This window comes from Perognathus longimembris, chromosome 16 (assembly GCF_023159225.1).
Source record: "Perognathus longimembris pacificus isolate PPM17 chromosome 16, ASM2315922v1, whole genome shotgun sequence".
NCBI lineage: Eukaryota > Metazoa > Chordata > Mammalia > Rodentia > Heteromyidae > Perognathus > Perognathus longimembris.
This window is the reverse complement of record NC_063176.1, coordinates 1,397,999-1,469,718: the sequence shown is the minus strand read 5'-3', so window position 1 is coordinate 1,469,718 and position 71,720 is coordinate 1,397,999. Positions and strand designations below refer to the sequence as shown.

General features: G+C 47.0%; 1 protein-coding gene across 1 annotated transcript; it reads left to right on the top strand.

Annotated features, from left to right (window-relative positions):
• The first annotated feature begins 20,690 nt into the window (after positions 1-20,690).
• LOC125364997 (collagen alpha-1(I) chain-like) lies at positions 20,691-37,608 on the top strand. Its single transcript, XM_048364851.1, has 6 exons — positions 20,691-20,736; positions 20,871-21,190; positions 21,928-22,056; positions 33,765-33,916; positions 34,959-35,117; positions 37,455-37,608. Exons 1-6 carry the CDS (start codon positions 20,691-20,693, stop codon positions 37,606-37,608), a joined length of 960 nt encoding a protein of 319 aa, XP_048220808.1.
• Positions 37,609-71,720: the final 34,112 nt, after the last annotated feature.

The window sequence follows — 71,720 nt, the reverse complement described above, 5'->3', positions numbered from 1 at the left end:
ACTTCTGGCCATTTTCTGTATATGTGGTGCTGGGGAATCGAACCCAGGGCTTCAAGTATACGAGGCAAGCGCTCTTGCCGCTAAGCCATATCCCCAGCCCGAGAAAATATATCTTAAACAACTTTCAAGTGGCTCATGCCTGTAATTCTAGCTACTTGAAGAGTAGAAAATAGGAGAAAAAATAGGAAAATAGCTAGGGGACAACATGTGGTTGGGTTAGCATAGGGAGTTAGCTAGAACTCCATCTCAACCAATAAGCTGGGCCTGGTGGGTCTAGCCTATCATCTCAGCTACACAGGAGGTATAAACAGGAGAATTGTGGTCCAGGCTAGCCCAGGTAAAAATGTAAGACTCTGTCCTCCAAAGTTATTCAATCACAAAGGGGTGGAGACATGGCTTCAACGATAGAGTGCCTTCCTACCACCAGAAGAAACAAAAAGATCAAAAAATGTGGTGGACTAAGAAAAATCATTCTTCTTTCATTAAAGCAAAAAGAGCACATCGTTTCTTGGTGATGTAAGGAAAGTTTCAGAAAACAAATCTGGAAACAAATGAGTAAAACTGAAATTTCATGTCATGCTCTGCTCTTGAAAAGCAAGAATAATTAGATCGTGTGGTACCATAGTGATTAAAGAAATATGGGGGGAATGAAGTACTCTTAGAATAATACAGAAATACGCCAAGATTAGAGAAAGAAATATTGACCAGACTGGCAGGCTTCGCCTGGACCGGCCAGAATTGCTGAAGCAATTCTTTTAGCATCTCTGTAGACAGGCCACACGACACTCATGAAACAGGAAAGCTTCACGGAGAAACTCAGATTAAGATGATCTAGATCTATCACATTTAGGAAGTTGGGGGAGGAGCCCAAAGCCCAGCATCCTGGCAATAAAGAAATCTAGGCCGCTAAGAAAAGCCCACTCTTAAAAATAAGAACACGTTCTTCTAGACTTCCTGAATTTATAAAGCCTTCTTGGCATTTTCTTCCAGTAACCAGGTCTTTGCTAAACAAACAAAAACCCACACCTATCACACACTTGCTTTGTTTTGAATCTTAACCATTGGAATTGTAAGACAACATAGGACATATTTTCAAAAAGTTAAGAATTAATATGTTATGCTGAGTACAGTAAAACAGACGCAGAGATACTAAGGGTCAATGTGATGTCTCCTCTGTAGAAGTTAGCTCTGAAATATAAACAGATATACACACATACCGGGCCGTAGACAAGCAAACACAGTCGAATGGACTAGAGCATATGCAGGGGTGAGTTTCCATGGTGTAACCTCTTTGCACAATTCACGGACAATCTAACAAAATGAATACCAGGAAGCTGAGCTATGTCTTGACTGAGGAGGTCAGACGACGGGGAGGGAGGCAGACACACAGGGAGAGGAAGCGTGGAGGAGTAGAGGCCCTAATGGTCAATGGACACGGTGGAAATGGAGCCGGGCAAGCCCAGGGGGTGGTGGGGGTGGGCAGGTGAAGGGAGAATGACGGAGGGTGCGGGGGGGAGGGCGGGATGGGGTACCGGGTCAAGATGCACTCTAGACATAAACAGACTATGCTAAACCGAAGCCTCATTCTATCATTATTTGAAGATAAAATTTAAAAAGAATCTGTTACTTGCAAATAGTTATCTTAAAATAAGAGGTATAATGGCTTGTGTATTTTATATATCTAAGATGGGGTTTTGCCCCCAAAGCAGGAGGAGGGGAAAATGTCTGAAGGATATTTGATGGAAATAGATTTATAGAACACATTTCTAACATTAGGACACCCTTCCAGATCCAAGTAGGAAAATGAAGATAATAACAAAGGGTTTGGTTTTGTTTTTCGGTGGAGGACAAATTCAAGAAAACAGAAAGCACCATCTGTAGAGGTGGAGAACAAGGATTGCTTCCATTCCTAAGCCATTCCATGTGAACATGGAACTTACGTAGCTTTTGTTCCAGCTTTCTTTGTATAGGAGGGAAAAGCAAACTACATTAACAGGTTTTTTTTTTAATTGCTAGTAGTTGACATGCATGCATAATATATGTAAAGCTGTCATTCGGACTACCCTATGACTAAACCAGAATAATTATTAGAATATTTAATAAGAATGTACAATTTTTTTTATTCTACTCTCCTGGAAAAATCAATAGTGTGCTTCAGGCTATTTTTGTACGAGGATTTATAATACTTGACACTAGATGATTTTTGAAAAATGCCTTTAGAACTTAGGGAAAAGATTGCTCTCAAATATAAAGCATTAAAATCTTTTTTCTCCTTTCTTTTCTTACTGGAAAAGGAAAAAAAAGAAAGAAAGACATTCTCCCACCTGTGAAGTCATTTTACAAAGCCAAACGAATCCCTTACTTTCTTCGCTTTCATAGTTTCCAGGAGATCTGGAGTCCATTTTTTCAGAAACTATTTTTCCATCATATTAACAACAAAAATCTTTCCTTTCCTCAAGCTGCCTTTCATGTCTGAGGCTGACTTTATAATTTCACTAACCTTTGTGTCCATCGTTACTGCCACCCTAAAACAAAGCTAACTAACTGATCAGCAAGTTTGGAAATAAATGGAGCTCTTGCAAGGAGGACACACTACTCGGTTTTCCTTAGCAAAGAAGTCAGCCACTATTGCTTATATTTAGCAGAGATTCAGCTACAGTGTGAGTGGATGTCATTACCACTGGAGCTGGAGGAAGAATAACTCAAAGAGCACGTCATCACATGGAACCGGTTTGGGGAACACATTTGACTTTCTCTGGTTGTCCCTGAGTCTGAAGACAAAGGGTAAAGGCAATTGGCTGGTCATGTCTTGACCACTGTGGGAGGGTTGCTGCATTTGTTGCGGTTTGGTACCCGGGATGTTTGCAGAAGTGGTCACTCTGCTGTCTTTGTGGTCTGGCCACCATCTGTTCTGCAGTTTCTTGGTCTCCACTTTCGCTAATATGTCACTTGTGAGTAGTTGACATATTCATCATTCTGGTATTGTTCCTCCACCTCCTAATAGATTGTATATAAGATTGTCTCAATCTTTTCATCCTATCATTGTATCAGTTTGACGAGAGAGCCAAATGCAATGTACCTGCATAGTGACAAAAACAAGGGCAAAGTAGTGCCCATAAGATACGTGGAAACAGACAGCCCACGTGCCCAACCCCAGGCTATCCAGGCCAAGAACAAGTTGCAAAGAGAAGAAAGTAGCTCGTCCATGATGGTGTTGTATTGCCTGTTGTATCTTGAAAAATTCATTGACAAAAGCAGGGCAAAAATGATCAGTGGCGCCGGGTAGGCAACCAGAAATCCCGAGCAAAGTGTGTGCCCTTCACTACCCATGCTGAGCCCCTCTGAAGCAGAGTGCATGGGATTCAGTAATGCCTGACAAAGTTGCTGGTAAGTTTCTCATGGTCCCTTCTTATTGATACGATTCCCACAGTTGTAAGAATACTAGTCTGACTACTTAAATAAACAATGAGTCAGACATTTCCCTAGGCATAGTACTGAATAATCAAAGCTAGTATTGTTGGGAACTTGTGCCTTCATCGGAATTTCTGGTCTTGATGGTTTGTGGAATGACAGCTTCTGTGCACAGACAAGTAAGTATATGAAAGCCTAAGACAAACAGGAACAAGCATCCTGGGTACCAAGAAAATGGTATACAGTGTGGAAACATGAACAGCCAAAGACAAGGATTCCGTCGTTTATGGCTTGAGGTCAGAACCAAGACCTTGCAGCAGTTGTTAAATTAAAAGTTAAGCATAACTTAAACGCATACCAGTACCTCATCTTTTTTCTGGATGCGAAGGACATGAGCAAGTCATGGCAATTTGCTTTAGGTCATTTGTCCCCTTATAGGCAGCAGAAGAAACACCATCTGTGAGAGTTCTCTATGATCCCACTTGATGAAACTAGAAATTAACCCGATTTTCATCATGGAGTCCAGTGGTGTGTGTGTTGCCAAGAAAGCAATAAAACTGAAGGCAGTGAGTGAGTGTGTGTGTGTGTGTGTGTGTGTGTGTGTGCGTGTGTGTGTATTTGAGATAACCTAACAAGGGCATTTAAATGACAACATTATAAGAAAAGAGGAAAGGAGATGTAATGAGTGAATGAAAACCAAGCGCCTATAGAAAATGAGAATGATTAGATAAGCAAGAAATATAAAACAAATCAAAAATTGTTAAGGGACCCTGGTCCAAGAGCTTGGGCTGCATTTTTCTGAAGTCACCAACTTATTACAAATGTCTTGGGTTATAAGTCTGGTTTTAAACGTTGACATTGTAAAATACGGTAAGCAACTTATATATTATACCAACAGGTTTACTTACATATTATACGGATACATTGTCTTCCCTTCTGCCTCATGTTGCAAACCAGCTAATGTGATAATCAGAGTGAAGAATAAAGCCATGCCTTCTCCAATCCTTCTTTTCCAAACTAGGGGCTGCACAGTGATGTTTTATGATGGTCTCTCCGAGATTTTCCTCTGGAACTGTAGTTAAGATCATCATCTGATAAACCCATAAATGAGTGAAGATTGCTCATGCGAAACCAAAGGAAGTGATTCTTAGGAGAGGATCACGAAGGCTCAAAGAGCTATGTGCATATGATCATCTAACGTGATAGCTGTCGAAATGAACCCCAAGAAACAAGAGGGTTTTTGTGATTTTGATTTTGTTTTATTTCCCCCCTCGGGGGCTGTTTTCGTTTTCTGTGCCTTTTGTCTTGTGTGTGAGTTTCTCCACGTGAGGGAAGGGAAGGAAGGAGCACAGACGTAGCGGGACGGAGAGGAACAACAAATGCAGCAGTGGTCCTCACTGGACGCTACGCTGGAAATGAACTTGACAACTCCGTGCGAGGGAGCCGGGGTGGGGGGGAGGGAGAAAAGAAACGCACTCGTTACCTGACGTATGGGACTGTAACCCCTCTGTACGGCGCCTTTACAATAACCATTTTTTTTTAAGAAAAAAAAAAAGATCGCTCCTTTGGCACAATAGCTGCGTGCCATGTCCTTCAGCTTTTCCATCATCTCATTTCACCCTGGGCCTTACCCCTTACCACAGCCACCTCGCTAAGAAACACAAGTGGACCTACAATTCCCGAGCTCGATACCCACTGCTGATGAAGGATACGAGCAGTGGCGAGCAGTCACCTTCGTCCTCAAAGCTTCCTTAAACCACATACTACTTCAACTGTCCATCGAGGTGTCATCTTTAGTGTCCCCCAAAGGCCCGTGTGTAAAAAGTTGGCCCCTAGATTAGTGGTCTGGACAGAATTCAAAAGGGGGGCCTGACGACAGGCCTTTAGACCGCTGGGGCATGGCTTTGAAGGGAGCGCTACAGTCCCGGCTCTCCTCTCCCTTCTTGGCTCTGAGGTTAAATCTGTCTCTCTACAGAGTAACCGGGGGCACTGCTTCTCCACAGGCCTGCAAGGAAAGGGGCCAAGCAGCCAGGCACAGACGAAGGTCTCCAAGACCGTGAGCCCAAACCAGCCCTGCTCTCTTTTCAAGTTAATGGAGGGATCTGGTGAGCAAATACGCATCCGCTTTATTTACTTCCCACGCGTGGGCCCGTTGACACACTCACGCAAGCACCAAACATTCTGCCATCTGATCTCATTTTACTCTAAGGCCTTTCATCTAACGGGGGATCTTAAGCTAACCAAGCAAAGCCTGCCTGACAACCTTGAGTTTGGGGAACGGCTTGGAGATAGGGTTTGTCCCTGAGTACTGGATCATAGCTCTCAGTGGGAGGCTGTAATGAGTGGGTGAAGTCGAGAAACTTGATGATCTGTGAGTAAACACTCACGGGATCACTCCTCCTCTGGCGGAGACGACTACCTCTGAAGCAGGACGGAGAGGGATGCCCGGGGAATTGTCATGGTGACGAGTGGGTGTACCGTGTGCGTTCCGCGAGGAAGGCGCTCCCCTAGCTCTCCTGCAGCAGGGGCACCTGCAGCCTGAGGACAAGAAGGCTTGTGTAGTCACGTTGAGTACTGACCCCACTGATATCACCCTGACAATAAAATTAAAGGCAAGAAAAGATTGCCCACTGGTTTGGATGGTTCCCCTGCTTTTGGGTTGAAACCTCTAGAGCTCATTCATTTTGCTCAGTTATGAACAGGGAGGGACTTTTGAACAGTTAGGAGTCCTGTTGTGTGTTGCTATGCCCTTCCTCAGGGAAAAAAAAAAGATAAATAGGTCAAAATATTGACCATCACCCTCGCAATACTTCAGAATGTGAGTTTAAGATACGGTCGCCGCAAATGTTACTAAATTAAGATGAGTTCCTAGTGGAGTAGCCTTGGTCCCGAGTCCAATCTAAGTAGTGCGCCTTGTAAAGAAGAGATAAAGGTGGTATACGGGTGCACAGCAAACGTATGACCACGGAGACAGAGTCTGGCTGATGCTGGCATAAGCCAAGGAAAGGTGACTGTTTGGAAAGTACCGGAGCCTAGAGTAAAAAGCAGGAAATGACTCTGTTCCTACAGCTTTCCCACTGCGCGTGCCCCCCCCCCCGCCACTTCGCTTTTACACCTGCGACAGCCCTCAGAACTGTGAAGCAGGGCTCTCCTCAAGAAGCCACGTGCGCAAGGGCCGGGTCTTGGAGTTGTTATTCGAGCATGGGCGGTCTGCACGCTTGTTTTGTTGGTTCTGTGGCTTTGTTCTGGGGGGAGTAGAGGAAGCTGGTCAATGCCCAGAGAAGGGAGCTATTAAACAGATCTGCTCGTGCTGAGGCGTCCAGAGGATCCCCGGAGGACTCGGTGCACTCAGGAACACCGTCACTGTGCCACGCAATGGTGGAGCACGTCCGAAATTCAGCACTTGGTAGGCTGAGGCAGGAGGCTCATGAAAGTGAGGCCAGACGGAGCTGCATAAAGAGACCCTATCTCAAAGACAGTGTCACCGTCGCAGAACATGCTACCATCTATTTCCTGCAAGGTCCAGTTAGACTTAAAAAAAAAAAAATCTTCATTTGTTGTTCTGTGAGAGAGGATAACGATTAGTTGTTTATTTCAAAATAAGTAATGGAGAATATTTGAATGTTATTTACACAAAGAGATCATAAGCACATGAAGTTAAGGACACGCTAATCACCTCAGCCTGAACATTGCATATTGTATAAATGTACTGCAATATCACACTGCATTTTATACCTATGTAAAATGATTCACCAGGCACGGTGATTCGTTCACATCATCCTAGCTGCAAGGAAGGTGGAGATCAGGAGGGCTGTAGTTCAAGGCCAGCCTGGGTTCATTAAACCCCATCCGGTCAATACAATCCTGAGCATAGGGGTTCATATCTGTCATCCCAGTAGACAGGAAGTATACAGAGAAGCATCTTAATTCAGGCTGGTCGGAACAACAACCAAAAAAATGGCCCCATATGAGAAATAACTAATGTAACATGGAGGTCAGATGGGGCCGGCGCCATCGTTGGCCATGGTGAGCTGCACTATCTGGCATCGTGTCTCGACGGGCGAGCCTGGATTCCTAGAGGAAGGGACGCCCCATCCGCAGGCGATGGGTGTTCCTGAATCCTAGGAGACAGGGGTGGGCACCTGGCCTGTAGGTTACTGAAGCTGTCAGTCCAGTGCTTGGGACTGGGAGCTTCCTGTGACCCTGACCCCTGACCTGACCGTATTTAGGCCATGACGCCATGCCCCATGTCTCTGTGTTGGTGTCCTGTCTCCTGGCTCATCTCCAGTCACCATGGCGTCCCAAGTCAGCTCTCCACTGGAGCTGGATTGGTTTGCTGGTGTGGTTTTGGTTCTTTCCTCCCTCTCTGGCCTGTTTCCCCACATGGTTGAGGGTCTGTGCGGACTGCAGGCCTTTGTAACAGCTGGCTGCCTGCAGACTGCTAATGCTGATAAACACTCCAAGATTCCCTCCTTCAGTGTGTGGCTTCTCAGATAATTTACTATAGAACACCAAGGCTCAAAGGGCTGGCGGTGTACGTCAAGTGTTAGAGCATCTCCAAGTACAAGGCCCCGAGTTCAATCCCTAGTACTACCAAACAACAAACAAACAAACAAACAAAACCCACAGAATTGCTGGCATTTTAAATAAGGAATGTGCTCCAGTAACGCAAGATGAGAGTTGAACTCGGTCACCTCAATCATCTCTGTCGGTGCCCAAAGTTGAACTGGCAAATCACCTTTCTGTAAAGGTTATTAGGTACCCGATTCCATTTTAAGCACATAAAAAAAGTGAATCTCCGCAGCTCAGGCGGAGGCTGGCTTTTCAGATCCCCGGAGGAGGCACAGGGAAGCAACGTGGCCCTGGAGTGCCGCAAAGGAAGGGAGGGAAGAACTAGCTCCACGCTGGAGCGTGCCCAGCCGCCTGGTTCCCACCAGTTCCTCCAGCTCCAGACGAAAGGGAACTCAACCAGGCTGCAGCCTAGAGGGAGGTCCACCCGGTGCAAAGCCCTCGACGCAATGGCAGCCCTAGGAAGCAGCCCAGGGGAAGCGAAGAGCTGCGGCTAGGAGGGGCCCTCGATGTCTCTCTCTGGGGAAAGCCATGGAAACTCAACAAGACTCGGTTTCTTCACCCATGAAACAGATACAATAAACCCAATAGGTATTCCTTTAATCTAATAAAAAAAAAATTAGTCACAGTGAAGACCCAAGCACCATTCTAGATCCAGGAAGCGTCAAAGTGGTTGGTGGCTACACAACTGCTTCCTTGGAGAAACGAACGCAGCAGGCACTAGAACCTGATAGGAGACGGCTATTGATAAAAGCTGATAGGAGAAGGATATTGATAGAAGCTGATAGGAGACGGCTATTGATAAAAGCTGATAGGAGACAGCTATTGATGAAAGCTGATAGAAGAAGGCTATTGATAATAGCTGATAGGAGACGGCTATTGATAAAAGCTGATAGGAGAAGGCTATTGATAAAAGCTGATAGGAGATGGCTATTGATGAAAGCTGATAGGAGAAGGCTATTGATGAATGCTGATGGGAGAAGGCTATTGATGAATGCTGATGGGAGAAAGCTATTGATGAATGCTGATGGGAGAAGGCTATTGGTGAAAGCTGATAGGCGAAGGCTATTGATAATAGCTGATAGGAGATGGCTATTGATAAAAGCTGATAGGAGAAGGCTATTGATGAAAGCTGATAGGAGGCTATTGACAATAGTTAATAGGAGAAGGTTATTGATGAAAGCTGATGAGAGAAGGCTATTGATGAAAGCTGATAAGAGAAGGCTATTGATAATAGCTAATAGGAGAAGGCTATTGATGAAAGTTAATAGGACACTAATAACAGATAATTAACAACATTGATGGAACACTAATAAAAGATATGTTATGTATCCATTAAAATGATAAAACAGTTATTTTTTGTTGTTATTCACAAGGAACCAGAGAGGTTATTCAAATAAAGAGCTGGCCACTATGTAATTCTAATGTAGACTCACAGGTATTTGATTGGTTTCTCCTGATTTTAAGAAATCCTAATCTGGTCTTTAAAAAAAATTATCTTGGCTCTCTCTCAAGAGAAATCTTTCTAGATGGCAACTTCTTTGTACAATTACTTCAAAATAATAATATAAATAAATTAATAAAAGTGAGAAATCATTGAACTATTTTGTGCTTCTGTAGATTTCAAAACTTTAGTATAATTCTGCACAGATATTTTCTAGACTGACTTCTTCTTTCTTGGCCCTATCACTCACTTTATACAGGAGGAAAGAAATGCCTAGAACAATGTGTGGATTTGATTAGAGAGGTGCAGTGAGAGAATTAAGGAGAGGAATCTCTCACAACGTAGTATTTTAATATGATAAATATTTCTAGAGCAAGAGTATCCAAAGCTTTAGATACTAGGTGAAATCAAAGCTTCAAAGGTTCATTCTTGATTGCCTTTTGTTCTTCATTATTTCTATTAGATGTACAGTATAGTACATATTTCAGTTTTGCTTGTACTCATTTGTACCCAAAGAAAGATAGCTGCCTTTAGAAGGAGAAGAAAAATGAGAAGGAGAAAAGAGAGAAAGGAAATAGAAAGAGGAAGAAGAAAGTCACCAATGTGACCAATTTTGATTGGGGCATTTATTTAAAAAATAATGGGACAAATTATTTAAAATAGATACTGCTGTAACAGAAATGTATCACTATCCCACCAATAAAGGACAGCTGCTGAAAGTCTGTTCATAATTAGCTGCCTTGTTCCTAGCCTTACACAGCAATCGGACAGCTTACAAAAGAAAGACACAGCTAATCAGACCATGCTCGTTGCTCTCATTAGCCGACATTCCAGATAGCACTGAAGGCAACGTCTGACTTGAAAGAGCCATTATGCTAGCCACCTACAAAGCATGCTAGGGCCTTCATTTGCTTGTCTATGGAAGAATACTATAAATGAAATAATGCATTAGCCATTATCGTCTTTTGGTCGCTGGATACTCTACACTCTCCTTGAGCCAAAGGCTTTTACCCTTGCTGTTGCTCCAAATGCTTTCTTTCTTGGTTCCTCCCCTCTACCCGCAGTGTTCAGTTCTCAGTCTTGGTCTGGCTCACTTCTATCCAAACCTCATTTCAGTGTAAGGGTTACTTTCCGAGAAAAGAGGACGTCCCTGTGCTTCTCATCTCCATTACTACATCGTAATATCTTTCTTCTCCCACCAACTTCTCCCCATTTATTCCAGAGAATCCAACCCTTCCATTTCACAGAGCAAAGAACCCTTTTCCTCAGTCTGTGCCTCGCCTAGGACCTGGCACCTTAGAGACACTCAAAATGATATGTGTAGAGTGAATAGATGGATAGAGAAACAGAGAAAGAAAGACAGATTAGAGAAGAAAATCATGGAAGCGTTCTTCTAAACGTGTGGTATTAATTCAACAAAGTACTGGCTTAAGCCACCGAACACGAGTTGTTTGTTCTTATGAAGATTTACCACAGGTACTCTTTTTTTTTTTTTTTTTTTGGCCAGTCCTGGGCCTTGGACTCAGGGCCTGAGCACTGTCCCTGGCTTCTTCCCACTCAAGGATAGCACTCTGCCACTTGAGCCACAGCGCCGCTTCTGGCCGTTTTCTGTATATGTGGTGCTGGGGAATCGAACCTAGAGCCTCGTGTATCCGAGGCAGGCACTCTTGCCACTAGGCTATATCCCCAGCCCAACGGGTACTCTTATCTGGCGGGGAGGCTCCTTCCCAGAAGCAGCCCAGAGCCGGCACAATTTCCCATCACCGTCTCGTTGCGGTGACGCATTTGCCACCTGTGGGAGCCAGGACGAAATGGCCTGAAATACCACCTGGCAAGGGAGGGCTGGCGTGTCAGTGGGTAGTCTGTATAACCACATACGACATGCTAATGCAGACACGCAAGTCTAATCAGTCTCCTCCGTTCAGCAGTCTGTGCCCGGCCTGTTAGTTACACACATTTCTGCTTTGTTTTATGTCTGCGATGGTGGCCCTAATAAGGATGATTTGAATTACGAAGAGTAGAGTCCACACACCTCATTTTGGACTTACTAGAAGTGTTGGTAGTTTTCTAATGTCACGATATAGCTTTATCAAATAATATATGCAAACGTGATTTAACGTGTTGTCAATGTGACTTTACCAAAATTCTCTAGTCGCCAAGCTTACCTTTATCTCATTACCAGGATTATAATCTAGTATAGCATATATGTATAGCATCTATAGTAGAGTATATGTATTCCCACAAACAGCCTTAAAAATAGCATTTATAAATTTGAATGACTTAAAATACAGTAGCACTGTATTACAGTCTCTTTTTATTAGCATGGGAGAGAAAAAATAACTTAAAATTTTCTACTTTCTTTCAGTTAGTTCTTTCACATCTAAAAGCAAGGACAAGTAGCTAATCCCTTTGCATGTTTTATAAGAATGAAATATTACCTAAATAATAGGACATACATATCCAAATGACAAGTGAAATTAGCAGGAAAATGTCACACGCAATTATCAAAACAAATGCACTTGCTGGGTGCTGGTGGCTCACACTTGTAATCCTAGCTACACAGGAGGCTGAGCCCCAAGCGTTGGGTGTTTGAAGCTAGCTGAGGCAGAGAAGTTCAAGACACTCTAATCGCCAACTAACCACCAAAAAGACAGAAGTGCAGGTATTGTTCAAGTGGGAGAATACCAGCCTTGAGTGAAGAAGCCAAGGGAGGGAGGGAGACCCTGCGTTCAAGTACTGAAGAACAGGTTTCTCCTGAATACACCAAGGATGTACTTGGATGTAAGCAGGTTCCTATTTTAATGAAAAAGTGAATGCTATTTCCACAAGTCGCATTCTTGTGGGGACACACCGAGTTTTTTCTTACCTCGAGTTCTTTTTATGATGGGAATAACATTAAAATCTGTTACATGTTGGGATTAGGCTAATCAGACTGTGGCCATTTACTGACTACCCAAACGGGCACATCTTCACTGAAGTGAAGAAAATGGAACTATTCAAATAATGTCTACCCTTGCAAGCTTTTCCAGTCACTTTCTTTAGGCTTTTTAGTGTCTTACCTTTGTGAAGAGTCGTATCTGTTTTCCTCTGAGGATCTCCTTAGCTCAAGGAGCGGCATTTAGCACAAGTGAGACAAACCAGACCCATGCACTCATGATCACTAATTAACTTAAAACAGATGGAAATAATTCCTCTTGAGCACCCTGAGGAACTGGCTAAAGAGATGGCCCTGTCATTCCTGTGCCCAACTCCAGAGAATCACGCGTTCCTGGAGTCAAGCTCTTTACACAGGATTTGGTAGCCGCTATTTCAATATGAGCAAAGAAGCATCCTCTACCACCGGAAGATGGCAACCACCTTTGGGACCACTTGCTTATATTGGGAGGAAGAGCAGCTCCCTGAAGAAAGGGCTGTCCGTGTCACAGTCAACACCTCGACAGGCTTCTCAAAGGTTTCCCTGAACCAGTCATTTTCCAAGTGTGACTCCTCCGTGTGGATTACCACATGCCAATAAAGGCAGTGTGTGTGCATATGGAAGGGAGGGAGGGAGGGAGATCAAGCAAGCAAGCAAGAGAAAGAAAGAAAGGAGTGTCCAAGATTCTTTCAGTTTTGCAAAATCAAAAGCACTTTCATTATGATACTAAGATGTTACTTAACACTTTTTCATGTTCGTTTTCATTGGTGCTGAAAAGCAGCTGTAGACAAAGCTTCTGCTTTACGAAGGCAGTGGAACAAACTACCAATAATCCCTGGATAACTTGCGGTAGGGCGTGTCCAATTTAACAGGGGTAAAAGGAAAGCTCCATTTAGTAATGCCTATAATTAAGTAGTGCCATTCATTAACTTGATTAAATTTTGATCTAGAACACACGTTTTTATATTCTATGTGCTGGAACACTGGGGAGTCCCATTCTTCTAAGTAGGACAGCAATCCTTCGCGCGACTTGACTACTGGCTGCTATAATTTTATCATTATGACAATGTCTAGCAGCACACGTGGGTTGAGAATCTGCCTTGGAAACGTCTCCCACCCGTTTCTTTCTTTTTTTTTTTTTTTTTTTTGGCCAGTCCTGGGGCTTGGACTCAGGGCCTGAGCACCGTCCCTGGCTTCTTTTTGCTCAAGGCTAGCACTCTGCCACTTGAGCCACAGCGCCGCTTCTGGCCGTTTTCTGTATATGTGGTGCTGGGGAATCGAACCTAGGGCCTCGTGTATCCGAGGCAGGCACTCTTGCCACTAGGCTATATCCCCAGCCCCTCCCACCCGTTTCAATCTTACACCAGGCCCCATGTCACAGGGGGCAAACCGACTGCGCTTGTCTCTCTCCACGAGCACAGCCCGCCTCGCAATGCCTGCGCTGGGGCCAGCGGGAACTGCTGCCAGTGTCACGTTTAAACATCGCCAGCGAGTACATTCTCCCTGCTGCCAGTGTCACGTTTAAACATCGCCAGCGAGTACATTCTCCCTGCTGCCAGTGTCACGTTTAAACATCGCCAGCGAGTACATTCTACTTTTTCCTGCATAAAAGCGTAGCAGGCGCTAGGTGCCAGTCGGCGCGTGCATGGAATCCTAGCACCTTGGGAGGCTGAGCATGGGAGGGGTCAGAGTTCAAGGTCAGCCTGGGCAGAAAGAGGGGGTTGAAAGAAATGAAGAGAGGAAGGGGGGAGGGGGTGGGGAAATGCAGTCCTAAAATTTCACGCACGCACGATGCCACAAAACTCCGAGCATTGAGGGGCAGGGGCGGCACTGGGAGAGGAGAGAATGGAGAGGGGGGTCCTGGATCGGGGTCGGTGGCATTTATACACTGCTTCCTTGAGAGGCAACTCCTTTGCACAGCTACTGAAAGATGACTTTCAAAGAGGAAAAAAAAAAAAACCTCACAAACAAGTGTTGAGTCCCCCCCAAATAGCTGGGTGTGCGGCATCACGCCCCTGTGGTCTCAAGCCACGCAGGGGGCTGGGGGAGGAGAACCGGAGCTCTCGGCCAGCCTCCGAGAGCACCACGCACGATTCTCTCTCGGCGGAAGCTCTGGGGCACGGGGGGCATTGTCTGTCATGCAGACTGTGGGGGGAAAGAGGACAGGACGGGCAGGCGCGAGGCGAGCAAGTGAGATCCTTCGTCAAAGATAATCCGTGGAAAGAACCGTAGCACGGTGTCTGCCAAGCAAGCATGAGGTCCTGAGTGCAAGCCCCAGTAATGAAGAAAAGTGTGGCCGAGACCGGGAACGTAGCTCCGCAGGACAGTGCGCGCTAAGGATGTGTAAGGCCCTGGGCTCAAAGCCCAGTGGGATCTAATTGATTAATTAGTAGGTAATCAGCTTAAAATATGGTTACTAAACTTTTTTTTTAAAGTGTATGTAGCCTGTATTTCAAAGCTGCTGGGTAGCTCAGGACTCACAGTACTTACTCAATTAAGTAAGTGGCTTCATTGTGTGCTTCACCTCCAAGAAACCAGTTTCTTCCTTCCTGAAATATTTAAAGAGCTTTGAGCCTTAATTAAAAATTACTGACACATAGTTTATTGTCCTCCGAGAGCTCAGGTAGCTTCAAACAATGCTGTTTAACTCAGGAAAACAGTCGTGCTTCATCATGCCCTTTGAAGACGGTCCCATTTCGGCACTTCTCCCTGAACTCACTCTCCAATGGTCACGTTCACATGTTTTGTGTAACTACTTTCAATCTCTTTCCCATCAATATTTTAAAAAAGAGAATAGGCCCTGAGAAGGGAAAAGCAAAGCATTAGGGACAAGTACGACAGGCCTAGAGGAAATCTGTGTGCAGTACCTGGGCCTGCCGGCTGTTGCTTTTCTGCCTCTGGGGAAAGAGGCAGGCCGTCGGGACCTTCCCACCACTGCCCATTTGGAGAGAGTGGGATTGCGAAGGACAGAGAGTAAGGTCACGATTATGTGGCTCAGGAATAGCAGTCAAAGTAGCAGAATACAAAAATCAACAAGCGCAAGGCAGCAGCTTTCCTATCTACCAATAATGAACGGGCTAAGAAAGGAACTGAGAGCAACTCTCATTCACAATGGCTCTAGGAATACACTTAGCTATGGGTAGGGTAGACTTCTACAATGAAACCACAAAACACTAAAGAAATAAAGTGAAGAAGACATTAAAGATGGAAAGACCTGACATCATCTTAGATCCGCAGAATTAACATTGTGGAAACGGCTGCACTATGAAAATGACCAAGAGTCATCATCAAAATTCCAATAATCTTTTATAGAAATAGAAAAAAAAAACAAGTCTAAATTCACATGGAAACACAAGAGACACCAAGTTGTCAAAGACACCCTGAGCAAAAGGAATATTGCTGGAGATATCACATTACTTGACTTGAAACTATACTACAGAGCCATGGTAACAAAAACAGCATAGCACATAAAACAGACAGGTAGGTGGATGAAATAGAAGACTCTTAAATAAACCCACACATCTATAGCAAGCTGATTTTCAACAAAGGTGCTAAATGTATGTGTTGACGAGAAGCCGGTCTCTTCAGAAAGTAATGTTGATGAATTAGATAACCAAATGTTTAAAAAAGAAGAAAAGAAAATAGATTCCTATCTCTCACTCTGTACCAAAATCAATTCAAGATGTGTTAAAAAAAAAAAAAAACCTTAATATAAGACCTGAAAACTTGAACACTACTATAATAAAACATTAGGGGATGTAGGCATCGCAATGACTTTATGGAGAAGATTCTGATATCTCATGAAATAATACAAGAACTGGCAAATGGGATTGCATCCAATTAAAAGGCTTACGCATAAGCAAGGAGACACTTGCTGGCATGAGGTGAGAGCCTATAAAACAGGAGGAAATCTTTGGCGACCGTTAGAGTACTATAAAAGAATCAAGAGCGTTCTCTGAAGGAACTGGCTCTTTCGACAAGGAATAACTGGAAGGTGACACAGATTCTGCCCCCGACCCCCTGAAGGGACCTCCGCTGGCCGTTATGGTCTATGACACCCTGTGGTCTCTTTTTATAGTCTCACAGTCTGTCTTCCTTGGTTTCCTTATTTGTAAAATCAGAGTATTAGCATCGTAAGACAGAACAAAAGTTTCTCGTTTTCATAAGGCTTTAGCTGGGACCCCTACAGTGAAAGGCTATAAACAAAAGTGCATGAGCACGTCTACATGGGGATGAGTGTACATACACACGTAGAAGGACCTTTACACTCAAGTTCCAATGCCATCTTCCAGGTGACGTTGAGCAAGATGCGTCGCGCTCCTACTGTCACGTTGAACTGAAGCCCCTCTGTACAACCACACAAAGATAGTAAAAATTAAAGATAATAACACAAAACAAATGCTACCTTCAAAAAAAAACCCCAAAGAGACAAAAATGGTGTTAAGGGAGAGTCAGTTTATGAGAAAGTGACAGGAAACCTTCCATAAAGCAGTGCGAGCTTTGTTATACATATTTGATTTGTACCTTCTCCACTGAAAGGGTCTCCAGTAATTTTGAATTTGTGTTCTCTCTCCCTCCCTCCCTCCCTCCCTTCCTTTCCCTCTCTCCCTCCCTTTTTTGTCAGTCATGGGGCTTGAACTCCGGGCCTGGGCGCTATTCCTGAGCTTTTTGCTCAAGGCTAGTGCTCTACCCCTTTGAGCCACAGCTCCACTTGCATTTTTTGATTCATTGCAGATGAGTCTCGGGAACTTCCCTGCCTGGGCCGGCTTTGAAACTCAATCCTCCGATCTCAGCCTCCTGGGTAGCAAGGATTACAGGCGTGAGCTACCAGCACCCAACGCCTTCTCTTTCTTAATACTTAGTTTCCTTTACATATGTAACTTCTGACAGAAAGGTAATTTCTACTCTATTCTCAGAGCTTCCCTCCTAAGTACTGTATCTCAAAATAATCCCTATGCTAAAGAGGTATATTCGGGAGTGGCATATTCTTACAGTATATATGTAATATAAGTATATATTTGTATATGAATAAGTATATAATAAATACATGTAATGTGTTATGTATAAATATATAATTATTACACAATGTATATATGTATTATAGTGATATAATATGCATAACTATACTATATACCTATCACATGTACATAATACACAAAGCAATAAATGTTAGTGGATATTACTTGTAGCACATACATAATGAATGGTTGTGTGTCTTTTGGTGATTGTACATTTAACATTAGACTCTCAAACAGAAGCTACCTGATGGCAGAAAAAAAAAATCACAATGGCACGTGTCAAAATTGTTCCCTGTCCCCCCTTTCCTTCTCCCTGGGGGCACACCAGAGGGAAGTACAAACACCTGGAGGTGAACCCCAGCATCACTGCCTGAGGTAGGACTGACTGCTGCTTAATCACCTTCTCCCGCCGTCCCTGGCTCCCTGCACACAGAAGCAGATTCACTAAAAAAAATGGTACCTCCCTGAGTCCTGACACAGAACATGGACGCTTGGAAACACAGGTTGAGTCTCTGGGAGACTATGGAGGGAACTAAATAAACTGCCATTGCCTGAGCTCAGAGAGGTTGAACGACTTTGTTATAGCAACACAATCCCGCCTACCTGGGCTTGTTCATCATTATTTTCCCCCAGCCTAGCATAAGTTTGGGAACAAGTCATCAACTCGGCTTTGACCAAATTAATGAATTTGAAAGGGTCCATCCTTGGACCCAACCATCATCTTTGCTATCAAAGAGGTGCCCGCATTTTGCACCCCAGAGGGACTCCATTAAAGTTTTGTCGAATTTCAGTGGAATCAGTTTTTCTGTGATCTTCAAACTCTTTCTATCTGCCACAGCGACCCTCGCTTAAATCACCCCGTCCAAAGGCAGCAGGGGCCCCTGCATCACTCTGTGTGTGTGTGTGTGTGTGTGTGTGCGTGCGTGTACGTGTGTGTCTGTGCCTCTGTGTTTCCGGCCTCCATGACAACCAGAATCCAGATGCAGAAAATGTTCATAATCAAGGAGATTACGCTGGAAAGCAGCAGGACTGTGAGGTCAAACGCATTGGGAAAACATGTTTAGCAAATTGAATTTGCAGTTTCTTTGGCCAAGGCTTGAGGTTGGGGCGGGTGGGGGGGGAGGGCATCTTTTAGTTCTCCTGCCAACAGGAACCAATAGATTTACAAAAATAATAGGAAAAGAGGAGCCAGATTTAATCTGGTTGTGGAAGGATAACAAGACCTGCAGTGGTGACAGCCAAGTCTGACAGGGATTTCATCTTTGCCACTCAGTGAGCCCCAGGGATGAGGCGGGTAGAACGAGAAGAGGGGAGGAATGATACATGAGGCGGAAACATTTGAACAACTCACCTGTAGTCTAACGAAATGAACGCCAGGAAGCTGCCCCGTGGGCTCAAGGAGAAGAGGAGCCAAATGAAAAGAGGGTGCAGTCAAAGGAAATGAACTATACAACTTGTGGGTGGGGGCAGAGGGGAAAACAGAGAGAGCAAGGGAAGGGGAGACACGAAAGGAAACGCCCTCCTCACCGGACTTACGGAACCGTCACCCTGTGTACATCACCTCTCCAGTAATGATATCTGTCTGTCTGCCTGACTATCCATCCACCCATCCACCTATCTATCTATGTGATTCAGCGTGTACATGTGAAAATGGAACTGGGAAAACTGAGGGGATGGGAAAGATGGGAAGCACCACCGTGAAGGGGAGCTAGGGATGGAGACGCACTGCACTCAACAACTGACATGTTGAACGGAAACTCGGGGAGGAGCAGGTGCGGGGAGGAGCTCTGGGGTCTGAGCAGACTGAAGGGAGGAGAGTGAGCAAGGCGCAGGCCCTGCAGAGCCGGCCGTGGGGAAGGGGGGGAAAGGTCACTGTGGATCTGCACCGTGGAGAACCCTTGGGCTCCTAAGGCGCGGTGCTTAGGCCCGCCGCCTCTCACTACCATTTGCCAGCTGTGTGACCTGGGGCAAGTACTGAAACCAAGTGCCGCCCTGCCCTGCCAATGCAGCTATAACAATTCCATATAGTATAATAAACAGAATACCGTAAACACAAATCCGTATAACATAATCAATAAAATCCTCCAAGGATGGCTGTGCCAAGTCCATGGCTGCCTTAATATCTGAACAGCCCTGCAGGTGGGAATCTGGCTGGGGCCGGTGTGAGGAGGGACTCCGTGGTGTGCAAACCCACCGGCTGGGATCATGGCCTTCACCTTCTCCTTCATGTTCTCACCCACGAAATGAAATAATCCCTGTGGGTTTTCTGTTGTTTCCCTTGTTTGTTTCTCTTTTTTTCGGCACTGGGGATCCGAACCCAGGACGCTGCACTTACTGAAAGGCAAGTCAGTACTTTGCCCCTGAGCTGGGACCCAGCCAGCTGGCAATATCACCCACAGGCTGATCAGAAGCCGCGAGGCGCTGAGAGCCCCGGCTGCCCCCGAGGGTCCCCAGCAGGACCGCAGACATCCTGGCCAAGGTTTAACCCGCACGGGAGAAGAGCGAGCCCGAACCGTCTGGGAATTGGAATAAAAGGCCCTTAGGCTTGGAAAGAAAGGTGCCTCTCTCTTTAAATACTGCAGGAGGGGGAGGGGGAGAAGGGGGAAAGGAAGAGGGGGAGGGAGAGGAGAGGGGGAGGGGGAGGGAGGGAGAAGGAAAGAGTAAGAGAGGGAGGGGAAGGGGAGGGGGAGGGCTGGAGGGGAAGGGGGAGAGGGGAGAGGGGAGAGGGGAGGGGAGGGAGGAAGGGGAGAGGAGGAGGTCAGGAGGGGGGAGTGGGGAATGGGAAAGGGGAGAGGGGAGAGGGGAAGAGAGGAGGGGAGAGGGGGAGAGGAGGGGAGGGGAAGGGGAGAGGGGGGAGCAGGAGGGAGGAGAGGGGTGGGGGGAGAGGGGAAGAGGAGGGGGGAGGGGAGAGAGGAGGGAGGGGAAGGGGTGGGGGAGAGGGGGAGGAGTGAAGAGGGGGGTCAGGAGGGGGAGGGAAGGCGGATGGGGGGGGAGACCGAGACCCGCCCCAGTGTGCCCGCCCCTCCCCCGCCCCCCCCCCCCCCCCCGCGGCTGGAAGCCGGGCCTGGCGCGCGCCGAGCGTCCAGCAGAGGCCGCCCTGGGCCGGGGCGCGGGGCGCGGCGCCGGGGGTGGCGGGGCGGCCGCGGGGCGCCGGTGGGCGGGGACTGGCGGCGGCGGGGGGCGGCCCCGGGCCGGCGCGGCGGGGATGGAGCAGAAGCGCGCCGGGCGCCGCCGGAGACCGAGCGGCTGACGCCGGAGCCGCCCGCGCCGCGCCCGCCTCGCCCGCCCCGCGCCGCCCGCCGCCTCCGGGCCGCGGCGCCCCGCACCGGGCGCCATGGGGGGCCGGGCGCTCCTCGCCCTGTGCCTCCTCGCCGCCGCAGGTACGTGCGGGGCCCGGGGACCCCGCGGGGACGCCCGCATCCCGGGGGCGCCCTGCGATCGGGGCGCCGACGCGCGCGCGCGGGGAAGGGGCGCCCGGGCCGCTCCTCAGCCCAACTCCGCGGGCGCGGAACAGGTGGCCGGCGGGGCGGGGAGCCGGGGCGGGGCGGCACCGCCCGCGCCCCCCAGCCGCCCCCGCGCCCGCCCGCGCCCCGCGCCCCGCGCCCCGCGCCCGGGTCTCCAGCGCACCTGCCGGCCGCCGCGTCCCGCGCTCGCCGTGCCGGGACCCGGGCCGCGGAGGCGGCGTCTCGGGGGGGCCGGGCCGGGGCGCCGGGGGCGGCGGGCGGCCCGGGGGGACGGGGCCCCGCGCTGGGGAGGATGCGGCACCATCCCCGGGACGGCGGCCGGGCCGGGGCCGAGGGTGCGCTCGCGCTGGACGGCCGGCGGATCTACCTGGTGACCCCGGGGCGAGGGGGGAGGGGGGAGAGAGGGAGAGGGAGGGAGGGAGAGGGAGAGAGAGCGCGCTGAGCGCGGAGACACTGCTAACTTGGTTGACGCGCCCCCCGCCCCGCGCCCCCCGCCCCGCGCCGCCCCGGGGCTCCTGCTCCGGCCCGACCGACCCGCGCACCCGAAGGCAGGGGCTGGGGACTCACCACCCCGCTGGGGCGGGGTACCCGGCGTTTCCAGAAAGTTCAGCCCGACCAGCGGCTGAGTGAGCGGCGCGCGCCGCCTGGATGGAACCAAGCGCGGCCGCCCGGCGCCCCGCGCCCCCCTCCCCCGGGCACCCCGCTTTCCCCAAGGCGGCCCCGCGCCGACCCCGGGCACCCCGCTTTCCCCAAGGCGGCCCCGCGCCAACCCCGGGCACCCCGCTTTCCCCAAGGTGGCCCCGCGCGCCCCCCACTCCCCGGGCACCCCGCTTTCCCCAAGGCGGCCCCGCGCCGACCCCGGGCACCCCGCTTTCCCCAAGGCGGCCCCGCGCCGACCCCGGGCCCCCCCCCCGCGCGTCCCCCACTCCCCGGGCACCCCGCTTTCCCCAAGGCGGCCCCGCGCAGTCCCCGGGCCCCCCGCGCGCCCCCCCTCTCCCCGGGCACCCCGCTTTCCCCAAGGCGGCCCCGCGCGCCCCCCTCTCCCCGGGCACCCCGCTTTCCCCAAGGCGGCCCCGCGCCGACCCCGGGCACCCCGCTTTCCCCAAGGCGGCCCCGCGCCGACCCCGGGCCCCCCGCGCGCCCCCCACTCCCCGGGCACCCCGCTTTCCCCAAGGCGGCCCCGCGCCCTTGCAGCCCCTGAGCGAGCAGCCCGCGGAGGCCCGGACGCCCGCAAAGGTCAGCGCCGCCGCCGTGTGCAGGGGAAGTTTTCCCCACGTGAGCCCAGGGCGTTTTTTCTTCTTCCCCTCCCTCTCCCTCCCCCCACTGCCCCCCCCCACCCCGCTGCATTGCTGCCCTCCCATCTGGAGACTTGTCTTCAGAAGGTTCCAGAACAGTCGGGCAGCCTCGGCGGTGCAGCCTGAGCGGGGCTTGGAGCTCTGGGACGCCCAGGGGCAACCACGGGGAAAGTGAGCCGGGGTCCCCTCCCCAGGCGGCCCCGAATGGGCGCCGGGGTCCCCTCCCCAGGAAGCCCCGAATGGGCGCCGGGGTCCCCTCCCCAGGAAGCCCCGAATGGGCGCCGGGGTCCCCTCCCCAGGCGGCCCCGAATGGGCGCCGGGGTCCCCACCCCAGGCAGCCCCAGTGCATCCAGGGACGGCCCGTCTCCCCCTCTCCTCACCGCGCGAGCAGCCCATGCCTGGGTTTTGTTGGCTAATTGGGTTTCCTGGCTGTCTCCTTTTTCTTTTCCATGGCCAAAGCGAGGTGACGGTGGACCCGAGACTGGCCAGGCAGCCCCAGGGCCCCCCCCCATCCGAGGCCTCCCACCCGGCCCCAGGCGCAGGGCCTCTCCGCCCCCCACACGACCCTCTCTGCCTGGGTGGCAAACAGACCTTTATGGCCCCAGCGGAAAGGGAAGCTCGCCCGGCCTCCCCAGTCTGGACCCCTGCAGGAATCTCTCTGGGTGCGCGTTTGATGTTTGGGCTGCTAGCGATATGTTCTCAGAAAAATACCGTGCACGTGGGCATAACTATCCCACAGACCCCCTGAGCTGCAGAGGAAGGGGTTTCCAGGACCTCGGGTGTCATCTTTATCTAGGAGCAGCTGTGTTGGCTAAGGAGCAAGGGGTCATGGTTCTGTTCTGTGAGGTGGTAGGATGAGATTTTAGCTGTTATTGTACATTCTGGAGACCTGGGCAAAGCCTTAATTTCACAATTGTGTGTGCGTGTGTGCGCGTGTGCGCGCGCCCATCATGGGGCTTGGACTCAGCCTGAGCGCCTCCCGGCGCTTTGCGCTTTGTTGCTGGCGGCCAGAACCTTGCCACCTGAGCCACACGCAGCTCCCCGGCCAGCTTTGTGGCGGTGAAATGGAGCTCAGGGCCTCTCGGAGGTTCTTGCGTAGCTGGCTTTGAGCCGATGCTCAGATCCAGGCCTCCTGAATAGCTAGGATCGCAAGCCTGAGCCACCGGTGCCCGGCTCGGGATTACTTTTACGATTGCTTCTTCATTTTCCCTCTACCTTTAGAAGCTTCAAAAATATTTATTTTGGGAAGCCTGTACAGGCACAGCTTCTTGGGCTAGCTTCATCTTCACTCATCTCAGTGTGTGATCTCAGTATCTTTTCTAATATGGAAAATGGGCGATTGAAGATATGTACGCATGGTCAACAATCCAGCCAGTTTGGACTCTACTCTGGTCTGTTTTTTGTTTTTGTTTTTGCCAGTCCTGGGTCTTGAACTCAGGACCTGGGAGCTGTCTCTGAGCTTTTTACTCAAGGCTAGCACTCTGCTTGAGCCACAGCGCCACAGCTGGCTTATTCTGTGTATGTGGTGCTGAGGAATCGAACCCAAGGCTTCGTGCATGCAAGGCAAGCGCTCTACCGCTAAGCCACCTTCCCGGCCCAGTGTGTATTTTTTTTTTTAAAAGAAGAGAAACACTCTGGGATTGTCTTCAGTTCTCCCAAGAAGCATTATGGGAGTAAAGTAGCAACACTGTGGAATCAAGTCTGATATGTTCCTGATGCCAGGCACGTAAGAGTACTTGTCTGCCCCGAAACAAAACCCAGAATTAAACCTCCAAGGTTTGGTGTTAGAATCAAGTAGATGTGGAGGCTGGCGGTCACTTCCTCCTGCAGCTCTCTCCCGGCCTTCCATATTCTCTTCTTTCAACCCCACCCCCCCACCCCCGTCTTTGGAGATACACTGAAACCTTTTAAAGCCCTTCTTTAAATACATAAGGGGGGTGAGATAGAAAAGAGAAGTACAAGTTGCAGGTCTGTCCTGTGCACCCCATTCTCAAAGACTCTGTGTATCCTAGGAGTCTCTCGGCGAGCAAGACAAGAGCTAGACTCCCAGTCTGCACTCTGCAAGGGACCCTAAGTGTGTCCCCGATCTTTCAGATACTTCTTCTCCAAGAAACTAGCATCCAGAATGTTCTTATTCTTGAAGGAAGACACCCTACATAGATTCATATTTCACCAGTCCTACCTGATAGGTATTAATTTGTAGACTTATCACAAATATGTTTAACGCAAATAAACAAATAGGCAAAACCTGGGGCAGGATTGACTATGGTTATATGTATAACTTTAGCTTCACAAATGGTTGTGACCCTGAAATCTGGAGTTCGTGTAAAGTTCCATCACAAGTTGGTAAGAAGCCTACCCTGAAAGGTAAAATCCCTGCCCTGTACATTGTTATATGAGACATTTACAGTGTTAGCTGGGTACCAGTGGCTCATCCCTGTAATCCTAGCTACTCAGGAGGCTGAGATGTTAGGATCTCAGTCCAAAGCCAGCCCAATAGGAAAGTGTGAGACTCTAATCTCCAATAAACTACTTAGAAAAAGCCAGAAGTGGCACTGTGGCTCAAGTGACAGTCTTGAGTACAAAGAGGCTCAGGGACAGCACCTAGGCCATGAGTTTAAGTCCCAGGACTGGCAAAAAAAAAAAAAAAAAAGTTAACTGTTACTGCTTCCTAATTGGGTACATCAGACCAACTACTTTACCACTCTGTGTTGCCATATCTATAAAATTGGGGGCAGGGAAATTTCACAAGAATTGTTGCAAATGTTAAATGACTAGACATACACACGGTTCCAAGGACATAGAAGATGCGTAAGTAGCTGGGCATGGTAGTGCCTACTCATAATCCCAGCTGCTTGAGTGGTAGAGGCAGCCTCAAAGAAGTTAGCCAAATCTAATCCCAAACATAAAGAAATAAATAAGCTGGAGGCATGGCTCAAGCCAGTGCTAGAGTACTTAACCTAGCAAGTACAGGTCCTGGGCTCAGTCTATCACACTCACAGTAAATAAACAAATAATCATTATGTTGTTATAATCCATATTAACAATGTTTACTGTATTCAGCACAAAATAGCTCCTTCCCACCAAAAGTAATGTTTATATTCTTGCATTTGAGTTATGTAAATCAAAGAGCTCAAACTAATATTTCAGTGTCAGCCAGCCCAGTGTGCAACTTAAGAAACTATTCAGCTGAGTCTACTAAACGCCTAATTTGAAAAGGTTAATAAGGCACCGGTTCAGATTTAACACAAAAGTCCAAGCAAATGCTCAGTAACAAATAAAAGTAAAGTCTCACCACGACTTTATTTCTTCCACTGGGACTTTTGCAAGCTAGTATGTTTTAAAAGCTCCAGTCAGCTAAATCTTAAAGGTTAGATTCCCCAGAGCCACAAAATTTTAGGCAATTCCGATCAAACAATTTAGGAAAAGACAGATCATTTTATCGGATGGTTCTAGAATATCTTTATCCAGAACCTAGAGACATCCATAACTGCAGTATCTCTCCTTAAACTTCCGCATGTGGGCTTGGTCTGATGGTGCTCGGATTTCTAAGTAGAAAATACTGGCTAAGTGTCACACTGCGTAAGCTCATTTTCGGAAGCTGTCACTCCCTCGAGATGTGTAGCGTCCACTGGTAGACTGGACCGTGGAGACTCTTTGTGGTTGTTATTGTTTTTGTGCCTTGTGCTTTATTATTATCAAGAGCAATATTGTTTGTTGTTGTTGTTGTTTATTATCCTTAAGTTGTGCAGTGGGGTTTCAATTCAACATGTCCATTTTTTTGAGTGAAACTCGTCTTGATCAGTGTCACCCCTTCCTTCATTCGCCCCCATGCAGTGATGTTTTAAAAAAGTGTCTTGAGAACAGGTTGGCTCTCTTATCACCTGAGTGTAACCTATGGTCCGGGAAAGGCACCCTGTGAGAGCCGGTGCGGCGGGGTTCTGCGGCGGGGTGCTTCCCTTTGTGGGAACCTGCCTCTGGGATCGACTGAGTTAGTTTGGCAGTCAAATATTTGCATTGCTCGAAAGACTTCACGTACAGCAGGGGCCTTGGGAAGGCTTCCTAGAGGACAAGGGTCGCTGTGGGCAGGGGACAGGCAGTAGAGGTCTGCTTTGCACACCGAGTGCTGTGTACTGGGAATGCAGCACGAACAGGTTATCACAGTGACTCCTAAACAGGGCTCCTTAGGATCTGCCGCTGATAGTGTTTCTTAAATTATTTCAGTAGATAGATGTAAAATCATGTTTTCTGGTGTGTGTGTGTGTGTGTGTGTGTGTGTGTGTGTGTGTGTCATTTTTTGTCACAGGGCTTGCAACCTTGAAGCCTCTGTGATAGAAACCATTTGATGAAAATACATTAAGTGAATTGCTGAAATACATTAAACGAATTACAGAGTTCTCTCCCTCCGTGTTTTCCTGTGACGCAGTGGCATATTGTCTACTGATGATATGCTGTCTCGATTGTCCTTTGACGAGTGTTACCAGATTTAGCAAATGAGAAGTCAGGCTGTGCAGTGAAGTTTGCATCTCATTCAAAACTACCCATTCCTGAGAAAGCATGGAGGTTTAAGAGCGGCTTTCTCGGTTAGCAGCTATGTGGGTGAAGATTCTGGGGCAGCTTTCACTCTAGTGAAATATTTTTATTCTGATTCCATCTCCATTGGCCATGCGTTGTGGAATCTCACCAAAACAATTGGGAGATTTCTGTGGTCTCTCTGACCTGCCTTCACAAATCCCTTTGATCCTTCCTCCCACCCGCTTTGAAAGTTTACTGCTATTAGGAGCAATGGTTTTTGCCTAGAAGCTGGAATTACAAGCAGTCTGGAATCTAGCTGGCAGCTGATTTTAAAAAGAAAGTTATAGAATAGCTTTGGATTTCAGTGTTCCTTTTTGTGCCAAGATCTTAAGACATCTTAAAAATATTAATTATATAAGTTTTATGTAATTCCTGCTGGATAGGTTTATTGGTATCACTTAAAAGCCGGGACTATATAGAGCCTAAAGCAATATATTAGACAGAATTTTAAGGACAAGGTTAAGAAGAGTGTTTTAAGCAACTGAACCTGGTAGAAATTCTCAACCTTTATATTTAAGGTGAAAACTCAGACTAGCTAACTGATAAAGGACAAAGACTGTGTGAAGCTACCAGGTTTGATATTAAGAAAAGATGCCTATTTGATATAAAAGATGAGCAGCGAAATTTAGAACTACCATTCAGACTTCCTACAGATGAGATCTCATTTTTTCTTTATACAGAGCTAGTAAGATACTTGGTATGCTTTAAAATGTGACATCTTTAGTTACTTTGTATAGGGCAGAAGTAAAAACCTCCTAAGAGCAACTCACTCTTGTGTCCTTGATGGATACTTATTAGTACTTTTTTTTAAATTTTTCATTTTAAAAAAATTTTTATTGTCAAACTGAATTACAGAGAGGTTACAGTTTCATACCTTAGGCATTGGATACATTTCTTGTACTGTTTGTTACCTCCTCCCTCATTCCCCCCTCCCCCCTCCCCCTTTCCCTCTCCCCCCATGAGTTGTTCAGTTGGTTTACACTAAACAGTTTTGCAAGTATTGCTTTTGTAGTCGTTTGTCTTTTTATCCTGTGTCTCTCGATTTTGATATTCCCTTTCAGTTTCCTAGTTCTAATACCAGTATACATGGTTTCCAATGTACTCAGATAAGATACAGAGATAGTACAGGTACATCCACAGCAAGGGGATACAAGAGGGTCATCAATAATAGAAGCTACGGTTTCACATGGCATGTTGAATGTAATTACAACAGTGATATAACAGTCATTTCCATAACATGGAGTTCATTTCACTTAGCATCATCTTTTATGTTCATAAGGGCATAGCTATTGGGCTCTTGTGGTCCTCTGCTGTGACTAGCCTTTATTAGTACTTTAGTCTCTGAAGAAATGTTTTGGTGGTTCAAGCCTGTAGTCCCAGCTACTCAAGAGGCTGGGGTCTGAAGATCTCAGTTCAAAGCCAGATCATTTGGGAAAGTCCATGAGACTCTTATCTCCAATTAACCACCAGAAAACTGGAAGTGGTGCTGTGGCTCAAAGTTGTAGAGCACTAGTCATAAACAAGAGGGCTCAGGGGCAGCTCCCAGGACCTGAATTCAAGCCCCACAACTGACAGAAGAAAGGGAGGGAAGGAGGGAGGGAGGAAGGGAGGGAGAGAGGGAGGGAGGGGAGGAAGGAAGGGAAGGAAGGAAGGAAGGAAGGAAGGAAGGAAGAAAGGAAGGAATATTTTCAGCATCATTAAAAGCCTTCGACATCTGTCTTAGTCTATCCATACACGAATTAGTTTATAAACAAATACGTATTTCCTAGTGATTTTCAAGGCCTAGGAGTCGAAGATCAAGGTGTTGGCTGGATCTGCATCTAGTGAAGCCTACACGAGTCATAGATGGTACCTTCTCCTTGTATCGTGACGTGGTAGAGGAGGCCGGAAAGCTCGTGGAGGGTCCTTGTATAAAGCCATTATATTCTTATTCATGTGGAGCCCATCATCATAATCTAACCACTTCCTCATGGCTCACCTTCTAACATTATCGTCCTAGGGTCAGTATTTTAATTTACAAATGTGGGGGAGACTGAACCATTTCAACCATATTATGAATCTGCAGATAGATGCAAGAACATTTATTTGGTGGTGGTGGTGATAATGATGATGATGATGACGACGATGATGATTTTGGTGCTAGTCCTCGGGCTTGATCTCAGGGCCTAGGCACTGTCTTTGAGGTGGTTTTTGTTTGTTTAGAGTTGGTTGGTTAGGGGGTTTTGCTTTTTTCCTTTCTTTTTTTTTTCTTTATTGCTCAAATCTAGCACTCTACCACTTGAGCCCCAGCTCCATTTCCAGCTTTTTGTTTGGTGGCTAGTTGGAGATAAGAATCTCAAAAACTTTCCTGCCTATGCTGGCTTTCTTTGAACCGATAGCCTGATAGCCTCAAATCTCAGCCTCCTGAGTAGCTAGGATTATAGGCATGGCCTACTGGCATCTGGCTATTTATTTGATTCTTAAACACTTAACATCATAATGACTCTTTGTACTGTAATTTGGATTCTTCCAGAAGAATAGTGACAATTATTGTAAGACTAAAACGATGCTGTCTTTGTGTGCTCTCAAAAGGTATGAATCACTGTGATTCACATGTGTTTAAGGAAAAATTAATGATCCAAGTCATTCTACTGATTATGTAACTGTCACAATATGAGGAGATTTTAGTACGTCTCAGGGTTACAACGTTAGAGGATCTCTCTGCAACTTCCTCCTCAGTCAATCTTAAAACCATCGGGTGGGCAAAATACTTCTCTCTGGGTGCTGGAAAGAGGCAAGTTCTTGGTGGAGATCATGCACTCACTCTGCCAGTCATGGGGATTTCTTACGACTGCCTGTGAGGCAGCTTCAAAACCAGTCCTGCTATCACATTCAACTAACCTGATCATGGATGACCTGTGTCGCAAGTATTGATGAGAATGGCATTCACGAGTTCTGAACTCCCCCTGTCCTTCGTAAGGAGAGCCAGTCGAATGGATCTGGGCAGGAGAAAGGATGATCAGCTTTTGCGAATAGATGCTCCATCATTTACATCCTAGGAAATATTGGTAGACGTGAGTTGTGATGTTAACACAATGTGGAAGAGGGGAGAGAAGTGGGCAGTAGGCAGGGGCCATTGCCCTTTCAGAATTTCTGTGTTACCTCCGTAAGTGTGGCTGGAGTGTAAGGAGAAAGAAAAACAAGGGCATTATCAGTTGCCAGAATGAGAGGGAGAAGATAGGATTTTTTGAGGATCCAAAGGTCCAACCTACCCGTCCTGCTCCTGCTGAAAATGAACATTACGTCTAGGCTTTATTTAGGGGGAGTATAAAGAATAACTCCTGCCAGGTGCTGGTGGCTCATGCCTGTCATCCTAGCTACTCAGGAGGCTGAGATCTGAGGATAACAGTTCAAAGCCAGCCCTGGCAGGAAAGTCCGTGAGACTCTTACCTCCAGTGAACCACCAGAAAACCAGAAGTGGTGCTGTGACTCCAGTGGTAGAGCGCTAGCCTTGAGCTGAAGAGCTCAGAGACAGCACCCAGGCCCAAAGGTCAAGCCTCATGACCACCAAAAACAAAACAAAAAGAACTCCTTAAATATATGTGATGATAAGGCCCTTTTGCATACCCTACTGCTAAAGGGTGCAGATTGAACCTTTCAGTGAAACAATGCGGAAATCCTCAGGACAGCGAAGGAACATACCCTTGGCATTGTGAAAGAAGATGAGACTGAGACAGCGTCTTGATACATACGTCGAGACCAATCCAAGGGCATAACCTGGATCGGTGAAGGAGAGCTGAATAGCCTAGGGTTTTCTATGTCCAGATCCTCCACAGACCATATTTCAGAGTGCTGTTCCATGTAGACTCGTCTTTAAATGTTTATATGAAGTGAATGCAGACATAATAGTTTTTAAGTAGGGTGACATTCATGTTGTAATCTATGAGAAGCAACATAATATGGAAGAACGGGGGTTTATTTTAAGAGGATGGCCGAGTCAGCAATCCTGTTTCCTCCTCTATTCACTTAAAAGATGGGTACAATTACATGGGGTTCACATCTAACTAAAGTCTACTAAGCATACACATCAGCACAATACCACTTCTTATTTTACTTCTTCCCTTGTGAACCTCCTACTACAAGATGCATGTGAGCAGAAATATTAGCAGTTTTATCTGCTGTTGTGGCGCCAGTATATGAAGCAGAGAGACATAAAGTGACTGCTTAATAAATATGCATGCAATTAATCTTGAGAAACTATCCACACCAAGTACTATCCAAGTTTCTAGAGCTAATATACAAAAGAGAGAAAACTGCAGCCCCAGAAAATTTACATTCTTCCAGTATGATTTATTTTAACTTAGCCAAAAGAAAAATCAGCATTTAAATTGTAGTCCTCTCAAACCCAACACGTTCAAACCCGGGCTCCTAGACTGATTCCTTCTGGAGGCTGCACCTGAAGCTTTCTTTGCCTCAATGGCTAACGACCTCCGCTGTCTTCCTGCTCAGCCGAAACACGAAGCGTCACCCCAGGTCTTCCTCCTCTCTCAGCACCCCTCCATCCGTCCTTCGAGCTCATCCCTTTCCCCCCCTGCCGTCCACATTGCTCCCACCCCGGGCCGGGCCAGGCTCTCTTCTCCTGAAACGCTGCGAGCCCGCCAGCTCTTATCACTTTCCCTGCCGAGGTCCGGGGTCGGCAAAACCGCCCTTGGTCCACTGGAAAGTGGAGATACCGCTGCTGTGTGTGAGCCCGGTCGCGGCCAGTGCACCCGGAGTGAACAGCTCTGGCCTGGGGCAGTGCCCAGTGCCAGGTGTGCGCGGTAGAGGGGGCCGGGGTGCGTGTTCACTTCAGGGTTGAGTGCAGGAGAGGGGGCGGAGAGAGAGGTCCATAATTCCCACCAAGAACACCACTCCAAGGACCCGATGCTTCCTACCCCCTTCCAAGAGCAGCCAGCAGAGGACCAATTTTATTTTAGCCTGGGGCTTAAACATCAAGGCCTGGACATTGTCCCTGAGAAATTCATTTATTGTCAAAGTGATGTACAGAGGGGTTACCGTTTCATAACATAAGGCAGTGGGTACATTTCTGGTACTGTTTGTTACCTCCTCCCTCATTCCCCCTCCCCCCTCCCTCTTCCCCTCTCCCCGCATGAGTTGTTCAGTTGGTTTGCACCAAATGGTTTGGCAGGTATTGCTTTTGGAGCCGTTTGTCTTTTTATCCTGTGTCTCTCGATTTTGGTGTTCCCTTTCCCTTCCCTAGTTCCAATACCAGTATATACAGTATCCAGGGTACTCGGATGAGATACAGCCATAGCGCGGGGACAACCACAGGAAGGAGACACAAGAGGATCATCAGCAACATTTTTGAATAAAAATAGCCTACTGGTGAAAAGTGATTTGAATCTGAAGCGTGCCTCACGGATACTTACCCAGTCAAGGTTGAAAAAGTGAAGTAAATTCTGAGCACCCCTCCCCTGTGTTCAAAGTCTGTTAGTCACTAACAGGTTGACAGACACCTGGGGAGTCTCCTTGGCCTTAGAGACCCTGCGCTCAGCCGGCCTGGGTGATTCTGAAATATCAGTTGTTTATTAGTCTGAGTCTTAGATAGCACTGACTAGAATGAAACCTGTATCCTGGGGCAGGGGGTGAGGGGATTTGCCATCTATCCTATATGTAGTCTGACAGCTCTTGACATGGCTGATGTCAGAGTTACTAGAGTGGCCCATCCCCCCCCCCCGCCTCAATTATGTACCAGATACTCTCCTGCTACTATCCGGTTTCTCAAAATAGGAATGATTAGTAATTTCGTGGCTGCCAGAAAGAACACGAGCCTTAAAAAATAGCAACATACTTGTCTTGATTATATCAACTTGAGGAGCAACTGAAAAAATATGCCAATGAAGGGGAAAGGTAACACTTTATTTAAATACATCTATGTGCATCTGTATCCACATGACCTTGCTTGTTTCATGACGGGCTTTTCGGGTCCGTTTTAGAAGAGTGCAGCCTCCTGTCCGGCCATCTTGAAGTCCCGCCACCATGACTATGACTGTAAATGATGTAACAGAGGGGGTGGCTTTGGCCCTGTGCCCAGGGCTCCAGCTGGGGTGTCGCGTTGGGAGTGGAGCACCGCCCTTCCTTCTGCCTGTCACGCAGGCCGTACCGTCCCTCCCCCCCCCCCCCCCCCGGGACACGCCGGGCTTGCTACCTCCCGGGAAGGGAAAGGAGCTCCCGTCAAGGTCTCTGTCACGGAGAAGGAGCCCGTCCTTTACGCCGGCTGATATGCAAAATCCACGCTAGGCGACGTAAGCTTAAAATGATTGGGTGGTCACGTCCTGGCCTATGAATAGCTTTTCACTATAGTCAGCCAACATATTGTAACTGTGCCTTTCCCGGTCTACCACACGGGCAAGCTACATCATGTGCAAGGTGTTCCTGTAAGGAAAAAAAAAAATTCCCTTTGACAAGTAAATTTGGGGTCACTTTTACTTTCCTTTCTTGTCTCAGTCTCTCCTCATCCCCACTGCCTGAATATTTTAATAAGATAGGATGAATATTTTAAATCCCTCTTTAGCAACAGATAGATGCGGCTCTAGGAACTGCTGGGCGGCTGTTTCTATCCTCACACGCTGGACTCACAACTCATGCTGATGAGCCCTCAAAACTAAGATGTCGGAGGAAGCAAATGATGGCAGAAAGGCCAGCGGACGGTGCTGATGCTGCTGTCGTGGGCAGGGTAGCTTCTGGGAAGGGATCGGCTTAAAGTAACACGACACTTTCTAAAACGGGAGTGCTGCACCATTCATTGATCAGGGCACCCATCTGGGGTAGGATTTCAAGGGGCTCTGAGCTGACTATTAGTATTTAAAACGTATTGTTTAGCTCCCCCCCTCACCCCCCATCGTAATGAGTAAGTTTCATTGTAAGTTTCTGGAAGTGAAATTTGAGAACTGAGATATGGAATGAGAAAAATAGACCTCAGAAGCACCTATGGTTTATTTTTTCCTTTGGTAACGTGGAATTGTTATTTCTTTCACTGAAGTAATCGATAAAGCGTGGTTGAGGGAAACGCTGGTGCCATTCCTAATTCTCTAGGGTATCATGGAGACCCGTGAAGGCCAGGCCGGGGAGACAGCGGGGCATACAGACCTGGTCCACGCCAACGCTCTGTCACACACTCAAAACGAGACGTATTCGCTAGGGGCTCCCAGTTCTTCTACCTTCGTCCAGTTTGCGCCTTACTCACCGTGGGCTGAATTGGTTTCGTGTACCACCTCGTCTAATCCTCCCAGCTGCTCTAAGAAATAGGCAGTGATGCTCTCCCTTTGCAGCTCGGGTCATTATCTTTAAGCAATAAGCCATAGGTCCTCTAGTTAGGAAGTCACAGAGCGAGAGTTTGAACCTGTGTCTGTCGCCTCTACCCGCTGCCTGAACGGCCAAAGCAGTTGCCAGATCCTTTCCTGTCCCTAACTTTGCCTCGATCCTCCAGCCCCATCGCTATAGCTTGGGGTGATGGGAGTAACCCTGAGAGGCCACCTGCCCTCGTTCCCGCACATGCGCCCTTGACGGTGTTTGGGGACCCTGTCAGGGCCCCGTGCAAATGGTTTCCTCCCCTCCAGAGGAGGAGAAGCAGATCCAAGTCTCCTGAAGACCCTTCTGGGTGTTCCGACTTGCTGTTCTGAACCCCACTGCCACGGAAAAGAAAGAAAGTTCTTGGGAGAAGTGGCTAAACCCAGCCGGGTAAAGAAATGTGTAGATGGCGTCTGGAATGCCCTGTTTGATCCCGGAGCAAAGACACCCCGGACTACCAAAGTCCTGTTAAAGGGCTCGGGACTGCCTGACGGGGCTCCGGGCGCGCGCGCGTGTATACGCATAGGTGGATGTGTATATGTTGCATATGCACGCAACCTCGCCCTCTCTCTCAGGAGTGGAGATTCGAAGACCTTACAGTCTGTGGGAAGGAGCGGCACGTTAACCTGGCTGGACGATGCCGCCTGTGGCCGTGCCCACGCGTGCCCATGCGCTGGAGGGCCGAGGCCGTGGCCTGCCAGGCCCGGGACGCGCATACCTCTTAGCTCAGGAGTGAGGACGCCATGGGTGCAAAACACAGCAAGAAGCGCCGGGGGGGGGGGACGGGAAGGGAGAGGTGGGGGGCTCTGGTGGTCCAGGGCCTCCTTGAGACCAGTGACACCGGTCCACCCAGCAGTGACACCGGTCCACCCCGCAGTGACACCGGTCCACCCAGCAGTGACACCGGTCCACCCAGCAGGCAGGCCGTTCCTGATACAGGCGGGTTCGAGATGGAGGGAAGGATTCCACGGGAATGAAGGAGGGCGTGGGACGGAGACGTTTGCCCGTGGACGGCCCGGTCTCCTTTGCTGCAACAGAAGACGTGGGAGAGAAAGGCATCCCTTGTCCCACGCCGGGCTGGCGTGTCACCGCTCTCCGGTGTGAACGTGGGGCTGTCACGCGGTGTCCCGGTGTTGGTAACCAACACGGGAGGCGTGTAGGAGAGTGCCCCCCCTGGACGGCACGCGAGCCCGCCCTCCTGCCTTTTGCCGCCCAGCCGTAGGGGAAGCCGCCGTGGTAAGTGACCGTGAGCTAGAATGGCCCGAAACAGCAGACACTGACTCTGTCCCAGCTCTGGGAGCAGAGAAGCCGGAGGGAGGGGAGCCGCCAGCCAGCATGGCTTCCTCCGAGCGCCGGGGCGAGCCCCTCCTCGTTCCTCCAGGCCCCCCGTGTAGCTGCCCAAGCAGCTTCGGCCTCTCGCGCCTCTTCCCCTCCAGCATGCACGGGGCCCTCCGCTGTCATCTTCAGCCGGTGTGAACACACCTGGGTCACATCTGCCAGCTGGATTCATAAGCAGAATCGCGTCGTCATGGGAACCAGGGCTAGGGCTTCCACGCACTTTTAGGGGGCGCGGTTCAACCTTTAGCTGTGACTTTTACACCTACGCCGCGGTTTGCAAGACCTCCAGCGGTAAAAGCGATTCCTTTGCACGTGGTTTTTGTTCGAGAGGGCTGCTGTTACCTTGGAAAACATCCTGCATGTTTTAATTTCCTTCCTGACCTCTCCGCTGCTTCGCCTTTGATAGTTGAGACTGATGAAATCAGGTGCTGCTGGAGCTGGGCCCCACAGGCGCTTGGAGAACACATTTCTAGAGCACTTGGAGGTAGCCTAGCCAACCCCTGGCCATTAAATACCAGGAGCACCTTGCCGCATAGGAAAAGGGAGGCGATGACGTCTTCCAAAAGATCACACTGACGGGAAACCAACAATCGAGAACCAACGGTGGCGTTTAATATCCTTCCTCATTGCTGTGCACAGAAGGATGTACCAAGCCAACAAACAGCAGCCCTGGTTTGGCCTAGCCTCCAGCCTCGCGAGTAGGAGTAGCTGAAGAACCTTCCAGTTTGAGCAAGGCCGGTGCCTCACCGTTTCATGTCTGCTCTGCCACTTTTTATGCTGCATTTCTGTTGATAGCAGAGCAGAAAAGTTGCAGGAGATAAAAATAGCCCTCTGCTCTTCTTGAGTGTAGGTTAGTACAAAGTAGGAAAGAAACTTTTCTCCTATTTGTGTGGGAATAGGGTTTACTTACTAAAACATATCTGTTCCTTACGTCTATGTAATGTATTACTAGATGGGGGGGGGAGAGGTCACAAGCATCTTTCATTGAAAAAAATACATAAATGGTGATATTTTAGGACAGTGGGTTTCTGTTTGCCAATGTGAAAAGCATATGTGTATTTGTGTATGAAATGTGTATTTTCCTCATCTTTTTACTTAAATGATTAGAAGAATTTTACAAGAGATTAGACAATAGTACTCTTTTTGTTTGTTGTTCATCTTTTTTATTTTTATTGTTTTATCATTACTGTAAAGATTATATACAGAAGGGTTACATAAGTCAGGTACTGTGTACATTTCTTTTTGAGCCACGTGACCCCTTCTATAGTATCTGTTTAGGGGAAAATTAAACTTACCATGCAATGGATTCATACATTTTTCTTCAGTTCCTGAAACTTACTTTCTCTCTCTATAAACAAGTAGAATGTCTTATAAATAAATAAATTTAAGAGACACAATCATTTCTAGTTATGTGTTCTGATTAGTACCTAAAAGTGTTTATTCGTTGAGAGCATTAACATGATTTGGGTTCTAAGCTCTGTCTACTTGGTGTTCTTTGAGAATCAGAGCTAACTTTTTCAATCAATATTAAGTTTTTTTTTCCTCTGGAAAAATATAATTTCACTCCTAGGAAATATAATTACTTGGTTTGCTTGTACAAGTAAGAGAAATATTTGAAGAAAAGTGAGAGGTCTACTGTTGAAGCCTTTATTGATTTAAGTTACTCTTTAAGGGATGTAAAAATAATAAAGCTCCGGGACTATCAGTGGAGTTCCTGGATGAGTGCTTGGGTCCTGCTGAGACGGGAAGCTGCAGAGCAGGAGAACGGTCCCTCGTGATGTTTCTAAATCCCGGGGAGAGTGGTTGTGTCGCCGAAGCCGCGCTGTAAGAGCGCCTGGGTCCACCGTTGAGCCCAAGGGAGCAGGGGCGAGGCGTTTTAGAAGCATTGAGATGTTATTTTCCAAAGCCGTGAAGATGGCTCATGTATCTGGTTGGAGACAACACGTTTTGAAGACCAAACGTTGCCCTAGAAGATTCTACTTGATGGCCACTCTTCCACAATGAGAGAAGTCACCAGCACGGTACAAGATTGAAAAGCCACCCCGGACTCGCCGGGCTCTGGGAACGTCCTGGATGCCCCGGAGTTCCCTGGCCGAGGGCGCTGAGCCTTCGGCGGGAGCTCCGAGGGGACACGCGAGGAGCCTGCAAGTGCGTGGCCTCCCGGCAGGTCAGCCGAGCTGACCTGGAGGCCACCGGCTCCGCTGCGGCCGGCCTCGTCACCTCCCCAGGGGTGGCCTGCGTGGCAGCTTGAAACCTGACGTGGTACTTCAGACAGGGACTATCTTCCGGAGCTCCGGGTTTCAACATCCGCGATAAATTCTCCCGGGAAACCAGTGGGAAGGGAACGTTCGCCACTCAAGCAGAGCGTGAATTCACCAAGCGCTTTCTGAGATTACATATAAAGGGATAGGAGTAATATATATAAAAGATCTTAAGTTCTCCTTGACTCAGTCATGGTTAGGTGGTAGGATTCCAGGAAGGCTCAGGAAACTTGAACTAAAGAGACTCGTTTCATTGGCACGTGCCATTTGACACTGTACTCTGCTAGTCAGAGTGTTAATATGTATGTTCTTTATTTAGCTATGTTTGACCAGAATACTGGTCAACCTTTACCAGCAAGGGCAGCTTGAATGTGTGCCTCTCTGTTCCTCACTGGGCAATAACTTCAGGGTTTTTTAACAACTCATAGTTGACCTGTGTTTGACTTGTAATCCTCAGTAAAAACATGCTGCTGCTACTTTCTTAAACCTACACACACACACACACACACACACACACACACACACACACACATATACAGATCCAACTTTCCTATACACACCGTGATTCTACCTGCTCATTTTTCTTCTCACTTGTGATGCTGAGCTCGTTCCAAGTGTCACATTAGGAAGACATCCCCCAGCCCTGCACCTGCAGGAGAGCAATTTCCGCTGCTGCTGATGACAGAGGAGAGACACAGGTCTGAAATCCCATCTGCAATGGTAATGTAGGCCCTCCACACCCAGGCTCCTAAATGTGTAGATTATACTGTTTATGCATTTCCTTGATTTTATTTCTATAAAAAATGCATTTTAAAATATCACACCCAAGTAACACTTGGTTTTTCTTTGGGATGAGGAATTTGGCAGCACGCAGGCAATTAGCTAAGAGCTGTGTAAATTCAGGAAACCAGATGAGCAAATCAAACTGCATCTGAGAATTTAGGCATGAGGTATGGCGGATAAAGTTTCCTTCTACAAGCATTAGGCAATTTGGTTTTAGAAAGAACACTGTGCTTTCTTGCTCCGTAGTACCGTGTGAGGTACAAATTAAGTCTATACTATGGAAAGTGGGTAAGATAGGCAAACATTTGTTTTGCTTTAACAAGGATTTTAAGTGAAATGTTCTCGTAACTGATATGTTTCGGTAACTGAGCTTCTTCTATAAAACGTAGCTTGTGAATTTTGAAAAACTTCTTTTAAACTCTGTGTAACAGTTGTGGCAAGCTGGCTGCTGCTGGCTCTCACGTAGAGGCCTACTTGGGAGGAGAGGAGCTGAGGATCATGGATCAAAGCTAGCCATGGCGAATCCAAGAGACTCCTTTTCTAACCAGCAAAAGGCCAGAAGTATACCCGCAGCTTAAGTGGTAAAGTGCCACTCATGAGAGAAAAAAGCATAGCAAGTGTCTGAGACCATAGTCCAAGCCCCAGGACCTACACACACCAGCGAGCTCGCGCTCACGCGCGTGTGCACACACACACTCACTTTGTGATGTCACGGATAAGCTTGACGATTCCATTGTCATTTGCTAACTATGAGAATTAAGTGATGATCATTTTTATCTGTTGTTCGTAATTTAAGTAAAATAAGATTTTTAGCCTGTGGTCTAGCAAAACTTAAGTGACCCTTAACAGACCATGAGGAGACCTAAGAAATACCGGCTATTGTATCAATCGTCAGTCGTGGGAGAAGATCCACATCTAATATTTATTATGTGATTTGACCACAAATGATTTCACTGGAAATCCCTAAGACTTGTCAGGCTGTCCCCGCAGTTCAGGGTGTATCTGGGCCACGGCTCTGTTGTACAGGTTGGTCTTGCGTGCATTCGTTTTGTGCTCAGATGACTCATAAAGGCAGGGCGTGAGCTCTTGCGTTACGGCTGAGTAGGTGAAGGAAATGAACACGGAGAAAAGCTCAGAGATGTGTCGTTGGGCCCCAGAGTCACTGGTGAGCATTCCGGGTCCTTTGTCTTGTGTGCTTTCCGTCACAACTCACTATGAAGAGTCACAAAAGCTTCACTTCAATACACAGTGCTCAGTGTTTTGGAAGCCACTTATATTAGCAAAAGTCTTTACAGTTTAGAATTCTTCCCCCCTCAAAAAAAAAAATGGATACCAAAGAAACAAGACTAGCGTCAAGTATGAATTTCAGTTTCAATATGAAAAATACGACTGCCCAGAGCAGTGAGCTCCCCAGACTCCTGCTCTCTAAATTCTAGTAACAAGGACGGGGAAAAGCATGCAACAGTTAGCGTCTTCCTCAGAACTTCCAGGTACGACATGGCTGGCCATCGTGACTATTTTCTCACAGTCAACTCATGCCCCTAGGACAGAGATGAAAAAAATGTCGGGACACGGGATCGAGGTGACATTACAAATCAGAGCTTCTAAGGCCGAGCGAGGAATCACTCTTCCGCCTCTTCCGGGTTGGGATACGGAGCGCAAGCCAGGGGCTGTGTTGCTGGCTTGGGCCATTTTTTATAAACCTGTGCATTAGGCAGGCACGGCGGTTCATGCCTGTAATCCCAGCTGCGCAGGAGGCTGAGATCTCAAGTTCACAGTTCAAAGCCAGCCCAGGCAGAAAAGTCCCTACGAGACTCTTAGGTCCATTTAACCACTCCAAATCCAGAGGTGGTGCGTGGGGCTCCAAGTGGCGGAGTGCTAGCCAGCCTTGAGCCAAAGAGCTCAGCGACAGCGCCCAAGCCCTGAGTTCAAACCCCATGACTGACCCCCCCCAAAAAATAGAGCATTATAGAGGGAGCAATTTGCAAAACAAAAACTCCAGACTAAGATAAACAGCATATTCCCTAGAGTCAGCTGGTGGAAGGAATTTTTCTAAAATTTCTTTCTCCATGCCAAGCAAAATCTTTTCCCATATGAAGCAAACAAAGGACAAATATTCCTATGACCAGCAAGAAAACTACGGAGAATGAATTCTTCAGTTGGAAATGCAGCCTGCAACTTTGCGTAAAAATATTTTTTGTGGCCTTGCATTTTTTTTCTTCCAGTAGAAAAAAGGTTACCTGTTTCAAAACAGAAGTGGCAAGAAAGATTTGGGACAAGAAAGGTGTTCCCTATGCTTTTAGGGGTTTTGTGGGGTTTTTGCAAATTTCAAAGAAACTGGAGCATAGTGATTATTCTCTCATTTTTTGCCAATAGTGAACTTTGTTCCCCCAAATCTAAGACAGTGAGTGGCAGGCAGAGCTATTTTTTTATGATCAGGTTCTTACGAAGGTTCATTAAAATGCACTAGGAAATGAGTGATTTATACGTTTTGATTTTGACAGCTAAGAGATTTATAACTGAGCATAGGATGCATAAAATAATAGAGACCGGCTTGCAGCGCACAAAAAAATCATTCAAGTTCAATGTGATTGAATCTCCACATTGATAAAGGAACAGCTTTCACACACGCCTTGTTGCAGGTGTGTAAAACCTAGGGCTTGGGCGCCCAGGACCTTACTTTGAAGTCCAGCTCTTCCACGTAGCAGAGTCACATAGAGAACAGACTGGCACTTACGAATCAAATAAAACGCTGGCCGCCGTTGGCTACGGTACAGACATTTCTGTAGCTGACTCTTCAGTGTGTGTGAACAGCTGATACTACGGATCTCTCTTTCCACACAAGAAAACAGACGGAGATAGGTACAACAATTTGCCCAAAGCTATACTCAAACACAGTAGGCTCACCCCTTCCTTGATGAGGGCAAGACAGCAAGTGTCACAAGGTAGAGAAGCGGTGAAAGAGAAGATTACTGCTTGCGCACGTAATGAGAACAGTAGGAGTCAGCCCCCAAAGCAGCCCATGGCGGTAATGCATGTCTGTCAGTACTGGAGAGTGCCGTCCTCACATCTGGAGGCATGCACACACATTGCTGAGCGTGCCCAGTAGACGATGATACTGTACTACAGGTTGTACATCCAGAAAGAGTGGCCAGGAACAACTCCTTGGCAGAGAATTCGGCATTGAAATGAAAAGGTCTCTCGGTCACCCTGAGGGTGATTCTGCGCGCTTAGCCTGATGGAGCACTTTAGCTCGGTTCCTTGCGGTTTTCTCTGGCAAGCCGTAGCTGGAACAGCCATGAACTGCCTGAAAGAATGTTAACAGTCGTTTGAACTGGAAGCAGCCTCCACCGCCCACAAATAATAGGATCTTGCTGAACTTTAATTTTGCCTTCCTAAGGAATTGCACGATTTGGTATCTCCCTCCCATCTGCCCTATTTCAGGCAGTATGTTTATATGCACTTGTATACCATTTGACATAGTTGCTTATAGGTTTATAAGTTAAATCTGGCTTCCACACGTAAGGGAAAGCGTGCATCCTTTGTCTCTCTGGGCCTGATTTACTTCAATGAACATCATTTTTTTCCAGGTCTTTCCATTTCTTCACAAATGGTACAATGTCATTCTTTCTAATGGATGAGTAAAATCCCGTTGTGATTATATACCATGTTTCCTTGGTCCGTTCATCCACTGGAGGGCATCTGGACTGATTCCATACCTTGGGGGTGTGGGTACTCGGAAGGGGGGGGGGTTGGAGTCGAGAGCAAAAGAGTAGACAAATGAAGAGGAGAAGAGGGAGAGAATGCAGCCAAGAATCCAATGTGTACCCTACGAAGCAAAGTGATAAGAGGCATGTAGGGAAGAGATGGGTGGGAACGTTGAGGGGGCAATGACACTTAGGAAAATGAACTCCAAGAAATGGAAGAGGATTTTTTAAATACTGTTTACGCAGTTCTTTTTTTTTTTCCTTTCCTTTTTTTCTTTGGTTAATTCCCTTCTGTTGCTGGTGTTTTTATTTCTGTACCCTTGGTCTCGTCTACGTTAATCTGATGTGGGAAGGGGAAACACAGAAACAGTAGGACAAAGGATGGGTAAACCAACTCAGCAGTGAAACCTACTGGACACTATGTTGGAAATAAGCTGTACAACTTTGGGGGGAGGGAAGTAGGGAGGGGGAAAGCTGGGAGAGAATGAGGGAGGGGGGGTGACACTGTCCAAAAGGAAAGTACAAGACATACAAATAACTGACTTAGGTAACAGGAACCCTCTGTGCATCACCTTTATGATAAAAGTGAAAATGAAAAGTGCCTGTTGTGTGAGCATAGTGAGCACCCAAGTCCCGCCTGATCCCTTCTCCTGCCCCCACCTCACACATGGCTTGTCCTCGGGGGTCCTAATACGACGGCCATGCTGAGCCCAGTAGATCTTGAGCCGCCCACCCCTTGTTGATGGTTTGACAAAAGGTAATGGGAACACTAGATGTGGACAGTAACTCATTTACCAAAGGCTGACCATCACATTCCTGATTAGTATTCTGTTGCTTTTAGTACACCTTTATTGGTGACATTGTCTTTCCTGGGCGATATGCTTGTGTCAACAAAAATCTGTGTCTTCCTTTCATGTTTACCGAATAGGAATCCACGTTCTTCATTGTTAGGAAATTGAAGCGGTCACACCGTCTAACAGAATGAATGATGGGAGGCTCTAAGGAGATGGTGGAGATTTTAGAAATCAATTTCCCCATCTAAAAAAACCAATTGCACTGACAGAATCTGTCTGGTTTAACCATTTTGGACGCTGGTTGTCTATTGGAAGAGCTTCTTCATCTAGGGGAAGGATTGGCGGGCTGATGATGGTACGTTTCAGCCAATGCCAGTTCATAGCTACTGAAAAGTAGCTGCTCAAAGTAACTTCCCACGATCTTTCCTCTGATGGCTGATTACTACTTCTGGTCTTAGAGGTACAGACATTTTGGGGGGGGGGTCATCCATAGTTGCACCCCTCTCGTCATTGTTGCAAGTCTCTGTCACATTGCCCCTTAGGTCAACACGCTGTAGTTCTGGAGGGGCGGGGGGTATTTTTGTGTGTGGGGTTTTTTTTGTTAACCCTTCTTTTTGTGTGTGTGTTCTTTACTCTTTGTTCCCCTTTGAGGGGCCAAACATTTAAAGCTTAAGGCATTCAAAAGCAGTCATACATGTAAGAAATTTAAAATATCAGAACACATGCCCAGGGAAAAGCACGGGCTTGTAGAAGCTCCGAGAGCTTATTTACACTTCAAGGTGAGCACCAGTCCAGACACATCCTATATTAATCAAAAATGAAAACCAAACCCTAGGGAATGGAATCTTTAACTTTCCTGAGTTACTACGTTATTAAATTCAAACAGCTAATCAAAAAACATAAATCACAAGACATACAAAGAAACAGAAAAATATGACCCATTTAAAGGTCAATAGAAATGACTCCTGAAGAATACCAGACGGAGTCTCTGCTGAACCAAGACTTTAAGCAGCTGTCTCAAAGGTGCACAGAGAACTTAAGGAAGATATGGGAGGAGTGAAGGGGGAAAAAAGTCTGAACAAAATGGAAGTAATGATTAAAAACAATGAAAGCTTGAAAAGAAACAGTCATTCAGAATCCTAGTCAAGATTTGCTACCTCATTCTCTTCCTTCCTGAAATTGTGTGTGTGTGCGTGTGTGTGTGTGTGCGTGTGTGTGTGTGTGTGTGTGTTGACAGGGATAGTAATAGAGACAGATCCGTGTGACTGTGACTGTTAGGAAAGTTCAATTCTGAACATTTGGGCAAAGTGAGCTCTTGCTCATTCCATATCCCAAGAATGAAGGACAAGACAGTTCCCCTCCATCATTCTTCCATTCATTTTGTGTGAATCTGTAAGATATTGTATTGAAGTCATTTCTTGATAAGAGATGTGGGTGGAAAATAATTCACTCACCCTGCTTTGTGTTAGGGAAATAGAAGTCGTTTTCTGCACACATGGTCCTCTTCTGTGGTAAAGGAAGGACTTAACTCTCATCCCGCGTGCCCTGCGTGGTGGATAGCGTCCACAGTCTTGAACCTGATCTAACCCTATCCTGACGACTAAGGTCACCTCAGTCTCCCCAAACACCCCTTAGCCTGCATCTCCCAGAATATTCTAGCAGACCCTGTTTGAAACCTGGTCTGTATTCCTCTCTTGGACAGTTTGGTGTACTCATTCTTCAGGTTTCCTGCTAATGTCACTCCCCTGGATAAGTATAGCCTAGCCCCACCCTTAAAAGACTAAGTATAACTGGACCCCACCCTTAAAAGCAAACCAGCTTCCCCTATTAAAGCAACACACACACACACACACACACACACACACACACACACCCTTCCTTGCTGTTTTCTTTATGATTTTTATCATAGTTTATAATGGTATTATAATGGTATTTGTGTGATTATGATTTTTAATATTCATCTCCTCCTTAGACTATCAATCATATGAAAGTAGATATTGGGCCTCCTTCCTTTATTCCTACTTCATTTACTCCTATCTCCAAAGGGTCTAGTCCAGTCTCAAATACTTAGTGGGAGCTTAATAAATATCTGTTGCACTTAAATATAAGTAAAAGAAACTTTTTATTACTGTATAGAGGCTAGTTGCTTTAACAGCCACACCAAAGAGTTTTTGTTGCTGTTGATTGAATGAATTTCCTGCCTTCTTGAAAATTCTGGGTTAATTTCTCCTTTTCTTGGAGGCTGTCTTGTGGTAGGCTTGCCTGATGACAGTTGCAATACAGTTGGGGGTAGGGGTAAGTGGAAGATAACTGAAGCAACATTATTAGTGACCCTTCGATTAACTGTGAGTGTGTTATTGTTTGGTGAGGCCACTCCCAAACATGCGGGCAGTATAAGCGCTTGCCTTTCACATGACCCAGTAATGAGAAGCCAAGACAGTTTGTCTCAAATCTCCTGTTCCTTCTGGATGAGTAGACACAGTATTGAAGCCACTTCTAGCTGGAAATGTGGGTGGAAAATAATTCAGTAAGCCTTACTTTGTGTTAAGGAAATAGAAGTTATTTGCACTGAGAAATTATTTGCTGACCCTATGAGCCTTCTTAGCAGCTGTTCTTCAGTAGGCTTGTGCTGGACTTCGAGGGAGAGAATGCAGATAGATGGGTAAGAAGACTTGGGGTGGCGGCACCGAGGTGTGTGTGGACAGAGCTGGTGGAGCTAGAGTCACTCTTTTTGTGAAAAAGAGAAAATCGAAAGGGGAAGAGCCTAGACTTCCGCTCTGTTGCATGCATTGCAGCCGAAATGCTTTCTTTCCCTCCCTCCTCTTGCGCCGTGAGAAGCCCGGGTCGTGGATCTCGCTTTGGACTGTGATGGCACGTGAAGCTCTCCATCTGACAGGGGCCAATGAACGACGTGCAGAGCACTCAGGTCGCGAGAGAAACGCGATCGTGAGATGGAAAGGCCCCTTTCCTTTCCCAAAGCTGGGAGCCCCAGTTGGCTCGTAGCAATAAATCCTCGCAGGGGAACGTTCTGTCAAAGCTGACAGTATTCTCAGGACTGCGAGAGTGAAGATGAGAGAGGGAGGGGGCAGGAAGGACTGAAATTGTCAGAGAGCAAAGGAGACGAGGGAGGGCCGGCAACTGAATACAAGGTGGTACTTAGACGGGGTCCTCGAAGAGAAAGAGGACATTCAGGGTAATCGTGATGAATTCCTAGCGCCCTGATTCTAATTAATAACAAGATACCACCATCAGTCTCCTAAGCCTGGGAAAGGAGTTGTTCACAATGGGGGAGGTGGGATGTGGTGACTCCTTGTCATAACTACAGTGTTGCGACGGTGGATGTAAAATCGTTCCCGGAGGAATGTCATTGGAAGATAATGCCTCAAAACTGGAACCGTCCGTTTGACCTCTCGTTAAACAAGTAGGGGAAGCGTGTAGAATGAAACGGAAAGAAGGACTTTACACAAAATAACTTTCAGAAGGTGAGAGGGACTTGGCTTTCGTGTGTGTGTGTGTGTGTGTGTGTGTGTGTGTGTGTGTGTGTGTGCACGTTTTGGGACTTGAGCGTAGGGCCTGGGGGACCATCCCTGAGCTTTTGCACTCAAGGCTAGTGCTCTGCTGCTTTTGTCACAGCGTCACTTCCAGCTTTTGGCTGTTTTAATGGAGATGAGGGTGCGACCGACGTTCCCGCTGTGGTTGGCTTTGAATCGCCTCCTCCCGTCTCAGCCTCCCGAGTGGCTAGGATTAGCAGCACGTGCCACCAAGCCCAGCGAAGACAGCACCGTGTGTGGCCGCCAAAGTTCCTTGACCTTTGGCTCTGATTGCAGCAGTCACAGTCACGAAGGGGAAACTCTTCTGACCCTTGTTGAAATCATGGGGAAGGCTTGACTCAGAACTGCTGCAAGAGACATCAATTTGATCATAGGAGAGGAGAGAGAAAAAGAGCAGGCTCAAGCCCAGGAGCAACAACAGGGAAGAGTGGTGATTTGTTGCCAGTAGGTAGAGGTAAAGGGTCAGTTCGCAGAAAAATCATTGAGAGGAGACATCAAAGGTTGGGGAATTCTTGACAGGATGTAAGCCAACTTAACAGAACTTCTCTTCAAGGCAGGCCAAGGGCTTATGTAGCAAAAGTTAGGGGTGCAGAACTTGATAAGTTATGCAGACCTGGAGGATTTGGTTCTTACTAACTTGACTTGGGAGAATTCTTGCTATGGCTGGACTAAGCCAGCCAGAGATAGGATAAGGGCCACACTGGAGACCTAGCTGAGAAGTTGACACAGCAGGAGAGACCTCTCTCTCTCTCTCTCTCCCTTTTCCAGTCCTGGGCCTTGGACTCAGGGCCTGAGCACTGTCCCTGGCTTCTTTTTGCTCAAGGCTAGCACTCTACCACTTGAGCCACAGCGCCGCTTCTGGCCGTTTTCTATATATGTGGTGCTGAGGAATCGAACCCAGGGCTTCACGTATACGAGGCGAGCACTCTTGCCATTAGGCCATATTCCCAGCCTGGAAGAGACTATTATCTAATACCATCTGAGGCCAACTCACCTGGCTCCAGCAGCATTTGCCTTGTAGCTTGCCCACTACCCAAATGGTTTGGTTGCATCCATAGAGTTGGCGTGGTACAGCCTGGGAAAAGATTCTACCTGATCTGACACCAAGCACCTGGTCCTTGGCTTTTCCGCTCCTACGGTTGGCCATTTTCTTCCCAAAGTGATTGGCTTGTGGACTTGGGAACAGCAAGCTTTGGGGATTTAACTTGGATTGACTGACTGTACCTTCCTACCGAGAGTTTACCAGGCAGTTTCTACTCAGAGCCAAAAGCTTGGAAACATCTTTCCAGTCAAGATATGTACATAGGCTTAAGATTTAACATGTAGCACAAACAGGACTCCATAAATGCACTAATTTAGATGAAGAAGATTAACAGGAAGATCTTTTATTTTCTTTCATTTTTTAACCTGCTCAGTCTAGCATGTCCGTTCACATGAATGTGTCCCAGAATAGAAGGCGTCTCAATAGTTGATGATCTCAGCCCCTGCTTACAGTACTCTTGATTCAGAATGTCATGTTTGGCTGTCGTTTGGATAACTCCTGGCTCTGTGCGCTCCGTGCAAAGCCAAGCGATGAAATGGGGGCAGCCAGGCGACTGTAAACAGAACCCGTTTGGGTTTTTGGCTTGTGTTCTGACCTAAAATTCCCTGCACAAGAGGCCCATTTCTCTACCAGATTTTGGCTATGAATACCCAGTAGAATTCTGTCTACGGGGAGACAGATTGTATCGTGGACATCATTAATTCCGAGGCCTTGAAGGACGGCCACCAACAGTTGACATTGGCACAGGGACTGAGCTGGGGAAAAGTCAAGTTCAAAAGGGTTTTTTTGTTATTGTTTTGGGGTTGGTTTTTTTTTTTTTTGGTCTTCATTCCAATTTTTTTCATAGCTTAACACACTCTGACTTTCCAAGCTCCATAAATATTCTAAAGGGACATGAAAGAAGGTCTTAAAATCCAACCAAATACAGGTCTGCCTACCTGTAAGGTCTTCTTGTTCTGCTGTTATTTAACTTGTGGGTTTTCCCCAGTGGGATATTTTAATATATGGAGAAGGTGAAATAGTGGCTAGAAGATCGGGCAAAACATAGCCATTATTAATTAGCAACACATGGACAGATTGTCAGCCAGCACCTCAATGCTTTGGTGGGTTTCTGGAGTGGATAAAGCAGAAACACAGATTCTGTTGTCTTAGAAAAAGCTGGCAAGGAAACGTAGGTGTTTCATTATTTCTGAAATGTTATAGGTCCTCTCCCTTTCTTTCATTTTCTTCCCTGACAAACTCTTTAATTTTAACACCATCACTTAACCAGCTTTCAAAATAAAATTAATGTATGTCTAGGACTTCATTACTTTTCAGCAGTTTATGATATTTAAGGACAAGCCAACCATAATTTATTTATAGAGTTTGATCCCATTTCTATTTCTCTATTTTGTCTCCTGGAAAGTAGAGGGTAAGAGCTCCAAATATATCAGATAAATTAGACATTGAACTTTACTTTCCCTCAACCACTGCAAATAAAATTAGAACATTCGTCTCAAGATAAAATTAAGAGAAAAGAACATTGTATGATTTGAAAATCAGATTACTAAAACATCAGGTCTAGATAATTATATTTGCACAGGTCAGGAAATAAGATTTTGATTTATTCTGGTTTTGAAACTTACCCTTAAGGTGGATGCTGTATTTCTATAATAAGACTTTTACTCTTCCTGAATCCTATACCATCTCCTTCAAATAAGATTCGAACATTTTACATGCCATATCCTGATGAGTGGTCACTCTCTGTAGCAGGAGGAAGGAGGAAGAAAAACCAGTGCTGGCTCTTAAATTAATTGAAACAGAATTAATTATGGAAGCAACCTTGATGGCCCCAACATAGGCCTTTTAGCTTCAGATAAAGGGCAGTTTGGACTGCGTTATAGATTGTGCTTTCTTCTGCCAATAACCATCCCATTCATTCATTCATTCATTCATTCCACAAGGAAGAATGCTTCCTTTTAATCCTGTACCTCCTGTGTCCTCATCCCTCAAAGATAATAATAAACCATGGTATTATCGTTCCAGATGGAACTGAGATTGGGAGGGTATCACAATCGAATCCTTGACATGCAGGAAAACCTGTAGGGTTTTGGTTTCTAGTCATTCTGAGAGAAGTATTTTCCCATGTTGAAGAAAAGCCCAAATGGACGTCAGGAGACTGTGGCCTGGCATGCCAGAGCAGTTTTAAGTTCAAACCCCAAAACAGCACACCAGATCCAGTACCAGACTGGACGCAACAGAGGTCCACACAAGAACCTGGCCTGGCTGCCAGCCACTAACAACTTCCCGTTTCCAAGGGGAGGTTGAGGAAGAGTCATCGAGGTCTACCTGCTGCGCCCGCTTCCAGACGTTTCCCTGCTCACGGGTCGTTGTTGGTTCTGCTGGAGCCACTTTCCTGACGGTATAGGGCCATCGAAAGAGGGTTAACAGAAACTGAAACTCCTAGAACTACTCACGCAGGCCACGTGGTTCTGGCTGCACCCTTTGTTCATTGCCTGAGTCACAGGCTCATGCAGACCGTCGGGGCAATTGGCAGTTGGATGCCTGGCCAAGGTGCGGAGAGGGTGATGAGGTCTCCACTCAGGTGTGCTCCAGTTACGATGCCAGGGCTGGAAGCCAAAGGTCATTTCTCCGCAGAGGAAGACACCACACCTTCCCAAACTAAACTTGGTAGTGACCACACCCAACAGGAGGTAACACAGTATCTGGGGGATTCTGGGCCAGTGGCCAGATGAGACATAAAAGTCAGTCTCGCCCTGTCCCTTGTTCCAGTGGACCTAGACCAAGGAAATCATCTGCTCCGACTGTGACAGAGCTATCCAGCTGACCGGCAGGTGGATTATCTGCTTGATAGACTTCTCAGAGCAGATGTCCAGTCTAGAGGCTCTGCCTTCCCCATTGGCCTCCAATCTGCCTGTGTGCATTCAGGGCAGCGACTTAAATTTTCATGGGATCGTAAGCAAAACCTAATCAGGAGGCAAATGTTCTGACTAATTCGCTTGTTCTTGCCATAACCAGAGAGAAAAGCCCTGGTGGTGAGAGACCACATGGAGTTGTAGAAGCAAGCCAGCACACAGGAATCAAGAGCCCAGGCAGAGTCCCGGCTCTGCTCCTGTGTGAAGTCATTCCATCTCTGGATCCGAGGCTTTGTCATCGACGATAGTAGACAGCATAGAATAATGGGAGAGTAAAAAAAAATCTAAGACCCAACTACTAAACATTTGGGGCAAGTTGCTTAATGTAACCGTATAAATATATACATATGTGTGTTTAATGTATATAAATATAGTTTTAATTCCTTTAAAAATGGTCTCTTTCCCCTTCTCCGCCTCCTCCTTTTTAGTGGTATTTGGATTTGGACCCAAGGCTGGTGCTTTACCACTTGAACTATGCCACCAACCTTGCTCTTTGATAGTTAATGGTAGGCTAGGATCTGGCTTCCTGCATATGCTTAGATTTTGATGAGCCCTTACTTTGGAATCCCTGTAGTTGCTGCAATGTCAGGTGCATACCACGTGTGCAATTTCCCTTAGGAGAGACAGAGTTTCTCAGACTTGTCTGCCCAGGCTGGCCTCAAACCACAATCCTCACAATCTCAGCCTCCCAAGCAGCTAGAAGGCGTCAGGCACCAGCACCTAGCAACAATTCCTTTTTAATCTTTCTTTTGACATTACCACATATCATAGACTTAGCAGTTACATTGTGTCTCTCTTCTCCCACTCTCCGCCTTATTTTTTTTGTGCCAGTCCTAAGACTTGAACCAGAGCCCCGAGCATTATTTCCTCAAGGCTAGTGCTCTACCAGTTGAGCAACAGCACCACGTGCCGCTTTTTAGTAATTGATTGGAGATAAGAGTCTCGTGGACTTTTCTTCTAGGGTGGGCTTTGAACTATCACCCTCAGATCTCAGCCTCCTGGGTTGCTAAGGTTACAGCCATGAATGAGCCACTGACACCCAACTTTTCTCCTCCTTTTTCACTCAGAGCCTTATACTTCCTGGCAGGTGTTCTACCACTTGAGCAATATTTCCAACCCCATCTCCTCTCTTCTTCAAGGTCCGTAAAATGTGTATCTCACAATCAGTACCTTTCAGATTTAGATTATGGGTTATGATTGCATATCTTAAAATGACTTGGGTAGACTATCTGTGTCTAGATCTCCTTTCCCTGTGAAATTCTGCTGATTTGACCACTCTTATCACCTCCTTTATGGTGGGGATGAGTAGTTGTCTTACTCATCAAATGACCTTGCCTCTTATCCTAACCTCCTCTTAGCTTATTTTACACCCTTCTGTCCAGGAGAAAAGCCTAGGTTTCTGAGAAGCTCAAGGTATTGAAGCACATTCCTTCTGCCCCTCAGATTAGCCAGATAGCTCTCAACCCTACAAGGTCCAAAGAACATTTCCTTATGGCCACAAGCATAACGATTTTATGTCACAAATACTTTCCTGTTTCCTGTATGGTGCCTTGAGGTCACTGGTAGTGAGGGTGGGGCTGGAGTTAGACAAAGATAGGCAGGAAAGTGGACCGGTATGTCCTGTCCCTGAGCAGGCTGAGGGTGAACCACAGAGCGACGGACCTGAGTTGCGCTTGGTGCTGAAATGCTACCTGCATCACTTCCCAGGGAAGGAGCAAGGGCCCTGGGCTCCCGAGCCCTGGCGGGGGCAGTGGGGGGGGAGTGGGGGGGCTTCCTGTTTATCCCTAGGCACTGCATGTGCCTAATTTTGTTTTGCTTTATTTACTTTCCTTTTACAATGTAAACCCAAAAAAATGCCTCTGTCAACCATAGTCATTCGCTCTCACTGGAAACCTCTCTATGTATTTCTTCCAGAACCCTTCCATGTAGCACTGGGTTGTGGAATTGTGTGCGCCACAGCGATTAGGTAACTTCAGAAAGAAGCAAAACTCCAAGTTCGAGATCTTTTTGAAATCTTTGCCTTTTAAAGTATCTACAGATGAATCGGAATATTCTCAAAATTCCGTCTTTGAATGGAGCTCTTCATTAGCATCATACAAACTCTGACACTCTGCCATAAATGGTTTCCCCGAATCCAGAGTTCTATTTAAAACTTGTAGTTTACTTTAACACCCTGGTGGAAACTCCGCCGGTCAGTGCACAGAGTTGTACTCTCCCACTTTTTCCTCTGATCCACAGAGACTCTTAGAAAGCAGCTTCGGCTGCCTGCAATAGGCAACTCTAAAGACTTTCATTTGCAATAATTAAGTCCTTATGTCATCTTCCAGATCTCTCCTTCCCCTTCCAACAGGTAGCAAATGAAAGCTTCCCTTTTTAAAGCAAGGGCTGCAGAACAACGGGAAGGTGGCCCAGCTTCATGGAGAAGGTGTTAGGCCTGCCCAGGAGAACAGCTCCTCCAGCCTGCCTTCAAATCACCTGTCAGTCACCTGACTGTGAGTCAGCAAGGGAGATCAGGCTCTGGGGTCATATCCTAGACTGGCCCGGTCCCCCTCCCTCAGACAGTGCGAGGTTCCCGAGGCTCTGAGATCACTCATCTGCTGTGGTCCCGCCTCCTGCCTTTCCATAGACGATCCAGCTCTGCACGGGTCCCCTCCTCTTTTTGTTCTCTCCTTCTCTCCTTCCTTCCCCTCTGTCTCCGCACACACCTCCAGCTCATGCGGGCTGGCAGTTTGCTCTGCCCCTAATAAACGCTTTTCTGCCCGAGCCATGTGGTGGGTTTCCTTCCTGGCCAACCTTACGGAAAGCATGTGTTTTATTTCTGTCAAATGATGGGGGAAATCACTGTTCCATCCCTTAAGGCCACATAATCTTTCCTTTTCAGAACCCTTATTTTCCTCAAGAGACATTTATACCCCCACGGTGTTATTCCAAAGATTAAACAGAATGATATCCCAAATGTACCTTCTTCAGTTCTATCACATAGTAGATACTTAAAACTTAATTCCCTCCCATCTCTCCTCATGTTATTTTAGATTTGATCCTTTCTTTTGTTGGATCTGGAGTTTTTTGGTTTTGTTTTTCGTTCATCAAATGTGTAAGGTCTGGATGGCTTCACAGACAAACATCATATGCAACACCAACTTGAAACAGAAAAGTTAATGAGACTTGCCATATAAAGGGATGCCAGGGAATATATGTGGCACAGTCACACACACACACACACACACACACACACAAACACACACACACACACACACACACACACACACACACCAATATGAAGTCTTAAAAGCATAAACAAATATGCTTTTTCTTTCACAAAGATTTCACCATCTTGGAAATAGCCAATGCCACACGTGACGAGATTAGTAAGCATGACGCAGGGGTAGGGTGAGGGGCCTTCACTGTGCCGGAGGACACTGTGGCTGCTGTCAGTGCCTCATCTGTGTCTGAGTCCGGGAGGGGAGGCCAAGCAGAGTGCCTGAGTCTCACCCCGAGGATCTGGATAACTCCAGGTCTTCCCTTCTTTCCCACCCCACTTGCAATGACACATGCTTTAAGAGGGCCATGAAGACAAATACACATTCTTTTCAGGGATAGAAAATCCATACTGTCCACAGGGTGCAGATTCTGGCTCGCTCTCCCTTCCTGACACCAGCTCTGGAGATGCTGGTCTGGAGAGAGACTCAGTACAACCGATCCTACATGTTATTATGACTGAGGGTTGTAACCCTCAGCTTTCAGGACCCTGGGATCCTGTATCGCCTAGGAAAACAAAGACAGTGGATGGGGAGGGGGCGGTTGTAGATGGGGAGAGAAGGAAGGGAGGGAGACAAGGAGGATGAAAGAGAAAGAATAATGAAGAATTGGTTCATATGGATATGGAGGTTGAGAAGGCTCATGATCCGATCACGGGCTGAAGACTCACAAAAGACGGTGGTATAATTTAGTCCAAGTTTAAAGGCCTGAAAGCCCAGAAAGCCAATGGCAAAATTCAGTCTGAGAGCTAGAGAAAATCATGTCCAAGATTAAGCAGTGAGGCAAAAAAAAAAATAGGGAATTCTTTCTTCTGCCTCTGTTCTATTCAAGATCTCAACAAATTGGGTGAAGCCTACTCACTTTGAAGAGAGTAGTCTACTAAGCCCTGAGATTCACATGCTAATTGTATCTGGGAACATCAGAAGGAAGATTTAATCTGGGCCCTGGGAGGGGGGGCAATCAAGTTGACACATAGGACTAGCCATCAAAGATATCAGATCCCCTTAGGTGCCTAGGCCACTGGGAATTCTTGAATAACATCAGAGCAAAGACGCATTCAGGTTGTTTTTTTACTTCCATATTTATGCTGATATACTTCTTTTTAAAAATTTATTTACTTCTTTATTGTCAATGTGATGTACAGAGGGGTTACAGTTTCATACATACGGCAGTGCATCCATTTCTCATCCAACTTGTTACCTCCTCCCTCATTTTCCCCCATTACCCCTCCCCATTTCCCTCTCACCCCCCCCATGACTTGTACAGTTAGGTTACAGCATATAATTTGTAAGCATTTCTGTTGCATAGGCTTGTCTTTTATCTTTTGCCTCTTGATTTTGATATTCCTCTTCCCTTCCCTAGTTCCAATAAATGTATATACAATACCCAGGGTACCAAAATCAGTTACAGTGACATCAGGGGTAAAACCATGGGAAAGAAAGACAAAAGAAAATGTCATAATTTCACATGGCATGTTGAAAATAACAACAACAGTGATAAACCACTTGTTTTCATAACTTGGAGTTCATTTTGCGTAACATCATCTTATGTGTTCATAGGTACATAGCTATTGTGATCTTTGGCTAGGATTATCCTAGACATGTACTAATTATTCCCAATGAGGGAAACCAGAGTCCATGTTTCTTTGGGTCTGGCTCACTTCACTTAGTATGATTTTTTTTCCGAGTCCTTCCATTTCCTTACGAATGGGGCAGTGTTGTTCTTTCTGATAGAGGCATAGAATTCCATTTTGTATATGTACCACATTTGCTTGATCCACTCATCTACTGAGGGGCATCTGGGTTGGTTCCCTATTTTAGTGATGACAAATTGTGCTGCGATGAACATGGTTGTGCTGGTGGCTTTAGTGTGGTCTTGCTTGTAATCTTTTGGGTAGATGCCCAAAAATTGGGCTGCTGGATCATTGGGGAGTTCTATGTTTAGCCTTTTGAGGAATCTCCATACAACTTTCCAGAGTGACTGAACCAGTTTACACTCCCACCAACAGTGTAGTAGGGTTCCCTTTTGGCCACATCCCCGCCAGCATCTGTTATCATTAGTTTTCTTGATAATGGCCATTCTTGCTGGGGTGAGGTGGAATCTCAATAATGTTTTGAGTTGTATTTCTTTTATGGCCAGTGATGTTGAGCACTTCTTCATGTGTCTCTTGGCCATTCTCATTTCCTCTTCAGAGAAGTCTCTTTTTAGGTCTTTAGCCCATTTGTTGAGGAGGTAGTTGGAAAGGGAGAAGATCTTCACTGGGCATGCAACAGACCAAGGCCTCATATCTAAAATATATGTACAACTCAAAAAATTAAATTCCTCCAAAACAAATCCTCTCGTATACTTCTGTTCATCCAAACTCAGGAAACCTGAAGACCTATAAGGCTTTTTATTCTCAATACTAGCCTTGCCTTCTCCCTCATGTCTTATTAACTTAAAATGTAGAGGTGATTGCAACCACCATAGAAAAAGATGAATGTGAAAGTAAACAACATTATTGTGTCCTTTCAAAATTTGCCCACCTGGGCTGGGGATATAGCCTAGTGGCAAGAGTGCCTGCCTCGGATACACGAGGCCCTAGGTTCGATTCCCCAGCACCACATATACAGAAAACGGCCAGAAGCGGCGCTGTGGCTCAAGTGGCAGAGTGCTAGCCTTGAGCGGGAAGAAGCCAGGGACAGTGCTCAGGCCCTGAGTCCAAGGCCCAGGACTGGCCAAAAAAAAAAAAAAAAAAAATTTGCCCACCTGAAGGGTCATCTTCAGAGGCAGCATGATGACATAAATCATATTCTCACAAAGTTTATGTGCTGTAGCTCTTGATCTTCAATGTCGTGTTTGGAGATAGGGCCTTTACACAGAGATTAGGATAACACGAGGTCCTGAGAATTGGCCCCTTTTTATAAGAAAAAACACCAGAAGCTGGAAGTGGAGCTGGGATCGGGTGGTATAGTGCTAACTTTGAGCACAAAAGGTCAGGGACAGAGCCCAGGCCCTGAGGCTGAGCCCCGGAACTGGCACAGAAAAATAAAGAGGGAGAGTAAAGAAGGAAGGAAGGAGGGAGGGATGGAGAACTTGCTGTCTCTCTCCACTAACTATATGAGGGCACAGCCATAGGTCAGCTGTCTGCAAGCCAAGGAAAGGGCCCTCACAAGCTCCTGCCCACGTGGCTCCCTGGTCCAGTATTCTCAGCCTCCAGAAATGAGAGAAAAGTAATTTCTGTTGCTTAGGCAGCCCAGTCTGTGCTACTGTGTTCTAACAGCCTGAAACACAAGCAGCACGGGGCACTTGTCTGTCACGTCACTTCACACGCCAGTGGCTCTGCCCGCCACCCCTTGCCCTGAGCATTAATGTCACTATTGCACACCCATAGAGAAATGTTTTGCACATCCTCCTTTTTACCCTGACCAGAATTTCAGTGCAGTCTGTGCATAGCTGGAACCGGGAGAATGTGGCATCCAGTTTTTGAAAGATCATCGTCCCTGTTTGATGCATTGAACTCTGAGCCTGTAAAAAATAAGGCCTCTTTAACCCAGCTTTAGAGTTAAGTGCATTCTAATTAGACACAAACAAATAATATAAATTTAATTACAGTTTTCCATTTCCTAGTCCCATCAGATTGTGACTTTTCTAAGAAACAAACCAAACCAAGAAAACCTTCCGAAGCTACACCCCAGTCTCAGTCTCTTTGATGGACTTTGTGAATTGGAAGACATAATGATGAATACAAGGAAAGGAAGATTCCTTACTAGGCTTTGACATTTCCCAGAAGCTCTACAGAAATCTATATCCCAGAGAAGGCTGTAAAATATTTGTATTGAGTTTCCTTTAGCTCCATCAGTCAGATTAGCTCACTTTCTTGGTTAAATTAGTTAGACAAGTAAATTGGTAGTTCAACGACCTCTGTCTAATTATTTTATCAACCATCACCATGGCTAGACTATTTCTCTAATGAGCTTTGCATTACTCCACTGTAATACATAGATTTTTATAGAAAATTAGGCAGTTCAGCCAAGCACACACTCTTCCTGCCACCCAGTAATTATCACCCCCCAATCTTATTCCTTTTATGTGTTTTTCAATGAAATCACTGGCTCCTGGAAAGACAATAGGAAGCCCTGTAGCCACAGATAGATGCGAATGTGCTCCCAAAGCACTGACCTTGCATTTCCAGGGTAATTTTCAGAAACAGTTCCCATCAGGAACAGTTTTGGAGAAGTTCAGTTTAAAAGGAAAAAAAAAACTACTAGAGCAATTTACCCCAAAGATATGCCTGAATTAAGTTGCCATTATTCTAATACGCATACCGTTTAGCTCTAATTCCTTTTATGCAGAAAAATCATTATCGCCCCTTGAGTCAATCAGCTCACTATTCAGAGGATTTCGCCCCCTGACTCTTCAAAAGATGCTTGTTCGTCTCGTGCATCTCATCCTATTTTTCCATTAACACGGTAACAAGAAAAAATAATCAGTTCCCTACTGCCTTACCTCACTAAAGAGCACAAAAAAAAAATGATTCTGGGGAGCAGACAGAGTCTGATAGCCACAACTTGGCCTCTTCTATAAAGAGGAAAACGTAGAGGAGTTGACTCGAGGTTGGGACTTAAAACAGGTCTCCCAAGGTGGGGCTAGAGCATTCCCCTCCACCGCACATTCTGAGACCCCCTGTAGAGCTCAGCCCCTAGTAGATGGTTACGGCTGTAGGCATGGAATGTGGTGTGCAGACAGGGTGATGTGGAAAACCACTTCTCGCTCTTTTATGAAAGAACGGGATCTTTTTTATAGGAACATCCTTGCCATTTACGCTTTCTTGACTCAGGAAACAAAGGACTGTGTGTTTGGACCTCTAGATGACTTGAGGCCACTGTCATAAAGCTTCATGGGCACAGTGACGTTGTAGGTCAGCCAGGGAAGTGGGAGGACTTCCCTCGCTCTGAAAGTTGGCTGGCCGGAACCTGTACCATCCCTGTAAAGGTTTCCTACAGCTTTTGCAACCTCTTCCCTCAGTCTCCCTCTCGTCCCTTGAGTTCCTGATACCATCACTTCTTAAGTTTGGGCTGAGAGTATGATCATGTTGGGGTTTTTTTAAATTACAAATGGTGCTTGGCCATTTGGGGGCAATCGGTCATTGGTCTCTCTGACTTCTCCTACACCTCTCTTCCTTCGCCTCCCTGTTGAGTGATCATCTCAAGATCTCTTGTTGCCCTTACCCTCTCCTTATCCTTCCGTCTCGGCTGTTGAGGGTCATCTGTCCCCTCAGAGGCTGTTAGAACCACGAAGAGTTAGCCACTTAGTGCAATTCACTAATGTGTCTTGTCCTACAAGGAGACTCCTGGGTTCCATCCGTAAGGGGAGCCGTGTCCCCCTCTGATCCACACCAACCGCACTGCCAGTGCAAAAAATGGTCTGGAAATTGAAAAACTCCTTGTATTATCTATAAGCAGTAACCTAACGGCCTGACACCAAACTTAACCACTTTCTTATGTCTTGGTACAATTAGAAACTGATAAAGCTTGCATAACACACAGGAGTAAAGACATTTGGCAACCAGCTACCCCAAAGGCTGAGGATTCAGTGCCCACCTGATACCTAAAACTAATTCTTAGTACCGTGTCAGAGAACCCTGCACCGAAACACTGCCCTGGTGCCCGGGAAATAGACTTCATTTTCTTGAGTGAGGTGAACCAGGCACTGTGTGATATGAACACCAGAAAGCTCTCCGTTACATAAAAACATCATTTGGAATACTGTACTAACAAGATTTCCTCGGGCTTCAGGGTTAGCAAAATAAAAGTATCTAATGTGTTTCGGATGTTTATCTACGTGGCACATTTTGAAAGTTCTTCACGTGGGGTCTCAGGCTCGTAAGATCTGTAGTCAGAGCTCACCTATGGCTTATTTATGTTCACCGCGTTCGTTGGATATGGATTTTATATTTTTTTAAAGTTTGGTAAGGGGGAAAAAATTCACAAGGAAGAATATGATCAAAACATTTCCTGCTGGCCCTTTAGAAAACATTTGCCAGCCCCTCGCACAGAGGACGGGGAGCGGCGACGGGGTTCCGGAAAGGACTCGAAGATGTGTGTCGTCCATCCGACAGGAGGTCTGGCTCGCCCCAGTCCACAGATGGCGAACACAGACAGTGAGACTCGGAGCACGCAGCCTGCAGCCCAGAGGTGCCCGGACCATCGGGGGGTCCTGCTCGCTTCTGCCGCTTGCTCCTTCAGACCCCAGAGGCCCACGCGGTGGCTACACCGGCAGTCGCGAAGTAGTTGGGAAATGCAGAACCAGGAACTCAGCCCCTCCTGTAGCCAGTAGTGAATAAGCCCGGCCCCTTCTGAAGAGCGAGGGCCCTGCTCGCTGACTGTGGCTAACTACAGGAGTCACTCGACTTAGCTGGGGCACGCAGGCTCGGGTGCAGGGGCCTTGGCAAGTGAGCAGTGCTTGAATCCATCCCCGCCTGTCCAACCTAAACAACAAACGGTACGAATGCTTTATTTTTTCTTCAGTGGGATGCCAAGAACCACAGGACTAGACTTAAAGTATATACCTGAGAAAACAATCCATTGTTTTCCCTTCTATTTTTAATACCAATAATGCTAAGGGATGCTTGAGGCCTAGGATACATAATAGCCCATTTTAAGACTTACGTGTGTGTGGGGGTGCCAGCAAAGCCCGCCAAAAACCATCCTGGTTGAAAAAACAAAATGGATTTGGCTAAGCTTCACCTTTACTGGCTGTTATGAGAAGTTTCCTTTGCACCCTGACAGACAAAACAGAGATTTACTTATCTATCTGAAGCTAAAATGCAAACTCCCTAATTCCACTAAGAGCCAATTCATCACAGATCCTACAAAGAGCAGCTCACAGCAGAATAGTTGCCTGCAATTTGACCAGGCTCGTCCATTAAATAAAACCCCCAAACAGCTTCCTCCAAATCCTTTGCAGTATATTCTGTACATGTTCCCAAACGTGTAACTGGACACTCTCCGGATCGTGTTCACTGAGGCCGCACTCTGTCTCCCCGATTCACGCAGCACCACCCCCACGAAGCCTGCGCGAAAGAAATGTCGGTTCCCTTCCCGACGAAGGTTTGGGTGAGGTGAAACCCAGCACATGTTAGATGCGCAGTGTTACCCGTGCTTTTCTTCCATGGCTCTTTGTTTCTTTCTTTTCCATCTTCAAACTGCCTCCCGTCTTCTTTTCAGTCCCAAATGCAATGACTTGGAAGAAGAGCTACAATTTCTGGCCCATTCGGCGCTGGTTAGAGGATAGGAACTAGTGTCTGGGAACGACCACAAGACCACGCTTGTGTGACTCGGAGATGTGAATTCTCAGAAGAGACACAGTATTTGTATAACACTTTTGAAATAATTGTAATTGTGCATGAGAGAGATGAGTGTTTTATTCGTCTTCCCTCTAAAGAGTAGTTATATCCGTGGAAAACTAGTAAGTTTCCATGTGTTTTATCTGGTATTTAATAGGATCAGTTGCAAAAAAAAATTTTTTTAAGTTTGAAATAATAGATACACAAGATAGCCATTTTGTAAATTACAATTCAAATGTTTGAGATATTACTTAAAACAGGTAATGGGCTGGTGGCTGGCTTAGTGGTAGAGCTCTTGCTTAACAGTTGTGAAGACGTGAGTTCAAACCCCAGGACCACCTAGAAAACAGAAAGAAAGAGAGATTGAGAAGGATGAACAAACAAAATAAAGACAGAAAAACAAAGAAGGAAAGAAAGGGAGGGAGGGAGGGAGGGAAGGAGGAAAGGAGGGAGGGAGGGAGGGAGGGAGGGAGGGAGGGAGGGAGGGAGGGAGGGAGGGAGGGAGGGAGGGAGAGAGGGAGGGAAAGGAAAAAAAAGTATCAGTAATGCCAAAGTCAAGAGATTAGAATGTAAAGTTGTAAATTTGCCGCTTGGTTAGCTAAATCAAACTTGACAGATTCTATGCTTTTTATATGGTGGATCAATAAGGACAAAATTATTTTCTACTTTGAAAAGGATTGAAGTCAAATACAAAGACATAAGCCAGCCTCCACTTCTGGGGCTATTAAGTGATCTTCATTCTTCTTTCAATTGTTCTAGACATACGTACGTCACCAGTCTCGTTCTAGTTCTTGTTTGCTAAGTTATTTCACTAATGCCGAGAGTACCCTTCTGTTCCATTCTCCACTTTCTGTGTATCAGATGTGGCCCTAAGGTAGATCCAGTGAGTGAAACTAGGAGAGACTGACTGGAAAGGTTTGTGGACACCCAACACATTTACACAAGAGTGAGAGAAATGGTCACGTGCTTCATGTTTACATTTACCCTGCTGTAGGAGAAATATCCATGTGTAGAGGGTGCACACCACTGTGGGTAACATGGCCATACATACAGACTGCGGGTGTATTTGCGTAACCATGGGAAACATGACTGAATGCAGTGGACAGATGCACTCGGCAGGGAAGATGGCTGTGTGCAAAGTATACACGTTTACACTAGGGTGGGGGACACAAGCACGTATACAGTGGACACATCTTCATGACTACGAGAGGGCCCAGGTACGCCGTGTCCACGTTCGCAGAGTGGTAAGGGCAAAGGCCAGCCATGCAGAGTAGTAGGAGAATTCACTTAATGAATTCCGTAACGTGGGACCTTGGGTTTCGTGAATGAATGCTCAGTCGGTCCTTATTTAGCAAACACACTGGTGTATCATGTACCAAGGCAGAATATTTGAAAAGCATTAAAGACAAAAAAAAATTCATTAAATACTCGTTTGGTGCCTCTAAGTCTCAGATACTGTCTTAAGCATAAGTAACATAACTGTTACTTCTGGTGAGAAACTGAAGAGAATGATATGGAGTTCACTATGCACCTGAAAAGCTCAGACTTTTTTAGGTTTAAAGGTGTGGAAATGAGTCTGAGAAGATTCTAAGAGAAAATCAAATTTTAAGTTAGCTGGAGATGGCTAAATGGGATGAGTTACAGTGGCTACAACTGCAAAGAAAGAATGAACCGAAAACACTATGGAATAGGCCTCCATTGAGAGAATCAGGTTGGATGTGGGTGCGTGGATAGTCGGGGATGGGAAGACATTTCTAATTTTTTATTATGGAGCTTCAATCTAGTGTGTGTGTGTGTGTGTGTGTGTGTGTGTGTGTGTGTGTGTGTGTGTGCACTTTGATCAGCACCAAAGTCTTCTTCCCCAACATTCCCTGGTGGTGATGGGTCTGGCATCCTTCAGTTCCGTTCTTATGCTATGGCTCTACCTGGAAAGACCATCCTGTCCCACAGGACTTGGGCTAAGTCCCCAAGGCCACCTTCTGCAGCGCGTGACAACTGAACCTGAGTAGGCGTCACTCGTACGCAGGGCTCTTCCAGTCAGGATGGGTTAACTTGCAAGACGAGCTCAGAGGACTCCAGAAAACACACGTGTGGGTTTGTTATCCAGGCTAGTGTAAAGCACACGGATGTACAGTATAGTGTACAGCATAAAGACGAACAGCCAGATGGAGAAGCTTCGCAGGGCACGGCACGGTGGAGCGGTAGAGGGGGCTTCCATACCTTCTTTGGGCACACCACCCTTCAGCAACCTCCGTGCGTTTCCTATCGGGGGTTCCCCAAACCCTGCCTCTTTTGAGCTTTTGTAGGGTTTTCATTTGTTGGGGCTCGTTCGTTAATTATTGACTATTAGTGATCAACTCAACCGTCAGCCCTGGCTACTGGAGGTTAAGGGATGGGTTCTGAAATGCCCAGCCGTCCAACTGTCTTTCTGTAGCCAGACCTGATGCTGTCCAACTGAAGGTCAACTGCCATCAGCCCTCTCATTATCACACCGAAGTTACCCTGTGGAGATTTCAGATGTTTTATGTCAAGAAATGGGACTCCAAAACCCAAATACATGGTTCATAATATCACAGGAGGATTCAGCTAGCAGTGCTCCATATAAAATAGAGAAATGATGACACAAACAGGAGCATCGAGGCTGAGGCCCACTGGCAAAGGAGGGCACTAGAATCTAGAGAAAAAGATCAGCGTGAGTACCATTAGAATGTTAAAATCCACAATATATGGGACATTATACATACAAACATACGGAGACCAAAAAACAACTGCTGGAAACGCATTTGGTGAAAATAGGAAAAGATCAAAATGTCAGAGATAATTCCTGTGCTTCTACTTGTACCAAAGAGAAAGACTGAAGCCATCGCTAAGAAGAAGAAGCTCCCCGGGAGAAAGATCAAATTGGCAGGGAAGATGAATTCTGAACTGACTGGCCTTGATGTGAAAGCAGACTGTACATACGAAAATAGGCAGCAATCCAGCCCGTGCAGTTTTTAATTAGGGGGGGCCCAGAGTAGCCACCGCAGTAAGTCCTTACATGGTAGTGACTTGCACCTGTGAAATAACAATTTTGTTGATATATTCACATCAAAACCAGTTTTCCCAGCTGGAAGTAGCAGGAGTTTTGTAGCCACAGTATAAATTGGGATTCGTGAATTCAACACTACAACAGATGACACTTAGACCTATAGAACAGTATTAGACTCAGAAAATGTACTTTGGTCTGTCTTTGTCAAGCACTTAGGACTGTCCAGGGAAAAATCTGGAAACCACAAGTTGCTACTGGCCAAAGCAGGAAGACACCACAATCCCAGAGGAGAGGAGAAAGCTAAGATCAGATAGTTGAGGACAGGCCAAAATAGCCATAGCGAGTACTAGGCCAATTTAATACTATCATTAGGGCAATCAGGCTAATTTCTCCAGCTAGAAGCTCACTTTTAAAATATTCAGTGTACTGATGACAATTTGAGACTCCAGTGGTGTGAAGTTGCCACTCCTTATTTGATGAAAATAGAAGCTGGCGTCGTGGGATTGGGTGGCATTGGGAAGGGAGCTCCTGTAACTGAGGAGTGGAAAGAGGAGCTGGGAATGAAGAAGACAGGGGAAGGGAGGACCAGAGGGAACAGTATTGTGGAAGCAAAGGGAAGAGACTTTCAGTGACCCTTTCCAAGATATATGAATTGATATCCTGTGTGTGTGTGTGTGTATGCATGTGCACAAGGCGTGTGTGTGTGTGTTCTTGATGTGGGTATAGCACTGCGCTTGGTGGGAAGGAGTCAGATAGCATGGCTTTTGCCCTCCAGGAGCACTTTTTCATGGAAATAATAAGACATAAAAAAGTTATGCTATTGTTTACTAAAGCTAATAGGATAGATTTCCATTTTTGAACATGAACAATAGAGACTAAATTTAGTTTCCTACCTTAAACAACTAAAAAAATCAATACCAAACAGACAACATATTCAGTAGTTTTCTGACACTGGAAATCAGTAATTTCTAAGAGAAGGGAAGCAAAGAGAGCCCTATACTTGCTTGAGCTTGATGCTAGACAAGGCTTTCCAGGGTCTTTTTTTGTTTTTTGGGGTTTTTTTTTTTTTTTTTTTGGTCGGTTGTGGAGTTTGAACTCAGGTCCTGGGCGCTGGCCTTGAGCTCTTTCGCTCAAGGCTGGCGCTCTACCACTTTGAGCCACAGCTCCACTTCCCGTTTCCTGGTAGTTAAGTGGAGATAAGTAATCTCGTGGACTTTCCTGCCCAGGCTGGCTTTGGACTCGATTCTCAGATCTCAGCCTGCAGAGTAGCGAGGATTACCGGCGTGAGCCAACAGCACCCGGCTCACGGGGACTTAAGCAGATCCAGGTTGGATTCCTGAGTTAAAGGAGCAGAGGCGAGGGTTGGGGGAGGACTAAGCAGCTAGGATTCCCAAGACGGAGCACCAGAGCCTCACACCGCACCCCACCCTGAAGAGGGTTCCCTCACGTTTGATCTGAGCGCCTACGCGTGCGTGCTTTCGTGGAGACTCCCTGGAACGGAGGCGACAGTCACCGGAAGGAGGCTGGCAGAGCAATTTCTGACACACATTCGCAGCTGGAAATAAATGAGGTTCCCAGAAGCCAGAGGAGAGAAACTCATAGTGTATAAGGCATCGCTCGGAAGAGTGTTACCCAAGTCAAAAGCCAGAACTAATGAAATTGTCCGTGATTCCCACATAACAGAGCTTAAATGAAGCTGAAAGAATAACAGTGTCTCCAATAACTCATCCGTGTCTCAGGACCAAGTTCAAAGCTAGTAAGGGTAATGCAAACAACAAGTAAATATGTGAAAACCCCACAAGTATAAGGAAGTACAGTGCCTATCGTCCAGTCCAAAAGGCATGAAAATAAGCAATAAAATGAGACACATAGTAAGAAGGAAAAAAGTCCGTAGACTCAGCTCCAGAAGTTACACAGACAATAGGACGAATAGAAAAGTCACATTGGAATAAGTGATCAATACACCCTGTGTACTCCAGAAGACCGAGGGAAGCCTGAGCCTGTTAGGGAGGGGTGTAGGACATTTTTAAAGAACCCAGCCAGCCCCTGGAGAAGGAGATTACCGTGTTGCTTAGGAAAATGCACCGAACGGGACGACGAGATCATCCCTATGGTACAGAAAGTAGAGGATTTGAGTTGGGGCACCTGTGGCTCCGGCTCGGGCCTGTGATCCGAGCTACTCAGGTGACTGAGAGCTGAGGGTCACAGTGTGAAGCCGGCTTAGGCAGGGAAGGTCATGAGCCCCGTATCACCAACCAACTGCCCAGAAAAAGCCAGAGTGGCGCTGTGGCTCAAGTGATAGAGCGCTAGCCTTGAGCACAGAGAGGCTCAGGGACAGCACCCAGGCCCTGAGTTCAAGCCCCCGAACCATTAAAAAAAACAAAAACAAAAAACAGTGAATTTAGAGACAAGGAAAAAGAAGTTTTCAAAATAGAGGGGGGAAAAAAAAGACAAAATACCAATAAATACGCCAAGAGAAAAACACTGAGCTGTATCACAGTGGAGAGAGAGAAGGCAGTGAGAGAGAGAGAGAGAGCACCCCCCCCCCGGGAGGCCCCGCCATGCTGCCTCTGAATTCCTAACGCACAAGAAGTGTGTTTTGGAAGTGATTTACTATGGAGCAATATATAACTGGTATAAAGATAAAAGCAAATCTGTGAGTAAATATAAAATATCCTTCCCTTTAGTTTTTACAGTAATCTTTGAGAAATAGATGGACAGTTTGAAAGACACACATAAAAATGATGGATTTTGTTTTTATAACCAGTGGAGACGCGAGCGGTTAGGACGGTCTCGATCGGTGAATGTCTGTGAACGGGACCAGGTGCAAAGGCTAGAATGCCCAAAGGGCGCCAGGAAAGCTCTGAAGGTGTTCATTTTCCTCACGTGGCGATGGTTTCCTGAGAGTACACAGATACCGTATCCGCTCGTGCGTTTTCAATGCATTCCGTTTATCATATCCCTGTTATAATTTCTAAAGGCGAGTCAGAGAATAAGGAACAGAAGAGAATGTAGAGAACGGCTCACTCTGGCTCCCGAAAGGCTTCCCACAACAAAAGGCCCTGAGCAAGAGAGTCAGGCTTTCCTGGCACGACGGCGGAAAGGCGAGGAAGGAACAGCACGGCCAGGCGCCAGCCCGGCTCGAGTTCCGCGTGGCCTCGGCCGCCTTCCGATGTCCCCCGGATGGGCGCCCCGTGCGCTCCGTGGCAGCCGCTGGGACCGCCCTTCAGGAAGGAAGCACGGCCAGAGAGAGACCGCGAGTGTGTCCACATCCCGTCCCAGACATGGCCTTCGTCCATGGTGGAGTCCTCTCTCTGCTCGCTGCCTCCCTTGTCACCAGACCTGCCACCTTCCCGTCATCCCTCCAACCTCACAAGAGCCATCTTCCAAGAGCACGCGACCGGTCACGTCCCCCTCGGCCCGGAGTAGCGTCACTGGAACTCTTTCGATCCGGTCCCGGAAGCATTTCAACATCCTTGTCTCTCGTCCTCCCTTAGTTTGCATTTAGGTTCCATATATATAAAGATCCGTGTGATTTCAAGCTGGAAATACTGTTCTCCCTATAGCATATCCTATCCAGTTTCTACTTCTGTTCTTTAAGAAACAACCCAGACCCATCTCCCACATTTACTTTGAGGGGTCACTTCTAAAAAAAAATCATCTCTACATCTGCATCTGCCTCAGATAACCTCCAAAACACCTAACAAAAGCCTGATTTCTCACCGATGGTTCCACATTCTGATCTCACACATGGCTAAGCTCTGTGAGGGCAATGACTTTGTTCAGTATTTTTTCCCCAGTGCTTACCTTTGGTAGCTCTGGATGATTTTTTATTTTTCACGAAAGAACATCGAAGGGCTGGGTTTCACAGAACTATAGAAAACCAAAGAAAGAAAGAAATCACTTTCTTCGGTGGCCAATCCACTGTCAGAATCGGAAAGCATTTAGGAAAATTGTTCTGGGTAGTTGGTCAGTTTTGATGGACTTGTTGGATTTGGTGACAAAATGCCATCAAAATGTGCTCATCAGACTTGCTCGTCGCTGGAGATTTTGCCACTTTTCTCTTAGAGGGTTTTGCTTTCCTCCCTTAGACTGATCGCTGCCTCACTGCAGTGAAACAGAAATGAAACTCGGTAACAGGCACGCTCCCTTCCCAAGGTAGGTGGGCAGTCGTACATAGAATTCATTCTCTCTGCACCTTCCACAGGTTCGCTGGGGGGTTTTTTTTGCTGTTGTTGATTTGCTTTTTGTTTTACATATACGTTCTGCAGTTTCTTGCTAGGCTAGGGAATGAAAGAGCGGGTTTCAGAAATAAGAGCCAAAGCTGAAATGCTCTTAATGCAATCACACAGCACACAGAAATGCCATTTCTGATCTTGCAAAGGATAATTTGGGCTCTTCTATATGACATTATTTGATAAGAACTTAGTAAAAGGTAGATTTTTCTGGATGAAGATTTGTGAACGTAATCACAGCCCCCTAGCAACAACCAACCCAAAGTGTTCATGCTTCGGTCTGCAGAGACCCGTGGAGCTGTTAGTAAGTACTTTTTAAGATGAGATGTGAACCTATCATTCTAAAAGCAACCTCTAAACCTCTGTGAAGGCGTGTCAATAGTCTGGCTGGCAAATAATCTCTGACACAGGACATGTGAGCATCTAACTTATAGTTTAAAACATACCTGCTCCTTGCTGGGTAACTAGATGATGCCTAGCTAGGCAGAAGAAAAAGTTCTTCCTTTCTGTGGGTTTCTGGAAGTGTGGGAGTGTGTGTTGGGGTGAGTGTGTGTGTGTGTGTGTGTGTGTGTGTGTTGAATAATATTCCACTCCATGGCAAAGGGTTTCCTTAGATTTCATGTACACAGGAAAAGATCTACCTCACCAAACTAACCTGAAGTCCTGCTAGAAAAGTTACATGGCAATCAGATAGATCCTTCCTCTTCATGCCTCTTCGTGCTATGTGGAATGGGGACAAGGGTGATGGAAGAAATAAAGCAGGCTCCAAGGAACTGGTCTTATCAGATAAATAAGCCAGATTTAGATGTTGAGTACTTCCCTGAAGCATTTGGAGATATGGGACTAGAATGAAGGGCATAGCACAAGGCTGGGTATTTAGACCCAGGAATCACCTTTAAAATGAAGTCACATGACAGAGCTGACTCTGCCACAAATTACACATGTATCTTTCTGGAATAGTGCATGCGAGTCCAGAATGTTAGGCGAGTTCGAAATCTGAATGCTTCTTCCACAGACGACAAAGTCGGAAGGTAATTAATTGCATTAAATGAAGATTTGTCATGGAGTCCCTTCAAACAGCAGTTCACTTTGGCACTTAAAATATTTGATTAAAATTCATTACATCTCTTACATATACAGCATGATTGCACAGGTTGATTTCAACTCATCTAGACCATTGCATGCAGCATTTTGCAAACAGGGTTCACTCCTACAAAATTAATAGGCTACCCTCTAATACCTTATTCTGTTGCCCTAACAAAATGCCACCGAATGGGTAATTTATAAGGAACGAAGGTTTGGTTTGTATAGTCCTGGAGACCGGGTTGCATCCACCATGGTATAAGGTGGTAGAGCCAGGAAACGTGTGTGTACACCCACACCTAGATACACGTGCGGGCACGTGCAAGAGAGAGCGGGAAAGAGCACAGCAGAAAAGAGGCCGCGCCGGCATCAAAGGTCCAAGCTCGGAACGCTGTGCGTTGAGGATTAAGCTTTTCTTGAACACGTGGACTTTTGAGGATATGTACAAGTCATATCACACCTCCACTGGAAACTGCATCCGCCCCGTCTTATCTTTAGGCCGTCTAGGCCTTGCGTGAGCTCCAGACACGCGTGTGTTCTCGTAAGCACGTGTTCTTGCAAAGGCTGCTGGGATTTCACCGTGAGCTGGGTCCTGTTGAACGGCGTGGCTCTATCCCCAGCTCCCGGCCTTCACCCAGGCCTGACGGATGCTGTCTCTTGGCAAGGAAGCCCAAGACAGGATGAGGAGCCCTGAGGGGCAGGAGGGTTAACCGTCAGGCAAACTGGTTTTCCTAGAGCAGAATTAGCTCAGCCAAAGAACTAGAGGCCCACAAAGCTCCAGAGCCGGCCTCGGCATTGCCAGCCCGCAGCACACACCGAACAGATCTCCTTCTCGTTTGGATGCCGAGAGGACAGCACTCCTCCGGTTTGACACCGTTACATCTCAGGTATGCGGTGTAGGAGATGGGTTAAGAGAGAAAAAGGAAATGGGAGGGTAGGAATGATAAGGAACGAATACCTTACCTCGTCTCCTAATCCCCTCCTAGTCCCCCTCGCGTACTTGTTTATTTCTGTCCTTCCTGCGTGTGGGGCAAATTAGACAATCGATGTGAAGCAACTGTGGTAGAAGGAGGGTCGGGAGCGTGGCAGCGTGCAAGGGTTAGACACAGAAGGGTCAAGTGCAGGAGCCCCTGGGCACCCCCCGACCTAAGGGGAAAGGAGCTGAAGCGCGGCCTCTAACAGGAAGGCCGCGTGTGCCTGCCTAAGACGGACGGACGGGGTGGACGGACGGGGTCTCCCTGGGGATGACGCCCTGCCCCCCCCCCAGGCACCTCGTACGCCCTCAGCGAACCAGAGCCAAACAGCATCCGTCGGCAGGGAGTTTTGAAACCGTGTTTGTGAGGCAGTAGGAGAGTTCCCGGCGTCCTGATGAGCGTGTCCTAGCTTGCGCCTTACAACCCAGTAAAGGCGGGACGGCGCACTAAAAATAACAAGGTAGGAAGGAGCCCTCCATTCTCCGTAAGGGCTGTCCGCCCCCCCCCACCCCCCCACCCCCCCCCACCCCCCCCCCACACACACACCCCGTCTTCAGCGGCCCAGAGACACTCCTCCACCTGTCACACGAAGGCCCATTTCCCAACATTGCCCCAGCAGTTCCTGACCTTTCTTTAATAAAGTGGAAAATAACCCATCTCTTGAGCTGGCCTTCTCTTCCTTTTTGATATAGTCTCTGGTATGGGAGGCAGCTTGGCTCTCCTGCGGCGTCAGGCCAAGGTCTCCCTCTAGACACTGCGGGTCCAACTGTAGGTCCCGTTGCTCGGTGGGAGACACGGGAAGCCTCCGTCCCTCGGGTCCTCAGATGACGGTAGTGCCCGGAAGGTCCCTGATGAAAATCATTATGAGATGAAAGGAGCCGAGAACCCGTGGCTCACCCCTGTAATCCTAGCCACTCAGGAAGATGACATCTGAGGATTCGAGGTTCAAAGCCAGGTAGGGCAGGAAAAAGTCTGTAATTAACCAGCCAAGAGCTGGAAGTAGAGCTCTGACTCGAGTGGTAGAGCCACTCTGAACAGCAGCAACCAATTAAGGGAGAGGGCCCAGGCCCTGAATTCAGACCCTTGTACCAGCAGAGAGATAGGAAAGCCTGAGAGAGAGATTAAAGGGGTAAGAAGGTGAAGAAGTAAGAGCGTCCCCACCCAGGTTCTAATCAAGCACAGGTCACTATAATATACCAATATTAAATGAGCTCTTCTTTTGTACCACGCTTTGTGTTATACACCCGCCCCCACACCCCCATCCCAGCCCATCGGTCATGGGGCTTGAACTCAGGCCTGGAGCTGTCCCTGAGCTCTTCCTGCCACTTTGAACCACGGCGTCCCTTCCAGGTTTTTGTGTGTCTGGTTAATTGGAGGTAAGAGTCTCGTGGACTTTCCTGCCCAG

Excerpts from the sequence above, each read along its gene's own strand:
- LOC125364997 (XM_048364851.1), top strand. The coding sequence starts at position 20,691 with ATGGGGGGCCGGGCGCTCCTCGCCCTGTGCCTCCTCGCCGCCGCAG. Across the intron at positions 20,737-20,870 it reads GTGCCTCCTCGCCGCCGCAG|GTGGCCGGCGGGGCGGGGAG; the intron begins GTACGTGCGGGG and ends GGCGCGGAACAG. Across the intron at positions 35,118-37,454 it reads TGGCGTGTCACCGCTCTCCG|GGCGCTGAGCCTTCGGCGGG; the intron begins GTGTGAACGTGG and ends TCCCTGGCCGAG.